Source organism: Lissotriton vulgaris, chromosome 7, assembly GCF_964263255.1.
Source record: "Lissotriton vulgaris chromosome 7, aLisVul1.2, whole genome shotgun sequence".
NCBI classification, from domain to species: domain Eukaryota; kingdom Metazoa; phylum Chordata; class Amphibia; order Caudata; family Salamandridae; genus Lissotriton; species Lissotriton vulgaris.
In genome coordinates, this window is record NC_141695.1 from 86,471,380 (window position 1) to 86,543,468 (window position 72,089).

General features: G+C 44.5%; 1 protein-coding gene across 1 annotated transcript; it reads left to right on the plus strand.

The window, feature by feature from the left end:
• The first annotated feature begins 21,105 nt into the window (after nucleotides 1-21,105).
• LOC147700851 (cytolysin tenebrosin-B-like) lies at nucleotides 21,106-50,667 on the plus strand. Its single transcript, XM_086928512.1, has 2 exons — nucleotides 21,106-21,292; nucleotides 49,672-50,667. Exons 1-2 carry the CDS (start codon nucleotides 21,183-21,185, stop codon nucleotides 50,084-50,086), a joined length of 525 nt encoding a protein of 174 aa, XP_086784638.1. The 5' UTR covers nucleotides 21,106-21,182; the 3' UTR covers nucleotides 50,087-50,667.
• The last annotated feature ends 21,422 nt before the right edge of the window (nucleotides 50,668-72,089 follow it).

Here is a 72,089-nt window from a genome sequence, read left to right on the forward strand (position 1 = left end):
GCTTTGGGAAAAGGTCAAAGAGCTTTTGCTGGTATCTAGATAAAACAAAATTAGAAATGGTAAAAGAATATAAATATTTGGGCCTACTGTTCGAATCCTCTTTAAAATGGAATATACATGTGGAAAACCGAAGTGCAAAAGCTTCTTCCTCCATTTACGGTTTGAAAAAATTTAACAAGAACTACGGTGATATGTCACGCAAACCCTTGTTAAAAGCCTTTACAGCCGTGGTCCGCCCCCAGGTATTGTATGGTGCAGAGGTGCTCCTCTTTAGTGGCAAAGGCGGTTGGGATCGGGAGGAAAACAAGGCTTTAAAAATGCTTCTGTCCTTACCAAAGTCTGCAATGGTACAGGCAAGCAGACTTGAAACAGGAATGATAGGGTGGAATACCCAGGCCAAAATGTCGGTGGCAAGATTTTGGAAACGCCAAGCCCAAAAGGTCTCACATTGGTGTAGCGAGGAAATCCGACATAGTAGCCTAAGATGGGCAACTGAGGCAAAAAGGAAAATAAAGGAGATAATGTGTTGCCTAAACGTGGGTGTAACTCAAAATTCCTTAGAGGTGGACTTTACAAAAAGCTCACTAAGAGCACAAGGAAGGGAACATTCCAGAACACAAGACCTAGAATACTTAAGAAATAAAAAATCGGTCCAAAACATGATAGAAGCATGGGAAGCCGACGCAGGGTACCCATATCTGGAAGCCCTGCCAAACCATGGATTCAGGTGGGATATCTTAAAAATGAGAATCGGCATCATCCCCTGGCGATTGGAGGGGAGAGTTATGACAGAAATTATGCACCCTGATGGTATATCTAAGTGTGGGTTGGGGACTAAGTGCGAAATAATGCACATATTACTCAATTGCCTCATGTGTATAGAAATGAGGAAACGTTTTTTGCGACCCCTATTTATAAAATATGACATAAGATTGAGAGTCCAAGCAATTAATTTACTGTTAAGAATGGAACATCTAGAAATAGCAATTGCACTTGGGTACTATCTGAAAGGGGTCAATTTACTGGCTAGGGAACAGCTCAAGGAAGCACAGTAAATACCCCTTTTTACTATATCTACTAACACTCGAAGGGTAAAACCGAGGGAAGCAAGGTCAAATGGTCTTTATATTTTTCCGGCAAATGAATAATGTATAATGTAAAGAACTTGCTATTGTCTTAAAGTCTATAAGGACTATTTTTATTTATTTTTTAAATGTATAGAAGTTTTTATATTTTTAAAGATTGTAATACCTTGCATATTGATGAAATTAATTGTTGAATAGAAGTAGCTAGGTGGAGTGTATAGAAGGAACTGTTAGATTTTAAAAGTCGCGTATTGCTTTGCTATTAACTGGTGTTGTATAGGGTTATGAATTTTATCCGATTTTGTTTAAAGACTAAGGTCTAAATAAACAGAGTTCTTCTCTCTCTCTCCTGTGTGTCATCTAAACACATCCAATATTTTCATCAATAATTGGTCAATAATTGTCCTTGTGGCAATCACTCCCAATAAAGTAGTGTTCACTTTATGCTTTTTTTTTGCATAATATATCGATCATAGCATTCACACTTTTTCGTTCCCGTTTTATGTTCTGCTAATACTAGTACTCAGAAGAAGGGAATGGTTCATTTACAGCAGCTAGGTACCACAGAAATATGTAGTCCAGTAATCAATTTTATAAAAATGCCTGTCAAAAATTAGTAAACGATACTGAGCTTTTATTTAAAGGTGTATTCTTAGTGGCTATTCCTATGATTTAACATTATTTGTTCATAATATACCATGAATAAAGTGTATGGTATGTCTTTTTGGGTGTTAGTAATTTTTTTAAAAGAAATTACTGCACTGACTAATATGTGATGCATCTTTATGTTTTTGTACTTTTATTGCTATTTTGCCTAATAAAGTTATTTGATTGGGTGACTAAGTCCACAATAGATATCTCTTTTTAACTGTAGATAATTTAGGCAACTATTTTCTGACCTTATTATTACCTCCATAATATTTTGCTTTGAGTCTGAAAAGGGTTAGCACATAGTTGCTCATTAGTGAAATAAATAAACAATATTTTGGCATTAATCTTGCTTGCTTGGGCATTCCTAAATTTAGAGAAACAGTGTGAGTGCTCCAAACTCTTAATATTCCTTAAATGTTATCTGCTTTCTGACAATTTATGTCATGTTAGACACATATCTAATAATAAAATCCCTTGGGGCAGCTTTAAAATCAAAAGTATTAAGAGTGGATGCCTCAGCTGAAGTACTGACTTCCAAAAACGAATTGGTAAAATGTCAAAATTCTTTATAAAAAGTAAAATGTATAAAAAACAGAATTAAATCTCTCTTCTTATTTTTTTCCTAATGCAAGATCAAATGCCGAAAGAAGCACTGGGCATGATCTGACATAAAAGTACATCTAAGTTTAGAATGCAGCAAATTAGTAGTGAGATGTCTGCTACCAAAATAAACCTAACCTAGACTGTGAATGATGTAGCAGGGAAATAAGTAAATGCTAACTTATTGTGATTACAATTTATCCATCCATCCTATAGAACTCTATGGGGGTCATTAGGATGGCGGGCGAATCCGCCCGCTATGCTAACTACATTTGCCCCCTCCATATTACCATGGCAGGGGGTACTGCGCCAGACGGAAAGTCCGTCCATTGCTTTTCTGCCGGTCGGCAATCGTTCTGGCTTGGTTTTTAAGGCCTTTCCATAGCGGCGATGCTGCCATGGAAAGGACGGTGGGAATTGCTTTGGGGGCCAGTTGAGGGCCCAATGGTATATATCCCTGTTTAAACCTTCTCTCCACCTGCCCCTGAACTGAATTGCGTACCGTGGCTGAAACACACCGACGGAGCCGATTTGACTTTCAACTCACCCGCAGGATCGACCGCCGCAGTTGCTCAGGTCCATGCTTGCCCAGCCGGGTCTCCAGCTGCCGGAACCAGCTTCGGTGGGACTGATTTTCAATGCAACGAGCCTGTGGCTCTGCCGCTGCTGGCTCTCCTTATCCCACGCTGCCCGCCTCCAGAGTTTTCGGGACCCCCTGGTGCCTGTGGGTGTCCCTCCAGGCAGGAGACTTTTGCAGGGACTCTTCCGCTGCACGAAGGATAAGGTACTTTGTTCGTGTCTGCGGCCAGCGATCTACGGCAATGGGAGCCTGAGGAAAGTTCGCCAGCTGCATTGGGTAAGGGGATCCTTCTCCTCTGCACTGAAGGTCTGTCAGATCGCGGATGCCTTCGTGGGGACTGGGGGTACTGGATCCACATTGCTGTCAATGCCATTTTGCGTGTGACCAACGCTGATGCCCTCTGACCTGCCCAGAGCCCCAGCGGCCCAGCAGCGGTCTCCGCCCTCACTTGAGGATTCTCCTCTGCGCCATTTGATTGCTTATGAGGCATGATGCAGATGCTTTGCTAAGCATCTCAACCCTGATGCTTGAGCTCAGTATCTCAGTCAGTTCAGTTACAGCTCTCTCCCTGACTTTAAAATGGCCGCAATATGAGGACATCGTGACCACTATACTCTGATTTTCTATGACGGCACTTCAATGGCATTGTGAGTAGTTTTCCACACTCTTTCTTTATCAAGACTTGCAATCCTGGTAAAAATCTCAAGCAATAATAATCAAAAGTCTAAAATGGGTACCCGCTGTTTTTAACTCCAAGGTTAGAATCCTTTGCCTGACCCCGAGATGGCTGCCACAGTTTTCCCTACTACCGTACTCCGACCAGGCCTTGAACACATTTCTCATCGGCCTAAATGGCAGCCCCAGCTCCTTCTCTGGTTTGTTTTTACTCCCTCCCTCCCTACCCCCACCTCCTTCTTTTACCTCTTCTCTAGTTGGGACATGTTCTTCCACTATTTGATAAATTGCGATTTGTGCTGGTGCACAGCCTTATGAAGTTGCTCTTTTTAAATTGATTTGAATGAGGTTTAGGTGCTCCACGGGAAACATCTTCCGTCCTGTGACGTCTATAACATGTCAATAATTAATGTGTTTCCAAAGGAAATTGGTCACATCCTCTTGGGCACAGGAACCCCAGAGTGTGCCCAAGGGGTTGTGACCAATTTCTTCCACTATTTGACTCATGTATCTATTCAAAAACATTTTCCCGAACGTTGAGACCTGAGCAACATGGCTAAAGCCTGGAGGAGTTTCTAGACAGCTAATGAGGAGATTGGCCCTTGTTTCCCCCTCGACCGTCACCTACCCAGCCGGACATTGAGCACAGTTCCTCCTCATCTCCCTGCTATTACTGCTTCCTTCCCTCCCTCCTACGATCTCTTGCAACATTGTTTATGTGTACTGTACCTTAATATTCTCTTGTAGCTGATGTCACTTTTAAGGCAACAATTCTAAATGTAAAGCGCTCTGATACCCTCTTGGGTCAAGTTTGCGCTATATGTTATGTTATGTTATGTTATATGGCTTTATATAGCGCTCAACTGCCCCAGCCAACGAGAAGGGCAGGCTGCCCCAACAGGAAGCACAACAAAACTCAACATAACAGTTATCTGAAGCTTACTTTAAAGGGTAAAGATAGTTCTTAATGGCCTGTCTAAAACTTTATAAATAAATAAATAAATGCGAAATCTGTATGCATTCTGGAAAGTCGAGTTAATGCTCTTATTATGGAATCCTTGACATCCGAGACATCATTGTTACTATCTCATATAAAAGGAAGGAAGAACCTCACTACATTGCTTTGAAAAAATGGTAGAATTAATTGTTCAATGAAAAACTCCAAAAACATATATATCTAGAATATGAATGAGATAACAGAGGTGAGCCCACTAAGACAAAAGTAAATGAATATCTAAAAAGGAAGACAACAAAAGTAAGTTTGAGAACAAAAGGATTTACCATAGGGTATGTTGAAGATCACATTCAAACAGAGACAGATGACATATCACAGCAACAGATAAGGGTCTTTATAGGAAACATATTAGCATTCAATACAACATATCACAATGGGGTCACAAACCTGTAAGGAAACAGAATAATTAAAAAGATTATATAATACTCAATATCCTCTCTTTGACTATGGTTATATTCTGTAGGTTTGACAGGTTCAGAATAGGAAACTATTTATTTTTATGTGTGACTTTGAAAAAACTAGGATGGATAAAGCCATATCTAGCATGGAGATTTTAATGTGTTTTCCCATCTAAAAATGATTTCCATTCAGTGGCTGGAGCTCTTGTAACATCCCAAGAAATAAAAAGAATTTGCCCATTCCAACTCAATTCATCCTTCTCTCGTATTGCTTCAGCGCTTAAAAGCACTGAAGCTTTTAGCTGGTGCAAAACAGATAATGATGCACCAGGATTTGGAGTATGTTTTGCTGTTAACAGCAAACCTTCCCCACTCTATGGGCTCTCTGGTTGCTAACAATATACAAACTAGGATTGCCTATTACCTGTAAAAAAAGGATGTCAGGAATTTAGGTAAGCCACCCACGTCTGTGGACTCTGGGACACCATAAATTATTAAGGTATTCCTGCAATACCTGTTTTCTAAATCTTCATCTTGAAGTTTAAGTGAAGACATTTCTTTCTCTATTTTGACCAGCTAGGCAGTTTGTTTGCCACATTGCTAATTCTATATTCATGAGAATGTCCGTCCAGCTGAAGACCGTTTGTCTCTAACCTTTGCAGACCTTTACTATTCTACATCATAAATGTCAAAGCCCTTTCATCTCCTCTCATAAAACTTACAACGAAGGGTTTCGAGGTTGTTTGACAGGAGACACTGGGTTGTTCCTTTTAGCAGAACTAACAGATAAGTATTTTCTTTAGGTAGAATTCAAAAGACATTGAGCAGACATTATAACAACATTGTTATCAGGTCGGGTCACTTCAGAGGGAGACTGGTTCATGGTATACCACGATTTCAAGGAAGCATGTATGTTTTAGATCTGAAGGAAGACTAGTTTTATTGAAATCAAAGAAAGCTTTCTTCTCTCTCCTATCTGCTTAGTTGATTCATTACAGACAAGTTCATATTCCTTATCTATTCAATTCATTGTCTTTCATTCAAAATAAAAATCTACCAATTGATTAGATAGAGCTGGATAATAGCTAGAACTGCATTCACCTCAGCATGCTAATCTCATAAATTGTTTCCTTAAAATATTAAAGGCAGTGCTTTCTGTTCAGGAAAATATTTATTTTATGCTCTGTTGAATGTCACATGGAGATCTGAGGACAGAGAGATAGAAGCCTACATCTCCACAGTACTTATTCACTTCACCCCATCTTCAATATTCCATTGTCTATGCACCCTGTATCTAAAAATGAGCATGTCATCTCTCTTCAGAAAAAGTCAGACTAATGATTTACTCACGCCCACCCACCGAGAAGACGGCTTCACACGGGCTCCCTTTCCCCTCACTTCTATTGTGGATGTCAGCAAATTGTCCTCATGACACCAGGAAAAAAAGTCCTCTATGACAGTGGAACATTTTTTTGCTTGGGGTTCCAAGTCACGCCCTATGATTGTGTAATTCAGTCTACAATTATGAATACCCCTGGAAAAAGTATATTACTTGATTTGTGTGAGTTACAATCATATTCACTTAGATTTGCAAGGGTTCTTTCTTTGCAGTGGATCATAACAATGTTATGCATCCAATCTAAAAAACTGTAAAAATATAAATTGCACATACGAGTACCTTATTGATTTTCTTTATAACGAATTATGTGAAGTTTGGGTAATAGTAAACAAAATTAAAAGCACTAATAGCCTGGGTTCCTGCTATGGAAATACCATTTATAATAGAATATACAAATATACATACATTCATTCATACATACATATATACATACATACATACATACAAACATACAAGAACCAGTAATAAGTAAAGAATCTTCAAAGTGTTGAATAGCCCCATGGTACATTTTAGATACCACATACATATAAAAATATTTCATCAACAACCTGCAGCTACTTCTCTGGAGCTTCGGCAATAGTAGAAAAAGGAAAAGCACTAAAGTACACTAAATACTTAAACATTCAGTCAAATAATCTAGTGTCTCCTATTCCCAGGTAACATAGTATTCTCTCACAATTGTCGCATAAAGCAATGCGATCAAGCAGTCATATTGCAGTGGACTTTGTTCCATTTCGCCTCATAAACTGGTCGAAGCCCACCTGGGGCGCTGTGCAGACCTGGGCATCCTCCTTGTCTGTGGCACGTGCGCTGATGCCCTCTGGTGGCTGTCTGTCTGTCCCAGACGTCCACCTCTGTGTTAGATGCTGCATGGAAGTCCTTTATGCCCGAGAAACACCCAGAAGCGACGTCAAAGCGGCAGGAAATGATGGGCGTCATTTATGAGGCCGTGTGTCACTTTTACGCCGCCGGTGTGTCACTTTTTGTGACGCACCAGCAGCGTAAAAAATGTGCCTTGTTGCACCATATTTACAAAGTGACGCATCTAGGTAGGTGCGTCACTTTGTAAACCCCTGCGCTACTTTATACCTACGCCAGGTAGAATGTATGCAGGGGGTCGTTCTGGCGCAAGAAAGGGTCATAGAAGTGACGCAATGAAATCTATAAGATTTCACTGCGCCACTGCTAGGACACAAATGCGTCAATTTCTTACGCCTGCCTCACAGCAGGCATAAGAATGACGCATGCCCTATCACATGGGGCTTGCCCCATATGAAAGGACACTTTGCTGGAGTTGCGTCACTTTTGTGACACACTCTAGCAATGCGTCACGTTTGCGTCATGCAGATACGAAATACTGACGTATCTGTAACTCCTTGCGCCATGCTGCGTCATACTATAAATATGATGCATCATTGGTCTCGCAAGGAGGGCGCAGTGAAAAGTGACGCATCGCTGTTTTCTCGCAGTGATGCGTCACTTTTCATAAATGAGGCCCGTTGTTTCCAAGCTTTCTTTTAAATGTAAGTAGTTCATATACGTTTTGAAAAAAAGATCAAGAAAAGTAAATGACGAGCTGGAGTTGTTGCGGGCTGAATACGGAACTGTCTCTGGCACAGTGACTAGAGAGAAGGGACACACAGCTAAAGATGTAACAAACATTCTCCCCAGTTCTAACGTGCAACTGGTTAATGAGCTAATCTGCAGGCTGCCTCTGTAGGATGCAAGTGGGTGAGTCATTTGAAGCATCACAGAGGCAAAGCCTTATATATTTATTTTTATCACTGCAAAGGTGATACTTACTGAATTCTGTAGTGTATCCCTTTAAGAGAACCTTTAGAATTTTTGCACTAGGTACAGACCAATAACGTAATACTTAAAATATATATTTTGAAAGCACTTCTTTTATCCTAAATCCTTATAGGCTTATTCACAAAGACATTTTATAGTTAAGCAAAAATGTGCCTCTTTTCTTTTATTTGAGCATTATCACCAAAAACTGAAGTGGCAATAAACCGAAAAAATTCACATACAATCAAAAGAAATAGAGAGAGCTTTCTTTGCACTTTTACAAAGCGGTTATAGCTATATGTGTTTTCTGTCATAAGCTGGGACTTTGCAGCTCTATGAACACACGCCACTCATCCCCAAAGCAACATGCAGGGTTCAGATCAGTCACCCCACTCTCACACTCACGCGGACATCTGCAGCAGTCACAGCACCCTAAAGAGCTGTTCCATCCCAACAGAGCATCTCAAACAGAGCACTTGTGTTTCTTTTTCATTTAAGGTGTGCTTGATATGTTTCATATTGTTAATTACCTGTAAGTGAAAAAACAACCAAAATAATTACATAATAGTTTGTTCCTTTTAGCCGCGCGTCTGGCCACGCCCTTCTTGCACTCTGGATCACAGTTTCCATCCTTTTTGTATGCACTGTGACCTCTGATTGGAAACCCCCCTGCAGTTGTGCCTTGCACACACCTCAGCTTCCAGCTAGGATCCCCAGAGGTGTTGTTATCAGCAGTGGAGCAGGTGCAGTGGCACCGGGACATATGGTGTTAGTAGCCCACCTCACAAAAATTACTGTTACATTTTGCTATCCAGTTGCCCATTTTTTCTTGCTGGCAAATAAGGGCCGTTGCACATTGCTGTACTGCTTAGGGGCGGGGCTTATAAACTTTAAAAGCAAAGCAGACACCACATAGGACTCGTCCGTGTGTACCTCCCCCTCCCCCCTCACTCACTTAGCATACACTTTTGGGGTTGAGTTGGGCAAGTCAACAAATTACCGGGGTGGGGGCGAGCCATGGGCCAGCACTGACATTAAAAACCTGAGCAGGAGCCAAACCTTGAAAATATTTGCCATTATTTAATGCAGCAAAACTCATGTCAGAATGTGATAAAATGTCTTCAATATTAAGAAAGTGTATTTCTTTAGCACAAGGAGACTTTTCACCTTAGTACATCAGTTTATAGCTAAGAATTGGAAATATTTCTTAAGGTGAGCATTTCTAAACATGCCCTAAGCATTATTCCTGTCCAAACCTGATTACTCTGCTATTGGTAAACGAGGAGGCAAGTCAGTTGTCATGTATACTGTACACACTACACAGATAAATAGGATCACAAAATACGGTCAAGCAGGGAAGCCAGGATTAATCCTAGACTTTGCAGTTTCACACCACGCAATTCAGCTATTCGATGGGTATCTCTTTCTGGCATCAAAGGTGAACGCTTTGCCCTTAATTCATGACAGATGAGAGTCTATCTAGTGTGTGTGACAGACAGGATCTGCATTATTATTTTGACTGTTTTGCATAGCTCGAACCTAGCCCAAGGACAGAGGAGTTCTGCACAACATTATTCTTGTGTTTTTCGGCACAGGGAGATTTGCCAGGATTCACAAGATGCTCGGCCGAGGCTGTCATTGAACCTGGTTCCTCATGTTACGTGGTTGACAGCTGTAGTCACGAGGTCACATCGACTCCTGCGAAAGCTCCGCTCGATTAGGGCTCGAGGCTGCAAAGGACCTCCAGCTGAGTCCGAGCCAGGCTCCTGGCGCGAGCCTTCAGTGGCTCGCCCATCTCTAACTGGGGGAAAGGGAAGCCGTGGCTCTCTCTTGCTTGCTGACTGTTTGCACAGCTCCACCTCACCTGTATAACACGACAGAAGTGGCTTTGTTTCTCAGAAACCATCTAATGCCCAGACACAAATGCATCTTTGTCTCACTGTCGCTTCGAGCTTGGACTAGCATTAGCGACTTCATACAAAGCCAGGTATTGTAGAAGCCCCCGAATAACCACAACAAAGCCTTATCAAGTTTAACTTCTTTTATTCACCGGAGCACCGGGAACAGGTTCTGCCTCTTCCCGCGGTCGGCGCCAACTACCTAAAATGGCCGCCTTCCGCTTCCGGTCCCGCCCTTCCGTTTCCTGCCTACATGACGCTAGACCGTCACCACATATCTCCCCCCTTTAATGCAATGACATAACAGAAATTCTAGTCCTTACTTGTAGTCCATCTCAAAGTCCTTGAACTTAACTGGAACCTTTACTTCCCTTCCTGCTCTCGTCTTCTTCCCCCCATCTCCCACTTTACCACTCTGCATCTCTCTGTCACTCCTTCCACTAGCTTCCTCTGGGGTTCTCTCCTTCACCTCCTTGTCCGATCTTTCCTTGCTCCCGCCTTCCGTTTCTTCTTCTGCTCCGTTTTCTTCATTCCCTTCCGTACTGCTCTCTCCTACTTGCTCCACGCCTTCTTCTACATTACCCTTGTTCCTTCCGTTACTTTCTCCTTCTCCTTCTTCTACATTCTCAATGTCTTCCTCCATCTCTGCTCCCCACTTCAAGATCTTGCTGCATTTCGCCATTCTGTCCTGCGACCACACCTTGCCGTCACTAAGTAAGGCCGACCGGGCATAGGGCTCTATTACTCGTAGGGGCGGTGAAAACTTGCTCTCCCCTTTCCTTTTTAAGATGGCTGATTTCACTCTGGCCCAGTTGCCTTTCTCCAACTCCACTCCTTGCACATTATGTCTCATGTTGAAATGCTCAGTGTACACTTCTTGTGCTCTCTCTAGGTTCTTTCCCACCACAACAGGTGACCACTTACTTTGTACCACCATTTTTCTCCACGCCATGTTGTCCTTCGTGAAGGCATCCCTTCCTCTCAATACCTTGAAGGGACTGTACCCCGTGCAGCCCGGGGTAATGCGGTAGGCCCATAACATCTTCAGTAATTCTCTCTCCCAGTCCAGTCCATCATCAATGGCCGCTTGGATGGTGCAGATTATCACTCGATTGAAGCGTTCAACTTGGCCGTTGCCCGCTGGATGATAGATGGGGTATGATTTACCACAATGCCATTCCTGGATGTGAACTCTTCCCACTTCGCAGACACAAACTGCGGTCCGTTGTCTCAAGTGATGACTTTAGGGATTCCTTCCCTGATGAAAACATTGCGTAGAAAGTCTACCAGAGCCTCGGTATCCACCTTCTCCTTTATAACCACCTCAAGCCATTTAGAATACCTATCAACCATGACGTACTTCTGCACTCCTTCTTTGTTGAGGACAGGTCCCATGATATCGACAGACACCATTTCCCATGGTCCTTCCGGCACTGGGAACTTTCCTAGAGCAGGTCTCATCATGCTCTGGGATTTGTCGGCCTTGGCACACGACTCGCATGCTCTCACATGCCTTTCAACTTGGGCATCAATGGCCGGCCACCAGTACGCCTGTCTAGCCTGGGCCTTGGTTTTGGTGATTCCCTGGTGCCCTTCATGTAGAAGTACCATCAAATGTTCAATTATGCCTTGCAGTGGGACTACTTTGTCGCTCTTAGAAGAAACACTGGGTTATCTGCCAGAGACAGTTCATCTCTTACTTCCCAGAATCGTCTTAGTGCTTCCTTTAGGTGCCTCTTTTCCGACCATCCGTGGGTGACATATCTCTTGATCACTTCCATGTCTTCATCTGCCTTGTAGGCCTCTTCCCAGTCTTGTGCGCTAATCACCCTTTCCATGTCCTGAATGGTGGCCACTATGTATCCTTCCCACTTTGGGCGCCCTTGTTCATTAGAATCCTCCATGGCCGCCGCACGACTTAAAAGGTCGGCTACTTTGTTCTGCGGTCTTGGTATATGTTCAACTTCATACACAAAGTCTAGCAGACGCAGTGTCATTTTGACGATCCTCGGGGTGGCGTGCGCATGTCCACTGGACGTCAGTACCTTGACCAAAGGTTTATGATCTGTTCTTACCAGGAATTTCGCACCCCACAGATACTGCCTAAACCTCTCCATCGCCCATACGACAGCCAGCATCTCTTTCTCAATTACGCTAAACTTCTCTTCGTTAGGCGCCAGAGACCTTGAGGCAAAACAAACTGTGGATGTCTCCCCATTTTCCGACCGTTGCATGAGCACCGCTCCCAGACCACGGTCACTCGCGTCTGTCGTCAGTATCGATTCCGCATCCGGGTCAAATCCCTTGAGGGGAATTGCGTCGCTCATCTCTTGTTTCAGAGTCTCGAATTCTGTCTGTTCCTCCTGGTTCCACTGAAATCCATTCCTTTCCTTCAACAGTTGCCTTAAGTGATGAGTTTTCGTGGCAAAGTGGGGAATGAATTTGCTGTAAAATTCAGCCATTCCCAGGAATGACCGGACGTCTTCCTTCTTGCTGGGGGCTGGTGCGTTCAGGATGGCTTGCATATTGGATCTTTTTGGTTCAATCCCCTTTCCGCTCACTTCGTGTCCCAGATACATGACGGATTGCACCCCGAACTTGCATTTTGACCACTCCGCCGTCAATCCATTTTCTTGCAGTGTGCGAAGTACCATTCATTTCTCCCATGACCAGAATGTCATCCTGGAAGAACTGGACTCCCTTTTCTTTCCGGAATAGTCTGTGCATAAGTTTTTGGAATAATGCCGCTGCTGAGGCCATGCCAAACAGCATCCTTACAAACTCGTAACAGCCAAAGGGAGTGATTAACGACATGAGGTGACTGCATGAAGGTTGCAACTTGACTTGGTGATAGGCAGATGACAAGTCTATTGTGGAGAACCACCGTTTGCCTTTGGTCTTTGCCAACATCTCGCTGATGCGGGGTAAGGGAAACTTGTCGACCATGATATTTTTGTTGAGTTCTCTGAGGTCAACACATAGCCTCACCCTTCCATTAGGCTTCTGCGCTACAACCATAGGCAAAAGCCATTCTGCACTCTTGATGGCTCTTATGACCCCTTCTTTTTCCAGTCTGTCAAGTTCTGCTTGTACTGCCTCTCTGCACCGGAACGGGATGTTCCTCACTTTGTGGACAACAGGGACCGCTCCTTCCTTCAGCTTTATGAGGTGTCTGTACTTGATCAATTCTCCTATTTGACCATTGAAGACCTTGGGGTATGCCTTATGCCAGGGCCCTCCTTTGCTTTCTCCTTCCATGTCCATTAGTAAGATCTTCTCTACTCCGCCTGGATTCAACAGTATGCCCAGTGCTCCTTGGTCCTTCCAGCTGAGCACTGATGGCCCCTTCTTGGCAATGTATAAATTGCAATTTGCCTGGCGTCCTCTGAATTCAAACAACAAGGGGCAATACCCTAACATTGGGATCCTTTGCCCAGTATACGTTACTGGCCTCAAATCCATTGGTTGCAATCCTTCTTCTCTTTGGGCCCCAAACTTCTCTTCCCAAACCTTCCTCTGTATTATGGAGATGGGTGCTGTGCTATCTGCGATCATTTCCATCGACACCCCTCCAATGCTCATCGTCAGCTTAGGTTTGTCCGTCTCTTCACCATCCATCTCTAGTACTTGCACATCGATGTAGAGGATTTCTTCCAGGTCCTCTTCTTCTTCCTGGCTCTCTACTTCACTTTGTTGTTCCTGATCCACGTATTTTATCCTGGCTCCTCTGGGTTTTTGGCGGCACACCTTCTCGTAGTGCCCAAACACGCTGCAGAATGAGCATTTGGCCCTGAATGCGGGACACGCTTTGTTGTTTCCCAAATGCGACATGCTTCCACATCTATAGCATCTCGGTCGTCCGCCCCTGCTTGTCCTCTGGTCAGCGTGGCTGGTTTGGGGTGTCCGTTTTCCATCTTGTCCCTTTTGTTGGTCTCTTGGCCTCGCTCTTTCGTTCCTTCCTGGTGTAGTTATCTTACATATGGTTTGCGTTCCTCCTGCCTCTTTCCGGGCTGCTTGCGCGCATCTCTTAGACATTTCCGCCTTTTTCACCATGGCCTATACTTCCTTCAGGGGGGCATCACCATTGACCCACAATTTTTCCTGAATGTGAGTGCTGGACATGTGCATAATGATCTGGTCTCTTATAAGGTCATCATGCAGCGTTCCGAATTTGCACGTCAAGGCTAACTTTTGTAGTGCCACCATATATTCGTCCACCGACTCTCCCCCTTTTTGCTTCCTCTGGAAGAAGTTGTGTCTGTCTATTGCCACACAAACTACTGGCCTGTAGTGTGCGTCTAGGTCTGCAATGGCGTGACCGAACACATCTGTGTCTGCTGCGTTTCTTGTGCCCTTGACTATGGTGTCGTACACCCTGATCCCTTCTGGACCCAAGTTGTGTAACAATATCTTCTTCCTCCTTGGACTAGAGAATGGTGCCCCTCCTTCTTCCTCCAGGGCTTCCAAATAGTTGAGGAAGTACCTTTTCCAGTCCTCCCACTGCATTTCTGGTTCACCACTCTTCGCCATGAAAGGCACCATTTGGGTGAGGGAGGTGGACTGAGTGGCCATCTTGTTGCCACCCCTGGTATCTGCTTGCTCTGATATGCGCTTGCCAGGTGGGCTACCTGGTGGCTGATGCGCATCAGCGTCCTCGTCGCTGTGCTCACTGTCTGTAGCACCGCTCTTCGTCTTGCTTCTGCCAGGTGTTGGCGTTTGCTGACCGCTCTTATGGTCTGTTTCTCTTTCTGTTGACCCTTCCCCGTGTGGTTGCCGCGCCGCCAGCGTGCTGGGCTGGGCCTCTGGCCAGAGTTGAGGTTTGCTGCAATGCTATGGGGCTCCCTCGGGAATGCGTCCTCTTAATAGTGGTGTGCAGCCCTTTTTACACTCCGTGTATCATTATGCACTATTTCCCTGTGGGCGTACCTCTGCCTCTGCGTGTGTCAACTAGTCTCTTGGTGCTGGCTGGGCTTCTGTTGAAGGCTGCCTAGCGTCCTCTGCCACGCTCCGGTGTTTTCTGTCCGTGTTTATTTTTATTTTTTTGTGTAACTTCGGTGGCTGGGGGCGGGGTCTACACCCCAATCGTCGTCGCCATTGTAGAAGCCCCCGAATAACCACAATGAAGCCTTATCAAGTTTAACTTCTTTTATTCACCGGAGCGCCGGGAGCAGCTTCTGCCTCTTCCCGCGGTCGGCGCCAACTACCTAAAATGGCCGCCTTCCGCTTCCGGTCCCGCGTTCCGTTTCCTGCCTACGTGACGCTAGACCATCACCACAGGTATTTGAGGTGGGCAAGCCACAAAAATAATGTGCACGACTGAGCCTAGGGTTGGCTTTAAGAGTCACAACACGAGCAGAGCCATCAACACATTTGGCATGTAAATTCTGCAATAAAAGTTCTGGTGTATTCTTTGGACATGCTGAAGCATTTCACTTTAGTACATTAGATTGCATCACTGCATTGAGTGGTATTTATTAGAAGCCAAGGGCCTCATTTATGAGGTTTTGTTGTAGGGAAGCGCAGCAGGCATTCCTTTTTCCCTGTGTTGGCGCGCAATGGGCTGCCTGCACCAACGCAGGCACCTTTGCACAATGGTGCAAGGGCGCCTGCGTTGCCGGGATGATTATTTTTGTACAGGAAGAGAAACCTTTCTGTACAAAAATAATCACAAGAGACTTCTCCTCTTTTTATCTGTGCTGCAGAATGCAGAATGCAGCACATATAGATCAAGCATTTGCAATGCAATAGGTCTCCCATTAGGACATTTTGAGCTATTGGTATTGTAAATGGCAATTGTTTATATTTCTGTGTTGGTGTTGAAAATAGCTAAATGAATAGCTTTGTCATTTACAATGCCAATAGTTATAACTTTCGCAAATGTGACACCTATACCATTTGTAATGCAATATGTGTTCTATTTACGTGACTTAGATGTATTGCTATTACAAATAACAATGGCTTTTAATTTTTTTTAATATTTAATACTTAAATAAAAGTTATTGTAATTTATAATAGCAATAGCTTAAACTTTTGTAAATAACTTTTGTGAAGATTGTGTTAAGTGTATTTTATTGTGACGAAAATCCAAGAACAGAAGTAAAATATTAACATCTTTTTGTGACATTTGTAATAAAGTTTGAGACATTGAGAGAACATGTTTGAACCAGTTGTTGTTGAATGGTTGCACAAATTGATGATATGGTGCCCCTGAGTGGTGGTACTGAGTGAGTGCGATAGATGGAGTGAGTGCAATAGATAAATAGAGTAAGGGCGATAGATAGATAGAGTGAGGGCGATAGATAGAGTGAGTGAGAGCGATAGATAGAGTGAGGGCGATAGATAGATAGAGTGAGGGCGATAGACAGATAGAGTGAGGGTGAGAGATAGATAGATAGATAGATAGATAGATAGATAGATAGATAGATAGATAGATAGATAGATAGATAGATAGATAGATAGATAGATAGATAGATAGATAGATAGATAGATAGATAGATAATGCCTATAAATAAACACATCAAAAACATAAACACCTAATAAACAAAAATGCCTGATTATTGAAAAGGAATAGACCAAGATATTAGATTTGTGCAAATACAATAAACAGAAGCAAGACAGTGAAGGGGCATGAGAGAGTGAGACGGAAATAGAGGAAGAGTGGAGAGGCCAAGACAGTGAAGGGGCAGGAGAGAGAGAGAGAGACAGAAATAGAGGAAGAGTGGAGAGGCCAAGACAGTGAAGGGGCAGGAGAGAGTGAGACGGAAATAGAGGATGAGTGGAGAAGCCAAGACAGTGAAGGGGCAGGAAAGAGTGAGACGGAAACTGAGGAAGAGTGGAGAGGCCAAGACAGTGAAGGGGCAGGAGAAAAAGAGACAGAAATAGAGGAAGAGTGGAGAGGCCAAGACAGTGAAGGGGCAGGAGAGAGTGAGACGGAAATAGAGGATGAGTGGAGAGGCCAAGACAGGGAAGGGGCAGGAGAGAGTGAAACAGAAATAGAGGAAGAGTTTGGAGGCCAAGACAGTCAAGGGGCAGGAGAGAGTGAGACAGAAATAGAGGAAGAGTGGAGAGGCCAAGACAGTGAAGGGGCAGGAGAGAGTGAGACGGAAATAGAGGATGAGTGGAGAGGCCAAGACAGGGAAGGGGCAGGAGAGAGTGAGACAGAAATAGAGGAACAGTGGAGAGGCCAAGACAGTGAAGGTGCACGAGAGAGTGAGACAGAAATAGAGGAAGAGTGGAGAGGCCAAGACAGTGAAGGGGCAGGAGAGAGTGAGGCGGAAACTGAGGAAGAGTGGAGAGGCCAAGACAGTGAAGGGGCAGGAGAGAGAGAGTGAGACAGAAATAGAGGAGTAAGTGCCACTCCCTCTACCTTCTTTATGAAGTCGGTCGTATCTCTCAAGTACGATTCTACTTCTACCAAGAATGGCTTAAGGAACACATCCACATACTTAGATATGGGTTCTGGAATAGAATCACACCCCGAAACGATTGGACGTCCCTGTGGTTCTAGCAGCTGCTTATGTATCTTCGGAAGGAAGTAGATTACTGGAACCCTGGGATATTTCTTCTTCAGCCATTTCAGCTCATGTACAGCAGTCCAACTTTCCTGACCTCTGAGGACACCTGCAGAGCTCAGATGCAAGAGTCAGGAGATCCAGATAATGGTCCTTCTTTGGGCAGACAGCAGGCAGACATCCTCCCCTGGCACCTCTCACATCTGCTAAGTTCAGTTTGGATCAGCTAAGGTGGTGGTGGGTAGGACATTTGTCATGCACACTAACTAGTGGTAGGTGTCGCTATTGATCCAATCCTCACAGTCCAGCCTGCTTACTTTTTTCAGCTGTTTCTGTTTGCTTTCCAGCACACTGTCGAGAGTACCCTGTTCTGGGTCTTCTAAGGTGGAGGTACCCATGTCCTAGGGTCTGAAACACCTACAGCCGTGTTGAAATGAGGACCCACCCCTGCAAACATTCCCTGTCTGGTTGTAGATACAGAATTCCTTCAAGTGTGAGCAGGAGGAGGCTGGCTTGGACAGAGCTCAGTTCAAAAGCAGTTTTCACACGTAATCCTGTTTAATATAAACATGTCAAAAGACTCGACTCCAGGCTAGTCCTTTGTTAAGTCACCAGTTGCAGTTCACTTCCCTCTCCCAAATTATAGCAAGAGCGGCCAGTAATTAAACCTCCCAATCTTCCTGCCACTTAGGTACTGTTGAAAAGTAGACTTTTTTTACAAATCACAATTGTTTCTTTTTACATTTGCTGCTGCAGCTACAGTAGGGGGCTTATTTATAAGAGCCCTGCATCACTTTTGCACCACATAAACTGGTACACGTGTGACGCAGTGCTCTCATAAAGATTTATGAAGCCATGCAGAGCCACACTGCGTAACTTTCAGTAGCCTCATAAATCATGGGTAAGGTGATGCAGCACAAATCATAGCATAGCGGTACTCTGCACCCAGGAAGCGTTCCATGAGCGTTGCAGTGGGTTTTCCCATGCACCACCCAAAGAATTTGACACTCCCATATTTACAAAGTGATGTAAAACTGGGGAAGCATCAAATCTGAATGCCTCAGGAGGTGAGGAGTAAAAAGGAGGCATACGTTTATTTCTCCTTGTTTATTCCTCTTTCCATGTGTGCTGCATTCCGCATCACACATAGAAAGGGGAAATGCCTCATGTAATTGTTTTTGTGCAGGAAGGTGACACTTCCTGCACTAAAACAATCCTGCCTGCAACAGAGACACCTTTGCACCAGGGTGCCTACATTGGCGCTAGGCTGCCGAAATGGCATCAGCACTGGCAGAAAGGACAGGGGTGCGTTTTATTACTTAAATACTGTGCATTCCTTCCCTTTCACTTTGGCGTAGGACAGCGCAGCAAGCTGACTTGCTGCCCTGCCCTGAGCCAAAATGCCATAAATGAGGCCCAGTTAGGCTCTGTTCATAGATCTGAAGCGAGTCTATTGCAGTTACACCTGGCAGTGATGTAAATACACTCTGCAACCCACATGTGACACTTAATTTTTGTGGCTCTGGTGTAACTCCTGCAACAAGTTACTGTGGACTTACCTTGTGACATATCAACAAGCGACAGCGATAATTATTGCTGGCCGCCCTTAGCGTGAAGAATTTTATCGCCTGCTCTCTCAGATAATTATCGCCATGCTAGCGCTGTATTACCAAAGCATAGCGCAATGGCGATAATTATTCCTGAGATAGCGATGTTTTCCATGGAACATCCCTGGTTTTCCAGCGATGTTCCATGGAAAACTGCGATATGCTTGCTGATAGGGCTGGGTGGTCTCAGACCTATAATCCATCACCCATTGACTAACATCGTTTAGTCAAACGAAAAGCAGGCGTAAGGAAAGTAGCGGTAACCAAGGTTAGCTCTACCTTTCTTGTCGCAATGCTTGTTAGCGTGCCCATTGATAATTTTTTATCGCCACCTTGTTGATATGCCCCCCAAAGGTTTAATAAGCCAGTTGGGTTTGACTAATTTGACCCCATGTTTAAGGATCCGAGTAACTGCACTTGGGTCTTGGGGGCTCTGTGAAAGCCGCTGTTCATGTCCCTGGAGCCTCCTCTGCAGCCCCTGCCTCCCCCGGAGAGCACACACCCCCTGGCGGTCAGTCCAGGCCTCGCAGTCGCGGAAGTCCTTCAGTGCTCCACGTGTCTTTCCTGCAGCAATCTCTGGGGTCTCCTCACTCTGCCATCTCTGGGGTCTCTTCACTCTGCCAGGAAGGCTCACTGGGCGGAAGCCCCGCTGCTGAAATGTGTCTGCAGGCTGAAAAACACACCCGCGCAGCACCCAGTCAGACCTTCTGTTTTATTTATTTGTGTTTTAGGGGGTTTGAAAGGTCTGGGGTGCTCGTGCTACACTGACCTAGGCGCAATTTAATGTTTTTATTGAGTTAGATAGAAAAATGATTGTCGACAAGTTCGGGTGACGATGTGAAGTATTTAGGTTTGTTTCTATGTGTTATTTATTTATGATGTGCTCTGCAGCGTGCCAGCATCTCCCCTTGCGGGAACTTGTAGGCTGAAGGAAAGCTTCCCCCCCCCCTCGCTAGGCCACATTGAAGGGGCCCCTCAGCATGGGCCCCGCCCCGCCACGGCCTCTCAAGCAGCGGCGGGGTTAGTACGATGACCCAGAAGGAGTTGTAGTGGCTGGATCCACACCGACCAGGCCTCAGAGTCTCTCGATGAACGCTCGTGCAAGCCAAGTGTTTGCCAAATTAACAATACTATGCTAACTTTTCGGACAATTAATTATAAACAGCGTGTAAGCGAACGTGTCATTCCTTATTTCTTCACTGGTTGCCCGTGGCAGGTTCGAAAACATCTGGAAGAGACATTCATTGCAAATGTACAGAAGCCTCACTAGTCATCACAATAATATATTCACATTATTGGTTGGTACCTCCTCCTTATGGTCTTCCACACACTATGAAGGAGACACCTTGGAATGAGGAATAACTGTGCAGACATGTGCTGGACGTCTGGTGAATGGGAGCAGAGGCCTCTGTGTGAAGAGGTGCCGGGGGAACTGGAATGGAAATGCTCGTTTCGGCAAAAGAGAACCGCTCCCCTCAGCCAGAGGAAGAGCTTAGCAAGGAACAAGAAACAAGGCCTGCGGTTACAACCGCCGAAGCCTCGTGTGATCTTTACCATCGCATCCAGCGATCGGGAACACTACAGAAAACCACGCAGGGCGTAACTGGACTCCTGCTGCCCTAAAGAGCCGTGTAACTTAACGTGTCCTTTTATTCTTAATATGCAGAGTAGAAAAGATGAGTCCTCGAACGCTCACAACATTTAATATGAACGCACGTCTACTGCATCCGTGTTGCATGGCCGCCCTTCATCTGTTCTGGTGCTTTCAGACGATGATGGACCTTGGCCTGAGATCAGCTCACTTCAACATCCGGGGCGTGTCTTGGAAATACCCTGTGGTCGCTGTGCTGGAAGGAGGCTGGGCTGAAGCCTCTCAGATACCTTTGCCACTCCACTCCCTTCAACCAAGAGAAGAGAAGACAGTGCGGAGAGCACTCAGTGACAACCAAGTGGCACCAGGTCTTTAGTGAGGATGACCCAGAGCATGTCCATCGAGGAGATGATGCTGCAGCTTACCACCACCAGGTGTGTGGGAATCGAGATCGCCAACGCCACCAAGTCTCTCACCCTGAAAGGCCCCAGGTGAGCTACACGTGTCCACCATCGGAACCCCTGCTTCCTTGGTACCCAACCTTCCTCTGATCCATTAATGTTTGCTGCCAAGCGTGTTATTTTACTGGGCTTTTACGCTGTGCTCTATACCAGGAATTTGCTATCAATGTACAGTAGGTTACACAATGGGAAAAAAGCATTGGTAAAAGCAATTGGACTGGCCGATAATTGAAAATGCGGACATTTACATTCAAACACTGACTCTTCGCTAAGTGCATGCTCACCATCCATGCTTTAGGTCACACATTCTTAAACTCAATTCTCAAATCATTGACCATTGACTCCTGTTTACATTCTTCCAGTAGCCCACAAATTCACTAGTCAAAAGGTACTTTTAGTTATAAGCTGCCTGTTGTAAATGTAAATGTAAATGTATTTGAGCTTATATGATTTTGCCAGTGCATGTTTGAAATGTGAGAAAGACCTCCACCACACTAGCCCATGTTAAGATATTTAAACGTGTTATCTAGACCCCACTAATGAAAATTGCGTCAGCATATTTATTATTTCTATGTATGTGCATTTCGAAGGATTCAATTAAGCTGCACCTTAAAGGAAATTATATGAAAATTCATACATCTTCCTTTTTTCCATGTTTAGTTACATGTGTTTGTTTTTGCTGCAGTGGATCTTAACAGTACCGTGCATCCAACAGATTTGGTCTTTCGACATGAGTAATGATAAAAACTGTAAAATGATTTGCTCTCAGACAGCATTATTGATCTTCTTTACAAACTAATTTATTAAGTTCTGTGTCCAAAAATTATCAGGAACTTGTATAATAACAGATACGTTAAAAGCACGGTAGGAGTCACTGCTTTCGCTGCCCACAGCGGCCGCGAAAAAGGGGACCTCCCCCCTCCCCTTGTTGCGCCACTGTATAGAAATATAAATGTGTAGAGACGTATATCATCTTTTATTGAATAATTTAGAGGCGTGGAGCCTAACTTAATATAAGATTCTCACACAATTGTTGGTAAACATTTAGCATTTGCTCACAAGCATAAACATTGCAGTATGCGGTGTGCCCCATTTTGTCTAAGAAAGTGAAATGAGCATTTGCAATGCAATACATCTCACATTACTGAGAGTTTAAGCTATTGCCATTATAAATGACAATGCCTTTTATTTATCTGTTTTGAATATTAACACATATAAAAGGCCCTGACTGTCATTTGCAATGCCAATGGCTCAATGTCTCGCAAATGCAAAACCTATTGCATTGCAAATGCTTGTTGTTAGACTGTTATCTGGGAACTCTGTAATTAACAGCCTGATTCATGAAAACCGAATTCTGCGAATTTTAAATTGTTATTAATACCGAATCGCAATTTAGAATTCGCAGAACGGCATTCATCAAATTCTGCGATAAAATAAAGCGAATCGCAAGCGGCCGCAAAAGGCGATAGCGATTTTTAAAAATTGCAGAAAAATCGCGAAATCCGTCCAAATCCATGTAGGAATAGCGATATCGCAAATAGCGAGATTGCAAAAACGTGAAGTCGCATTTCGAGCCCAGTGATGACATCACAACCAGGAAGCAGGCAGTTCCCACCCCCATTTAGAACAGTGAGGCAGAGATCGAAGCTGCATCATACAGAGCACCTCTCAGAACACCTCCAGACTTGGAAATCTTTCACATTTGAGACTGCAGCAATGGCAGAGGATGCAGCAGCAGGGCCCAGTGACACCAGGCGCAAGCGCAAGCTGAAATTTTCTGAGCAGGAGCTGGAGCACCTAATAGATGGATGTGCCAAAACCACACCAAACTATTAGGCAAGGACTCCTGGAGGGTTCCAGAGGTCGAGAAACGCCGACTGTGGCTGGGGATCCGCGCCAGAGTCAACGCTGTGGGGGTGACACAGAGTTCCATAGACGACTTAAAAAAGAGGTGGTACGACCTCCGAGGTCGTGCCAAGGAGAGGGTGGCAGAGAGGCTGGGCGAGAGCCAGGCAACTGGAGGTGGAGAACCAACAGTCCCTCCCAACACCCCCATGGAGGATCGTGGGGAGGACACACTTCAGCGAGAGGCATGTATAGGGGTCATCCCTCTGGACTCATCCCGACCTACCCAAGACAGCCAAGGTAAGTGGCATGCGACTGCCACCCTGTCCCCTAACAATGGCCATGACCCTATAGCCTCCCATAATCAACCCCAGTCATGCAATCCATGCACATTAGGATATGCCCAAATGCATTGTGGGATATGTAGTCTGCCCACAATGTACAAAAACTCCAATGCAGCCAGACATGTCCCAAAGTACGCAATGCCACAGCCAGTCAGGGAATGTCAGCCAGCATGCATGTAGCAACTGCACAAGGGAAAGATACATGCAATTAATCTACGTCCACTTTCCATCACAGGTGGCGCAGACAACAACAGCAGCGACAGCAATAGGCTGCAGATAGACGAGGCAGCAGAGGATGCAGAGGAGGAGCCAACAGCCACACAACCAGCTCCATCAGGCACTCCTCCATTGCCTGATGCTAGACCACCACCATCAGCGCCAGCGCCATCAGGCGCTGCTCCATTGGCAGCTGCTAGACCACTACCATCAGCGCCAGCTCCATCAGGTGCTGCTCCATTGCCTGCTGCTAGACCACCACCATCAGCGCCAGCTCCATCAGGCACTGCACCATTGGCAGCTGCTAGACCACCAACATCAGCGCCAGCTCCATCAGGCGCTGCACCATTGGCAGCTGCAACACCACCACCAGCGGCACCCTCAACATCAGGTGCTGCTAGACCGGCGACACTGCGCACACCCACTGTGGCCAGCCAGCACAGCAGGCATGGCAGGGAGCGGCAGCAGAGCACAGCACGCAGCGGCAGGAGGGGGATGGCTGTGCGTGTGCCAGGGCTCAGCATTGAGCGCCGCATGCTGCGCATCCATCAATTGCAGGCACGACGCCAAGGTGCAATCCAACTCCAGCTACACAACATTGGCAGAAATGTAGCAAATGTGTCGGATAGAATAGAGAGGATGACAACTGCCATGGAGGCAAACACAGCGGCCATCATCTCGCAGCGCAACATCACCCGCCACCGCCAGCTACTAACGCGCCTATCCGCCTACACGCGTTCCAACTACGTGATAGGTAATGCCACCTCCCAGCTGTCACGTCGGTCCCTGGCAATGCAGCAGCATATGGTGCAATGCTGCGAGGATGTGGCGCGTGTACTGGAGCAGGTGACCAGTGCTGTACTGGCATTACATCCAACTGGCCCAGCCAATGGTGGTGGGGATGACACTAGTGAGGGGACCTCGAGTGTCAGCAGCCTGTCTGCCTCACAGGTCAGTGTCCTATGCCGCAGCAGCAGGCCCACTGCGGGTTCACGTGCCCTCCCTGAGGATGAGCCTGAGAGGCGATTGGGTGCCGCGCGCCGGAGGCGCACTTGACATTACTATCCATTGGCAGGGACATGCTGATGACAGAAGCATGTCGTGTTTATGACTTTGAGCAGTATGGCGCAATACTACTCACATGTAAATAATTTCAAAATGTCAGTATTATTGTGCCTTCAACAATAATATTTATTCAACCATCGTACATCTGCCTCCTGTCATTATTTCCATTGGCATGCATATGTGAATTTTTGGGTGAGGGGAGTGGGTGCACTAGAAACAGTTCATTGTGATGTGGTTGCGCCGTCTGTGTCCTTCAGCAGGATGTTCCCCGCGAGCATGACGCACATGTGCAGGTGGCCGGTTGTCCCCTTCCGACTCACTGCCAGAGATCTCTACAGGTATCCGGTGCTTGGTAGCAATGTTGTGCAGTATTGCACACACAGCCACAATGCGGCAGCACACATCAGGACTGTAGTACATGGCCCCACTAGTCTTGTGCAGTATGCGGAATCTGCTCTTCAGTAGCCCAAATGTCCTCTCAATGCAATTCCTTGTGCGTATGTGTGCTACATTGTAATGCCATTGCTGTGGTGTAGCAGGGTTGAGGTATGGGGTGAGGAGGTATTCACGGAGGGCGTAGCCAATGTCACCTGAATGAGAGGAGCAGAGGGTCAGTGCCTGTGCAGCGCAGCTACTTCATCACAGTGTAACATTGTGGGCCAAGTGTACTTACCAAGTAGGTGTCCTTCACTAAAGTCTCCCCTGGCCAGTCGTGTGTGGAGGCCGCAGTGCCGGAATATGAAGGAGTCATGTGTGCTCCCCGGGTACTGTGCCACTATGTCCGTGATGTATGTCTTAGCATTGCACACCATCTGGATGTTGAGGGAGTGGTAGGACTTGCGGTTGCGGTACATGTACTCCGTTTCAGCTGGTGGGCAGATGTGGATGTCTGTACAGTCTATGCATCCTATCACATGTGGGAATTGCGCAACATTGTAGAATTGATGCTTGGTCTCATCCAAGTCCTGTTGGCTGGTGGGAAATTTGATGTGGTGGTGTAGCTGGGTCAGCATTGCATCTAGGAAACTCCTTAGGCAGTGGGACATGGTGGGCTGGGATATCCCCCCAGCAGCGGCAACTATCCCCTGGAAGCTCCCGGAGGCCAGAAGGTGCAGGCTGCACAATACCTGGAAATGTGTGGGCACGGCATTGGTCCGCCTTGTTGGGTGCTGCATCAGGGGGTCAAGGTCCTGAATTAGCTTGATGATCATTGGCCCATTCAGGCGGTACTTTGCGTATACTTGCTTTCTGGTTTGGCCCAGTAGGGTGACCCGCTGGCGGAATATCCTCTCCTGGATCCTACGTCTGATCCGTGCTGCTCGCTGTAGCCTTCGCCGCCTGACCACCATGTAGAGTCCTGGCATTGTGAGACTCCTAATGCTGCTGCTGCATCTCCTTAAGTTTGTTTGGGCAGGCCAGCACCTGTTACTGATTGGGAAATGGTTTTTCAAAAAATGTTTTGCTTTGCCTTGATGGTTACCACCTGCTTTGGGTTGTCCTTAAATTGCGCCTCGCAAAAAGCGATTTTCGGGTTTTTCGCTAATTGCGATTTTTCTTGAATAGCGATTGCGATTGTATTGCGATTTTGCAATTTTATTCGCAGAATCCGTGATTTCTCGCAATTTCAGATTCACTATTGGGCTACTGCCGGGATTCTGCGAATAATTTTGCGATTTCGCTATTCTGTGTTTGCGAATTCGCTTTTTTAATCAAGAATACCGTTTTAGACAATTGCGCTCGCAATAGCTTTTTTCGCAGCTATTGCGATCGCAATTTTGCTTCATGAATCTGGCTGTAAGTCTTTGGTATGGGGGGCAAGAGCGAGACGCTCAAATTGCAGCACAAATTAGTCACCACAATAACAAGGTTACCAGCACTTTATGAAATCACTAGTCTTCTCAGGTGGGCTGAGGAGGTCTTTACCACAGCCAAACCCTATCCCACATTTAAACATTCAGCCAAGAGGGCTTTTAAAAATGGCGTTTTATGGAGGAGCTGGCAGGGTGGGTGGGGGGATGGCAGGGGGCTTAGGCTCGGAAGTGCTACATTGTGCTGATTGGCCGTGGCCGGTTCTCTTATCCTGTTTGGGCTCCGTCCTGTGCTTTTAAGTTAATCAGCTTTGATCAGGTTCCCTTTATCTTTCCGCCTTTGAGTTTATCCGCTGCTTGCACCGTGGTTCGAGGGCACTGCTCGTAAAGTTACACAATGCACTGCCCTCATCCCGCAACGCAGCCTTGGCCTACCGACACCAGCACCATCAACTACCGTTCGTCAGCCAACTACAGTGCTTCAGCAACGACGACGCAGCTACTTGCACCGTGACCTGCCAGCACAGTGACAAGCACCACCTTCATCTTGCACCACCACCCTGGTCTCACCGACAACGACATCTGATGCCGCCACCGAGCTGCTGCTTGCACCACGACCTGAGGGCACCGCACGCCGCACCACTGCACTTTGCACTGCAGCACCCGACACCTGCCGACGCCAACGCTCCTGACTCCAACAGAGAGTAGATCGACCTGCAACGAGTGTGTCTTTGAGGGCCACAACAACTCCTCCACCGACCTGCGGAACCGACGCCTGCGGACGCTGTAATAACCAAGGACCTCTGCACACATAAGATCAAAACACAGAGTATGTTCATGTAATGTACAAATAGACAAGAAATCGCCACGTCTTTTCTTGTTTGCTTTTAAAGCTTGTTTGCATAGAGACCAGCCGACATGTGTTTCGTCAGAGAGCAGTCAACTCTGACTCTTCAGGGCCAAGTCGTAATAGATGGAATGGATGATCCCTTGACCGCTGGGGGTCTGGGTAGGAAAAGAGTCAATCGCAAATGCGAGGTTCTCAGCTGATAAAAAGCACTGATGATTCCAAGTCCAATGACAAGAAATGTTAAGTTAGCAGCATGTGTCAGTCAGAATACGACCGTAGATTTATTCCACTGAATGATAATCAGTGAGCAAGGTGAAGCCGATACGGGGTCTAAGAAGGACAAATTCGTCTACCAGGAAATAGTTGCGTTACTATTGTAGAGGTCAAGGACCCTTAGAGACACGAATCAGTGTCAAAGTCATTGGGATGAGAGAGACCCCATGTCTCGGCGTCGATCCGATCTACCCGGAAGTTGGGATTGCTAAAAAAAAAAAACACTTCGCACCACAGCACCCAACACCTGCCGACGCCAGCGCTCCTGACTCCAACAGAGAGTGGATCAACCTGCAACGCGTGTGACTTCGAGGGCCACGACAACTCCTACACCGACCTTCGGAACCGATGCCTGCAGACGCTGTGTTTTTGGAAGTTCAATGAGAGGTCGCCGACGCCCTGTGTTTCAAAAACGTACTGTTTGCGAATCTTCCTGACATTGTAGCTGGCCAGCGACGCCGCCGTCAACGAGAACTGTTTGGATTTGTTTGCTCACGATGCCGTGATAGCCCCGGATGGAGCTATTGACATCAAGGAACTGTTTTTAAAGTGTATTTTGATAACAGTGGATTTTTAAGTACTGTATTGTGGATTTTTATCGTTTTTAGTCTTGTCTTCAATATATAAAAAATATTGGATATTCTTCTAAACTAGTGTGGTGTCCTTTTGTAGTTGCCAGCTACCAAGGGGTTGAGCAGGGGTTATTTTAGTAGTGTAACTCCCTTATCCTGACTAGAGTGGTGGTTTCTGCCTGGCTTTTGCCCATGCCCTAGCCTGCAAAAAATCCCATTTCTAACACTTTCCCTGATGCAATGGTCTACAACTGCAAGAGAATGAAGCAGCTCCTGTAAAAAAGAAGTTCAATGCAACTGAAGCACTCCTTTCAAGAATGTGTGAATATGTGGTGAATCCTGTCCTACTGAGTAGTACATTTCATGAATAATGTACTAGCATAGTACTTTCGCAAGGCTAAAGCACTAACATGCTAAAATATGAAACACAGCGACACAACCAGCCAAATGTTGCAATTAAATCAAGATTTCAGGTGCTGGGTTAACCATCATTTGGGGAATGGAACTGGGCTTCGGGAATATGCTAGGGGAGAATAAAGTTTGGTAAAACATCTGTTAGCACAACAGAACTAAGGGCCCGATGTAGGTGGCCCAAATACCGGTCGGTAACGGTGAAATTCGGTAAATTTCACCGTTACCGACCGGTATTTAGCCATTCCTGAAGTAGGGAAGGAATCAGTAACAAGGAATCGGTAAATACAGATTCCTTAATACCGATTCCTTATTGGCCTTGCATTTAAGGAATCGGTAATACCGATTCGTTAAATGCAATTAGAAAGCACATATAAGAGTGCTTTTGGACCTTAAGGAATCCGTAATTACCACCAACTTCAAGTTGGTGGTAATTACCGAATTCCTTTAAAAAAGCACTTTCTTGCTTTTTTTGAAGTGCCATGTGGCACACATCCATACCCTTAGGGCATGCATGTGTGCCACATATGCACACGTGCACATTTCAGAGGTGCAACAGGGTGTGGACACCCTGGCACCCTTGAAATACCTCCAGAGATTACCGATTCAGTAATACCGAATGTCTTAACATTAATTCATTCATTCCTATGGGCCTCCAAGCCCATAGGAATAGAATGGGTAGGTATTCGTTATTACCGAATATCAATTACCGATTCGGTAATAACCGATATTAAGGATTCAGTATTTTTTACCAAATTCTTACGTACATCTGAAATACCTATTTCTAAATACCGAATCGGTAAAATTCGGTATTTAGAATTCGGTATTTCACTATTACCTACATCGGGCACCAAGTTCACTGTTCAAAGGGTTCAGTGCTTTAAATTATGAGCTTGACATCGCTATCCACATATCGATACAATGATATCAATAAGAGGAAGACCCTCTGGTGGCTTAGTAATCTGGGTGAAAGTTAGTCTGAGCATTAGTATAAAACAAATAGTGACAAACTACCTAGATATTCTAGGCATTAACATAACAACCAGGGCAAATAGGATATTGCATATCTATAATGTTTATAATTGACCAGGGTCTGGATCAAAAGAGTCTAAGACAATTGGGTAGCTGGACAGTATATTAAATTCAGTAGACTCAGGCGTAGGAATAGTAATTTGTGGAGACCTCAACTGTAATTTCGAACCCATTAATGGGCTCGACAAGATCCTAGATGATGAAGACCTGGCAAACAAAATTCCTTCTTTAACAAGTACAAAAAAGGTCTCATGCTCCGCTTTAGCCCTGCAAATATTGAGACTAACCGTGACTCATGGCATAAGGGCATGTAATGGCCATCTCCCCTTGGATGAGGGAAAACACCCCACATTCTGTAGAGGTCTTACCAAAACCAAAATAGATTATATAATCCTATCCTATGATATATGGCCATATGCTGTTGATTTTAGAATTGATTTGAGGATGGAGAGTGATCACCGCCCACTTACTCTTGTTTTAGATGGCGGGTTGATGTCCAGCTTACCAGACAACACGAGCATTCCATCCAACCAAATGGACAATGTCATAGTGAGTAACAATCGACGTACAGTCAAATGGGCGCATATTTTGGAGCGAGGCGAGATGTTGGCACAAATCTACGACACTTTGGCGGATACCTTTGGTCCATACAGTTTGGAAATAGAGAATATGGACACATTTATGGAACTGCATAATAGCTACTCTAAGGCAATTGTCCCATTGATTACAAAAACAGTTAAAAAGGGGAAAGAAATTGGTAACCAAACTTCAAATGGGAAAGCCTTGTATAATAAAGACTGTCGTAGAGCCAAAACTGAATTGGTACAAGCTATTAAACATAAAGAAGGTCAGATAGTTAGGGAAGCCAGGGCTAGGTATAAGAAAGCATTTGAAAATGCTAAATCAACCTGGGATGAAGAAACATGGGCAGGAATGTTGGAGGCATCGAAAAACAGAGACCATAGAATTTTTGGGAATATTCTTGCAAATGGCATAAGGAAAGAAAGGGACTCCAGGGAAGTTTACTTGGATGAAGCAACTTGGGTAGAACATTTTACTAAACTATACTCAGTTCCGGGAATATGTAGCTCTGAAAGCGAGGGACTAGTACTAAACTTGAGTGCAGGTAAATTAAAATTTACCCTACAAGAAACAATTATGGCCATCAACTAAGTTAAAGCTAGTAAAGCTCCTGGATTAGATAAGATCCCGGGAGATTTGTATAAACACAATACTAGCGTATGGGAACCTTACATTAACCTCCTATGTAACTTTGTAGCGATAGGAGCAGAAATCCCTGAAACTTGGAGGGGTGCTGAAATCATCTGTATTTTTAAAAAGGGCGATAGGAGTGATCCAGTGAACTACCGCCCGATAAGTTTAATCGACATTTTACAAAAAATATACGCAATGCACATTTTATATCGTATCAATCTCTGGATTGATGATGAGCAGATTTTAACTAAATTCCAGGCAGGATTCAGAGCCAAAATTAGTACCATAGATCAGGTGTTCAGATTCGCTTGCATGTGCTGGAAATATGTTAATCTAAGAAAGGGCCACTTATATGTGGCATCTGTTAACCTTAGAGCAGCTTTCGACCTTATTCCGAGGCACTTGCTATGGGAAGCACTCAACAGCATGGGGCTACCGGCAAACCTCTTGGAGCTATTAATTAGATTACATCACAATAATTATGCAAAGGTGAGGTGGGGACCGGAAGGTGAAAGGACTGGTGCAATACCAATAAAAAGGGGCGTCCGTCAAGGATGTGTTTTAGCACCAACTTTGTTTTCCCTATTTGTAAATGATATCCCCAGTTTTTTAAAAAGCTGTAGTAATGATGCCCCAAAAACTGGGAGGTGAGAGGGTACCCGCTCTTTTATTTGCGGACGATACCATCTTAGTTTCACAAACACCGAAGGGTTTGCAAAGTTTGCTCAATATTTTCCAAATCTACTGTAGCAAAAAAGGCCTAGAGATTAACACAAACAAAACCAAGTATATGGCGATAAATCCTCATAGGTCTTTTAATGGTAACATGGTTTTAAATGGACAAAGAATAGTATATGTCTCTAACTTTACGTATTTGGGTGTCTCAATTGATTCAAAAATGTCTTGGAAAACCCAGATTGAAAAGAGCAAGCTCTTGCTCACACAGAATACACTACCAATCCTAAAAAAACACGGTAATAGTCCCAAAAAAGCAGTTCTTCCTGCGCTTGTGGTTTTTAAGTTTAAAGTACAATCTGCTGCCATATATGGTGCAGAATTGTGGGGACCAGCATGTAAAAGGGAGTTTGAGTTGAATGAAAATAAATTCTATAGAGCATTGTTTAAATTACCAACTCGTACCCCATTAACGCCACTGATGCTGGACCTCAATGTGCAGCGAACAGACTACCATGTAATTATTAGACCTCTAATGTTTTGGGTCAGGATTTGGACAACGACCGAGCTAATAAATTATAGGGCAGCTTTAATTGAGATAAAGGATCTGCGGGCACATGCATCATTGTCAATTGCATTCGCAAACGGTGTGAATCGCAATTTACGGCCGTTTGCGAATGCAATTGACAAAATTGGGATGCATCATGTTTTTCGCAGTTTTAGAAATCGCAATCATGTTGCGATTTCTAAAATTGCGATTGCATTCAGGAAATCGCAATTTGAGATTTCTTAAATGCAATGCATGAGCATTTTAAATTTGCGAATTCGCAAATAGGGAGAGGTAAATTACCATGAAGTTGACCTTCATGGTAATTTGCGAAAACTTTCAAAAATGCACAAAAGTGCATTTTGAAAGTTTCATTTTACACACACACATGCCCTTAGGGCATGTGTGTGTGAAAAATGTACTTAAAGTTATATTTCAGGGGTGCAGGGGGGCGTTCTTCGGACCCCCCCCCCTGCACCCTTGAAATTGCATTCTCAATTTGCGATTCGCAAATTGCTTATCGCAAATTGAGAATGACTTCCAATTGATTCCTATGGGCCTCTTTGCCCATAGGAATCAATGGGAAGGGATTCCTTAATTGCGATTCGCAAATTGTGAATCGCAATTAAGAAATTTTCAGAAATCGCAAAAAAAATGTGATTTCTTGATGCATAGCCTTTTGCGATTTCTAAATTGCGATTCCTTAATTTTCGCAATTAAGAAATCGCAAACGGCAACAATGATGCATGTGGCCGCAAGACACCTATAGTCGTCTCTCATGGTTTAATCATGTTAGGACATGGCTGACAACGATCGGCCTTGCACACTTTTGGAATAATCCACTCCTAATGATAACAAATTCAAGGAAGATTCTAAAAACACCTTTTTGGGCCTATATGGAAGAAAACAGACTGAATGACAGAGCAAATGGATCACTGGTGAATTTCTGTTGTTCAAAGCTAGCCCAAGTTTTGAATCTTGTTTAAATGAGGTAAACCCCCCCCCTTGCCAAAGCATTATACCTGAAGTATAGATACGGTATATTATTGTTAAAATAATGTGTGGCAAGATGGACAAAGGATACCAATGTACTTTGTGCTCTGGGGGTATAAGGGAAGACATTACTCATGTTCTTTTCTTTTGCCCAGCCTATGAGATGGCAAGGAAAGGTGGATAAAACCACTGTGTAGAAATATAGGTGTGAGATCGTACCAAGAGGCGCAAAGACTGAAAAAAACAGACACCAGCCACGTATTTGTTTTTGCTGTAAGTAGATTCTTGTTAGCTGTGAACTTCATTAGGATAAAGGCAGGCGAGAAGTTCTAGAACACATATGAGTATCTAAATATAGACCCAAGAAAGAACTAGGGAAAAATGTGGGATGCTGGATTTAAACTATGGTTTGGGGATGATAACTGCCGAATTAATTGTAAATTTGTTGTAAATTGATTGATTTTAGCTTTTGATAAGTGCCTTTTTAGGTCGAAGGCCTAAAAGGCTGCGCTTGGGCAGTCTTAGGCCGGAGATTTAATGACTCTCAGTAGCGCAGAAGGTCCCGCCTCCCTGCCCTGTCTCTCCTTCATTGGCTGGCTTCCTAAACGGAGGCCAGCCATTTGAGGAGAGATCAGTCACTCCGATGTAGCCCCGTCCTTTTCGGATTTGGGGGCGTAATTTTTGATGTTCTTTAGACAGTGACGTTGTCCGTCACTCAGAACATCAAAACCACGCCCCCAATTCCGAAAAATTTCAAAAGTTTGTGGCCGCCATTTTTTTCTTCCCCGAAGATGAGCTGCAGGACTCCCTTCCTCCTCGCCGCCTGAGCGAGGTAGAAATCCCTATCCTCTTTGAAAGTTGGTGAGATCCGGGGCAGAGTGGGGTCTGTCAGCACTGGGGGTGGCTATGAGTGGCAGGCGCTGAACTGGTGGCACCAGGGCGCTGATCCTCTACGAGTGTACAGTGCGAGCCGGGCGGTGTGTGCTTGCTGTAGCGCCTGGGGTGCCTCTCCACCGCTCAGTGCGCCCCGAAACTTCACTTCCCGGAGCCTCGGCTCCCTCCTGCCCCTGCCGGGAGTAGTTTCAGGAGGAAGCGAGACTGCCAGCTGCAGACCCGACGCCAGGAAAAGGAAAGCCTCCCCCCCAGCTGTGGCCGCCGATGCCCGCAATGCTGCCCGTTTCCCCGACGGAGCCCGCCCTGGGTGGGGAGCGTTAGGGGCCGCTGCCTGCTTCCCATGCACGCAGCAGCAGCATCCCCGGGCGGAGGCTGTGCATGCGGGAGTCCCTGCCGGGAGGAGATGTGCGGCTGAGAAGGGAGGAGCCCCTCTCCCGTCTGTCCCCGGCTCTGCCCATGACTGTGTCCGGCGCCTAGCCGCTGAGGGCGGCCGGATCCGATAACCCAGCCCCGCTCCTCTCGGGGTGCCAGTGGGCGAGAGCTCGGCCCCCTTCGCCAGTGCCAGCAGCTGAGGGGCAGCGAAGCCTTCAAAGCGGACGCGGGCGGGGAGTTTGCGGGGAGGCACCATGGGAACACCGCGTCCTACTGCGTGTCCCACAGAAATGCCCATTCCAGGCTGGAGTCCTACCGGCCCTAGACAGACCTAAGCCGGGAGGCACAGGCTGCAACCTGCAGCACATCAGCAACCGGGAGAACATGGATGGTAAGAGGAACCGCCGGGCTCTTCTTCATGGAAAGAGCACCTACCACCCACCCACCCACAGCTATCTATTGTGCTGAACAAAGAACCCGTGTCATTGTGTCCCTGGTGTTTGTGTGATAGGTTGCAGGCATGTACTCCGACGTCAATGACTGGGTGCACAGTATGTGCCTGGGCTCTGCTGAGCAGTGCTTGAACTGCATCCCATGATGGAGGGATAGGCGAGGAGGTCACGGCTTGCATTCATTGCACTGCAGAGACAGGCGTGTTCAGTCTGCGCCCTAGGGTTCGATTGGATGATTTTGGGCGTGTTTACGATTGGTTAGGTAGAGTTAGACGTTCCCAAAAGAAAGGCCTGGCTGGAAGTTGCATGATAGGTTACAGGCGTTGTACCACAGTGACTCTTGTTTCTTGTTTAAAGGCGCATGCCATGTTTTGGGTGTGGCAGTGTTTATTGGTGTTGTATTAATTAAGGGTTATAAAATCAGTGACAGGCGCATATGAAAGTTTATAGGTAACTGTAGAGTGTACTGACACGTGCATTTCACATGGCAAAATGAGTTTAATGGTTATTGGGGAAAGGTGATAGACCTTGCCTGTGCCTCGTCCTTCTTGGCCTTTTATTAAGGCAGTTAGAGAGAGGGTGTTATGGGATTTGCATATTTAAACGGGCGTTGCATAATCCTTCACTCATTGATGACTTGTGCTTGACTCAATTCAGGCCCCAGTCTGGAGCGGAAGGAGGGATTGGGCACATGTATGTTTTGTCAGAAACAATCATGGTCACGGGTGTATGACCTGATACGACGTTGGGGGTGTGAGAGAGTTTGTGTACCACACTCCCGTGACAGAGGGAGGGCCCCAGGGTTAGGTGAATGGGTGGTGTACAGAATCTGAATTCTAGTAAGAATCGTGACCACATTTGTCTGAGTGTTCACTCAGGGCCTGCTTTAGGGGATTGGATTTGTGTAATGGCATGAAGACAGTGTACTGCTGGTTTTCAACAATCTTCACCATCATTATATATTCGAACCCTGTATGGAATTGGCTCATTTAGTTAGAAAGATGGCACGAGCATCTCTTATTTTCCCCTGTTTTAATTCAGTGAGTGTGTGAAGCAGGGTCATATGGGAGGCAGTGAGGGCGGGGCCTGTTTGCACGTGTATTGGGACAGGTGCTACTAGCCTTCCTGCCCACACGCTATTGGCCTTAACAGCAGCTAATTGCCCTTCTCTTCATTATGCACTCGGACTTTCTGCTCAGGCCATAATTGCGAATGGGTAGGTAGTGGTGGCTAATGTACTTTGAAAGGATGTTAACCATTGTTAAGAGTCTGATCAGGGGCAATGCATCTTAAGTAAGTACAGCATTATATTCTTCCATTGTGCCTTGATTTTGGCCATTGCTGTGCAAGCTGTAATTTTGAGTTGGCCTTCATTTTGACCATTGTTGTATAGGTTGTTTCATGATTATTGTCCTGAACATATATAGCAAAAGGCACAGGATGATGGACGGATTGCTGAAACTTTATAAACACTCACCAACAATCAATAGATATGGTTTAAATCCATTGTTTTGCTCTCCATGCCACTCCAGTTTGGATCCACCCATATGCAAATCAGTCTAAACCCTGCCCCCCCTCCCACCTCCCATGGGAACAGTCCAGCCGGAACTGTCAGCTCAGGTCCTCCCTGGACCGGAAACAAGCATCCTGGGACCGGTTTGGGGGTATCACCCCATATCATATATAGAGCAGTATTGCCTTGTATGGCGGATCAAATCATGACTGAACCACTGTTTAAAGGTTACAGATTTTTAAGGACAAATCGAGATGCTGTGCAGGTGCGCTTCCATGCACCATTGTCAAGCTTGTTGTTATGAAGACAGGTGTAAGGATATGAAACATCACTGAGCATAATGTCACTGTGACCGATATTGTCACCAGAACTGGTGACTAAAAGATTCATATTTGTAGTTGGCAATGTTTCCCATAACACATTAGTGCCTTTTGACTGCACTCTCTGCGATTGATGTCCCCAAATCTTACTGACTTGTCTCTTTTTTACACCATCAGCTAGACCTGGATTTTAACCAAAAGGGCTTAGCGTTGTAGAATTTCCTATTGATTTCTTAATGTAATAAGTATGGGTCTAAAAATCCTAGCAAGCAAAGATCTGTCAGATAAAGGGTAATTTGGCAACTATAGATTTCCATAGTGTCGAAGGAGGTCCTCCTTGTCTTCTAGTTGCGAACAGACAAGAGTTCAGATGAGTGCAGTTAACAAACCCATTTTCACACGGTCTCTTTTTGAAAACAATAGTACCACTGCTATAAGCAATACACTGTCACCAGTGTTGCAGTGTCTGTGCATGTGATTTGAAACCGCGGCTTCACAAGTTCTTGCAGGTGGGCATCCAGGATTACACCCAGGGCCTTGAAGGGGTCAGCTGAAGCTGCAGGCTGACAAAGAGAAGGCATGTCTATGCTTTGCTTTGTGGACCTCTGATGAGCCACATCCTGGTGTTTTGACTTTAAAACTGAATCCTGACACACCGAGATTGATGCGTGTCCCTGTGAGGTTAGTGGTTGAACCAGCAGGTCTTGGACTGTTTACAGAATTGCGGCTGGGGAGTGGTCGCTTTTATAGTGATGGTGCCTCATAAGGAGTTCACGGGTGGCTTTGGGAACTTCTGGCAGAAAGGGGGGGGGGGGGGTACATGGCTAACTGTGAAAGGAAGTCCGTTGCCATGGCGCAGTTGTTCTGCACAGCGGGCCATGAATAATCAGATCCAGCTCCCAGGGAGAGTCGTGGGAAGGGGAGGGTGTTGCTGAGAACAGGTGGCGCGGAGGCTCAAGGATGAGCAGGTGGGTCAGCCTGCAGGAGGGGAGGGGGTGCTACCGCCAAGGCGACTCCCCCACTCTACAGGGGTGCCAAACTCCTGTCATGTTTCTTTCTCACTCTTCCCCATGCCAACTCTACTGCACCTCGTGGGTATCTTTTTAAAATGTTTTATTGGCATTTATAAAGTGCTTTTCTGTACGTTGCGAAGAATTTCGGTGCTTCCTAGCTCGTTCCTCTATTTTAATAGTGACTCCAAAACTGGGGAACCTCCCCAAAAATTTTCTTTGAAATAATACGAGAAACAAGCAGAAAAGTGGCATTTTTAAAACAGGGCACGCAATTCTTATCAAATGGGTGTTGCTCTATCACGAATTATGCATAATATAACCCGTGTATACACCAATCTTTAGTACACGAGCATGCAAACCATCATTTAGAAAAATATTCTCTTAGATGTCACTAATCACCCGTCACTTAAAACAAACACATAATGTCAAATAATATATTTAAAAAGAAAAAGTAACATATTTTATATTTGCAATTCCCACAGTCCTAATTCTGTCGCCGGATTAGGAAATATTTGCTTTGGTGCTTCCGATGTGTGCAGGGCTTCTGATGGGTGCTTCCGATGTGTGCAATGTTTCCGTTCTCTCTCACTACATCACTCGCTCTACCTCCCTACTCCACTCTATCTATCTCACTACCTCACTATCTCACAAATTCTCTCTCTCAAAACCTCACTACCTCACTCTCTCACTACCTCACTCTCTATCTCACTACATCACAACTTCACTATCTCTCTCTAACACACTACCTCACTCACCCTCTGTCTCACTACCTCACTCGCTCTCTTTCTATCTCACTAAAGTAACTCTCTTTCACTCTCTTTCACTACCTCACTCTCTATCTCACTACCTCACTCTTTCACTACCTCACTCTCTCTATCTCACTACCTCACTCTCTATCTACCTCACTCTCTCTCTCACTACCTCACTCTCTCTCAATTTCAATACCTCACTCTCTCTCTCTATCTCTTACTCACTACCTCACTCTCTCTCTGCTAATGCAATAGGTCTCACATATGCAAACAATTCAGCTATTGCCAATAGAAATGACAATGCCATTTATTTAGGGATAAAAAATTTAAAAAATTATGAGCAATGCCAATAGCTCTACCTATAATATTGCCGAGACCATTGCATTGTAAATGCTTGTTACTATTTATTGTATTTATTGTAAAACACTGATTTTCACCAGCCCTCCTTTTCATTATTGTAAAATCATACCAGTAAGAAGCTGTATTATTATGTAAACGCCATGGATGAAATTGTATTTTTTTTAATGTACCTTTTATGATACGATTGTATCGAAATAAAGAAATTGATTGATTGATTGATACAATTATATAATATTTGAAAAAGGGAAAGGATATTCTTGCATTGTAGTATAACCTTGGTCAAAATGCACATCTACAGTAACAATCACAACATTTAGAAAATGTGTCTATCTTGACATAAAGACTACTATCCCTCTTGCAAAGCATTTGTATAAACAAAAGCACAGACTACAGAGCTAATTGTGACGTCTGGAAAAGCAGGGCTTGTTCAAAGGTTAGCAGGGATGGTTTTTTAGTGAAACTGCTGTTCCTGATTATGACCCTATAGCACAATTAGTCGTGCTAGAGAGGTGGCGGCTCATTCTCACACAGCTTGTCATACTATTAAATAGAAAAAAGCACGTGCCTGCAAAAAGTCTCTTGAATGACTAGACAGTTTTAAATGTAGATGAGCTATAGAATCCTTAATTATTAAATTTACACAAATTGCAGTATAACAGCCACAGGCCGTCAATGTGATGATAAAAAACCTGAAGGGAAAACAGTGATAAATAACAAAACACCAACCCGCACTTCATTTAATTCAAAGAAATGGTAAATGTTGCTAATTGTCAGTAAGCTTCATAGTAGTGCAACAGAGATCAATCAATGTACAAAAAGCGAGCAATGTAAATATAACATGAAAAAGGCATAAAGGTTTTATCATCTTTGAGTAGTTAAAGCACAAAATTAACAGAACATTCCGGTGATTGTTTAGTGTCTCCATTTCCAGCCCCTTGTTTTGGTGTTACATGGTTTAAGTGAACTCAATCTGAGGGAAAGTTTACCTCCTGCCGGATCTAGGTTTGCCTCCTATGACTAAAGGAAGGTGGACCATTTCCAAGCAGGGGAACTTGCTCCCACAGCGCAGAACAACCTGCAGAACAAGCGTTACCAATCTACATATTATGACATAAGATGGGAAAAGGGGCCCGAATTGCGTAAAGCCTTTCCACAGGATTAACAAACCAAGGGGCAGATTTACAAGGCCAATGTAGTTGGCGCCACCGGTACATCACTTTTCCCATGTTAAAAATGTCGCAAAAGTGGCGCAAGGGGTTTGTAAATAAGCCCACAGGTATATATAAATACGGTACAACCCTTTTTGATTTTAAAGGAAAAAAACAAAAAGCGCCAATAGCATTTTATTTCTGATACCGGCTCTCTTGCTTTTGTTGGGTTGTTGGAGGAGTGGGCCCATTAGTAACTGCCCCCCTAGGCTATGAATACGCGACACTTGGGTACAGGTCTGCAGTATGACCACAAGCTGGTTTCCCGGGTGCCCTTTATTTCCTTTCCCCTCCACCCCTTCTGGCCTCCTCCATAGTCGTCAGAGCGGAAGGGCCATCCAGGGAACACCCCTCAGCCATTTCGACTGGTGGAACAGTCCACCAACATCACAGCTTTCAGTGGTGAAGTTTCCCCCTTTAATATGGCGGACAAGTTACAACAATTTGTTAGCTAAGGTTAGGAGAACTTGTGCCAAGCACTCTGCTCTCTAAGGAACTAGAATTACTCATGCTTCCTTGCAGAACAGGGAGAGGGTGTGGCGTAACAATTAGAGCTGCCGACTTTGGAATGGGGGACCCGGCTTCGAGTCCCGGCATCTGGTCAACATTAATCACCCGGTGCCTACAAAAAAATGAATGTATTCTTGTGTAATATAAATCATGTAAAGTGTCCAATACCTTCCGGTCGAGCTTGCGTTATGTCAGCAATGCAAAATAAAACATTTCTCAAAACAACAGCGAAGGTAGGTGAGACCCTTCCTGAGTACAATCGTGGATGCCGGTGGCTCCTAGGAGGCGGCAACCAGCTCTTTTAACATGCCAGGATTGGACAGGGCGGGAGGAGTGGGAGGGGCTGGAAATGTATAGTGCTTTATGGGACACATAATGTAGACTTGCCAGGGTCAAGATAGTACGATAGATGTAGCTGGTGTGTCAGCTTAAAACGGGCATTCCCATCCATCATCTCCTCCCCAAGATCTCAATCCCATCTGTCCCTAATGGGACCTTGGTCTTCAGCACACTGTTGTATATTGTATTTTCTTGCAGTGCTATGTTTCTTTCCCCTTTAAGTCCTATTTGCAATGTGTGTGTCTATTCTAGGTTTACTTGACCAGCATGTTCCAGACTGGGCAGTTCGAGTCTGGCTAGCTGGTGAGGTGGCCGTTGTTCCCTGCTCTGCTGATTAACCCCTTTTCTGCAGTCGGAATCCCGCTCCTGTGCGGCACATTCCGATCGCGGGCGTGGTCGTGACAGCTCCTGGCCGTCATCAGCACACAAGCACTGTGTGCCATGACGGATGGGAGCCGTCACCAGCATGCAAGGGGTTAAAGCTGCAAACTAAAGAAGTGCTTTGTGTCAGCCTACGTTATTACTTACTACACACACATTGGTCTTATGCCATCTGTGATGCCTATCATTCCTAGAGGATCACAAACTGTGACCTAACCGTATTAATTTTCATGAGGTAGGTCGCTTTGTGACCCACTGAGAATCACTAATTTAAACTTAACAAGTTTCATATATTAGTGATTTGCTATTCTGTATGTTCGTACATCTGGCTCATAATATAGAGCACCCAGGTTTCTGCCCACTTCTGGGAGGTGGAACATCTCCCGCCTGCTCTACGTCTATCTGTCCACCATATTAGTTCAGTAAAAGTTTGTAATTCTCAAAAGCAGGGCACTTAAAGGGATTCATCATCTGCATAAAGCGAAATTATGTGCAAGTAATTTCTCAACATAATGCCTATTTGCTCTGCATGCCCATCTGACATATCAAGCGTTCCAGGGTGAGCACAAACAGAAAGTGTAATGGGGCAGGTCTGCCTTGTGCCCTGCTGCCATCCCAAGTATCCAAAAGTGCTCCCCTTGTATTGAACCTGGCCATAGGTTTAGTGTACAGCATTAACATCCACAGTGGGACTGCACTGCCAAAGCCTATCAGCACAGTACTACCCACAAATAATTTAAATGAAGCACATCAAAAACTTTTTTTATATCTAGTAGACCACAACTGCACCAGGGGACTGCACAGGAATCTCACTAATGACTTGAAATAGCCACCAGACATTGGGCATAGTATTCCTTCCAGGTTAAAACCCTATTTGGTCAATGTGGACCAGGTGTTGAAGCACATTGTTCACCATCAACTTGGTCAGAATTTTACAATTAAGATCCAGCATGGAAAGTGAACGATATGATCATGCATCCAGCGGGTCATGGTCCGCCTTTGGAAACACCAGTATGGTGCTAGGGAGTGAAGCTAATGCAGTATCTTCTTTAACCAAACAAGATCTCTCAGTCATGGGGTAGTAGTCATTCAAAATAACACGCACTCTTTCAGGAGAACATCGTATCGTAGCCCTGAAATTCTTGAGCATATCAAGACCCACAATATTGTCTGGTGTGTTCGGAGAGAGCAAAAATGGACATGGAGCAGGTAACTTATCAACATGGAATGCAAGTGGTTGTGACAGTGGGCTAAGGGAAGGCGTTCCATCGAACTCTATCGATGTAATGGTTGAGCCATACAGGGGAGCCCTTGGAACCAATTGTTTAGATAAGGCGTAGAGTAGCTCCTGCATCAACCAGAAACTGATCAGTAGAACCCACAACATGTGCTGTAACATAGGGACCCCTCTGATCTACTGGAACGTCAACTGATACCTTACCCCATCCTAGGCAATCCTATGCATAAGCAGAATCTTGAAAATCAGACGGCACATGGTGGGACATTTGATATTGGTTCCTTCTATCAAAAGTGTTAAACCCATGCTGCCCACGTGTATTAGCATCAAACGTAGCACGATCATTCGTGCTTCCTCTAGGCCCTAGATATCCTGAATGACTTCTCATTTGTCCCCGACCACGTGGACACTGCTGAGCACGCAGCACTGGACAATCAGAAATCCAATGTCCAAATTTCTTGCAGTATGCACACTGGTCAACAGACAAATTCGAACAAGTATTGGAAGGGAAGGACGAACCATAAGATCCACGTCCACCTCTATCATTAGCTCTAGAAGGCGGACCATAAGCCTGAGCCAACATAACCTTCATTTTTAACTCTTTAGTCTTTTTATCCTCATTACCCTTCGCTTCTAATTCCTGGTGTTCAAAATACTGAGCTATAGTCAAAAGAGAAACCGGAGAAGCGGTAGTCCACAAACTCTCACTGGCCTTTAGGCAACTAGCTCTTCCTGGCAACAAATTGGCGACATATTTATCGACGAACAGATGCCTGCCCGTGTCACCTGTTAATGACTGGCCACTAAAATCGTGGAATGCCTCTTCAAAGCGTGTAAAGAAATCTGAAACGTATTCATCTGCCTTTTGTTTACACAATGCTAACACAGACCAATCTATCTTTTTAGGGGGAATAATCTTCTTTAACTTAAATAACATAGCTGTAGGGAGATCTAAAATCAATTTACATGGTTTCTGTGCAGGCTCCTGCTCTACATCCATTTGTTCTAACTATTTCCATAATGCCCCAAAAGTTGCACGATCATCAACTTTATGCACAGTTCTCCACATGCCAAGCGGCAATATCAATCCAAAAAACAAATCAATATCAGGCAAAGTCATGGTACAAGAGCTAATAGCACCCTCAACTTCATCATAAAAAGCTGCTGGATTTTTGGGAGGATCAGGCAATGCATTTTTAAGGGCCATAACATCCGCTCTATTCCAAGGAGTAAAGACCCAATTATAAATAAAGTAACCCTTTGAATCAGCAGAACTTTTATCATCATCTGTTCCCTCACCTCTAGGAGGAACATACAAAGGCGCGGCTTCCCGCATAGGTTTTGCATGAACTATCATAGTCTTATCTATTCCGAAGATAGAAGCTTGTGCCACTCCAGTCTGAGATGTTGGTGCAGCTTTGTCTGCTGCCTTTTTCTCCTCTCGCAAACGGACTGCCTCAATACATAATTTAACCAAACGCCTGATAGAGTCAGCCACCTGAGAAAAGAGAACAATACCATCACGCATTTGCTTACAATCATTTGCTATATCAACAGGCTCCAATTCCTCAGAATGTTTCCTAAACCGTTCAACTACTTCTGCGGCAAAAACCTCTGTAAAATATACTTGCTACCTTTCCTGCCAATTCTTCATATCATCTAAAAGTTCAGAGGCAGAAGCAGTATTATGGGCAGCTTTGCAAGCAGCAGATCTAAGCTCAGCAGAACACACAGTGGGCAACATAGAACGAGTTCCTCGCCCTTTATCCTGATCTGCAGAAGATTCCTCATCGGACTTATGAGGAGCGGAAAGGAAAATATACGGTGGTGGAGAACGATCTAATAACAAGAAATCATCTTACGGTTTATTAAGGATAGGATAAAGGGGTTGCCTAACGGCGTATTGGCCAGTTACCTGTAAATGGTGCTCCCTATCCTCTCTCTCTTTTAGTTCATTTGTTTCCTTGTTTTTTAACTCTAATGCTTTCGCATAAATGTTCTTTCGCTGTTTTTTTGCAATCAAGGCTTGCTCACACTTCATTCGTTCATGCACTTCTTTCTCCCACATTCGCACACAGTCAAACATATCTTGCCTATTCTTTAGCTTAAACATTGTTCCACATACTGATTCTTTCACAAATCAAATGACCCATGCATAGGCCAACGCAACTCCTTACTAGTATATTTATTCCATAGTGTGCTGTACATTATAGAAGAAATACCAAACTTAATCTACATATCCCTATTAGGCGTCCCCTCAGGGGAGGCCGGTTTTTCTTCATCAAGTCTCAAACTGGTACCACTACAAAAGCAACACATCCTACGTAGTGTGCTAGAAACAGGAATGCCAAAAATAGTGCAGAATATGCAGTATTATGCAGTATTATAACTAAAGTAGCACTTAAGGTACATTTAGTACGATGTGCCGTTCAAATCAATTCAAAAAGAGAAAATTCTCCTCATTACCTGCCTATATACATTGCAATTCATATATTAATCCCATACAAATCCAAGTTGGCCAACACAAATTACAAAATACCAAAGCCGCAGTATGCGTTACTAAATTACCTTACCAATCCCAGGCATCAAAACCAACAGCAAGTGCTGCATAACAACTCTTACCAATCACTTGGTGTCCAGGTTCCAACTGCCAAGTTCTCAAAATCGACCAAATGGTCACTGCAGGTCGAATCAAAAGAAGAGATCTCAGTCGAGGACCGGCACTACCTGGATGGTCAGATCAGAAAGAGAGGAAAAACTCTGTGGTTTGCCAAGACGTAGGTCTCCTCGGGCAATGATCGTCCGCCGCAAGATTCCAATCCTTCATCCCGACCACACCTTCGGGTATCCGAGTCGCCGATGAGCCCCGCGTTGGAGCGCCAATTTGTAAGCAAGGCCTACCACTGCTAGGGGTTCTCCCTACTTTGCACAGAGTCCTCAGACCACAGAATAAGTTGGCACCGAATCTGGAATAGAAAATACAGAATTTATTAAACCTCATGAGGTGGAACTACATTCACACAGCACCCTTCGGTAATGTATGAAGTAGCACACTGAATGGAAGGAGCTTGGTCCTTTTATACCCACACAGGGGCTCAAAAGAAGGTGGTACAAGTACAAGAAGAAGGTTTTAGGTACATATAAGGTCATACAGAAAATGCAAAGTCAACAAGTGGGAGGAGCTAACAGTTGCTAATACTGGTGAACACATCCTGACAGTTACAGACTAACAGCAGCTGCATGGACAGTTGCAAGCTCAATTGAGCATGTGCGAAGCAGAAGAAACTAAATATAACCTGTCTCTAGGCAGATTCCAAGAGCAGACAACAGCAAGGTAGGCAAACAAGAAGGCTGCCAGAAATACAAAATGGGTTCGACAAAACGGACAAGACAGCCTCTAAATACAGGATGGCTTCTGCTAATGCTAACCTAATCGCTGCCAAATTACAACAGGGTCAAGCGTGTGACCTGTGGGGTGGGTGGATGTTGTGACGAGTTGTCTGAGTCCGAGGTTGGCTAGGTTGTCAATCAGGGTGATGGAGTTGGGGTTGTTGTTGTTCTCGAGGTGAAAGTTCAGGTCCCAGAGGAAGATGTAGTACGTGGAGGTGAGGGCGTGTGTGCTGACGAAGTCGGCGATGGAGTCGCTGAACTTTGGTCAGGACCCGGGAGGTCTGTAGATGAGGGTTCCTCTGACGGGTGGTGTTGGGGTTGGTGTGGATCTGGAAGTGCAGGTGTTCTGCGGTGCTGAGGGTATTGTCGAGACTCTGAGAGTGTTCCTGTGGACAATGGCAATTCCTCCTCCTGCTCAGTTGGTGCGATCCCTACGGGTGATCTTGTAGCCTTCCAAGACGGCTATGGCTATGTCGGGTGCCAAGGGGGGGTTCAGCCAGGTCTCTGTCAGGAAGGCGACATCTGGGGAGGTTGAATCGAGTAGGTCCCAGAGTTCAACGCCGTGCTTGCGGGTTGAGCGGGTGCTGAGAAGGATGCATCTGAGGTGGTTGGGTACTTTCCTGGTCGGCAGCATGGTGGGGCGGATGCTTGCGAAGTTGCAGTTCCATCAGGTGAAAGCTCCATGGGTGCGCTTCGGGGTGGCCAGGAAGCTGGTATGTGATCGTCTGATGTTGAGTGCGTGGAGGGTTCTGGCATCGTATCGGTGTCAGGCGTCGTGGCGTTCGTGGGGTCCAGGGGTCCTGGCACTGGGCGAGGTCCAGGAGCGGAAGGGCGCAGACAGGCTTGCCCCTCAAAAAAAAATTGGTCCTGCAGCTCCCATAGCCATATTATTAGCCATATTATTAATCTGGTAATAGAGCTTGAGCCATCCGATACTGGGGAGTAGTAATTAGCCAAATTCAGAGAGTTACCATAGAGTGCGCTGACTGAAAGGCAGAGCACTTTACCATTAGGGTCCCTATGGACTTGAGTAATCAACCAATCCACCCCTTTACTCAAATAAATTGCTCCCCCTTACCGCCAACCCTGCCAAAGCAAAATCAGTCCCAGAATAATGTTTAGGAATAAAAAGCTTCAGGATTTGTTTTTAAGGAGAGTCTTCTGAAGGAATAAGACTTGTGGGGAAAAAGAAGTTAGGCATCTGATCAACCCCCTATAATCATGCTTATTGGGCATTCTGTTAATATTACACACTAACATTCTGACTTTAAGACCCATTACCCTGATAGTATACTCCGCCTTGAGCCCTCCCTCTCAAATAAAACCCCAATGATTCATAAATTAGTATGATTCTGTTCTTTTTTTACTAATCATGCACACCACCACCCAAACCAACCTACACCCCTTTCACCCCGTAACTCACCCAAACCCCGAACCCACGCAAGAGAGGAATGGCCCCCAGTACCCCTCTCATATTGGTGGTCACCCTCCCTGGGTGCCACGGTAATGGACCTCGTGTGGACACACAAACCCCCTCCACCTACACCAATGCAGTCTTATACCAATCAATTCTACTTTCATTTATACACATTCCTAACTCGACAATTAGCCAAAATAGCAGATTTAAAGCAATTCTAATGGAAATACATTACACATCTGTTCCCCTTAAACCAAATTCTGGATTAGCCACTCAGTTAGAAATCTTCTGCAAACACTCTTGAGCGCAACCAAATACGTAAACATATGAAACTGCCAATACCATTAATTTTGATTATTGAGAAATTGATGCCTCGGATCCCTGCCTTTAAACAAATTCAAAATGTTGACGAAATCTTTACGACGGTGAGCTGCCGCTGCCGACATATCCGAAAAAAGTCGACAGTGAGGTATTTCATTAGTTGCGAACATTTTCTTTTCTATAGCTTTGGCCAACACTTGCTCTTTCACCAAATAATTTGGAAACTTCACCCATATTGTGCAGGGCAATTTTGAGTTCAAGAATGGCTGCGCCAGGATCCTATGTGCTCCTGTAAATGTCAAATCCGCGGGATGCTCCGGCAAGATATGCCTCGTAATGAATAGGTCTACTACCCACTGTAAGACCTGCAGGCCTTTACATCCCTCTGGAAAACCCGCCAGGGGTAAACTTGAGGGACAGGAGTCATTTGCCAGATCTTTGATTTTATTTTCTGAAGAAAACGTTTGCTTCCTTACTGGGTTAGCTTATTCCTGTATTGCTTTAACCTGATCTTCAAGTTGCGATATTCTTGATTCTTGACCCCAGAATCGAATTCTTCTATTCATCCCTGTCTTTCAATCTACTTTTATGCCTCATCCTTAACTCTGCCACTTACTAAGTCTCCCTATGTAGCTCTTGCTTCCCCTTTCCTCTGAGTCTCCCAGCTTTTAGCTTTCACCGTCTACCTACTCACTTTTCCCCATCACTCTATTCATCACTGTTCCCTCCCTATCCCCATGCTTCCTCTACTGCCATCGCTCTCTCACTTTTGAGGTAGCAGATAAACTCAAGGTTTGACATACACATTTGTTAACTTTTACACTTAGCATGCACACAATACCATACAGCGCACATGTACACATAGCACACATGACAAGGCAAATCCAAAAGGCCTGCCTTATAACTGAAAAACAATGCTAGACATGTTAGCTCTGTACGTATCTATATATCTGTGGTATTTCGGTAGCGCAAACCTAGACAAAAGATAGTGGAGAACTGTACAGGAGCAAAGATCAGAATAAAGTCAAAAGCAAAAGAAGAAGTAGCTGGCTTTGGACTGTTAATTCTTTGTGATGTAGAGTTGTTTAAAAAGGTGTGTCTTCAACTCTTTCTTAAATTGGAGCAGCATTTTGGGTGGTCCTAATGTATACAAGGATGTCGTTCTAGTCACTGGATGCATAGATGAGAAAGTCCCTTCTACAGTCTGACGGGGTCCCCGCTGCAGGTGTGCTGAGAACCACCTGAGATGGTGCTTCTCAGCACACCTGCAGGATAATCAGGGGTACTATTTATGAAAGCTTTGTAAATGAAGCAGCTGGTTTTGAACAGTATCAAACCCAGGGGCACTCCAGGGGTGATAGGGATCTTTTGGAACCTGGTGGGGTTGATGTGAATAAACTAGTGTTGGTTTTAAAGGTAGGAGGAGAACCAGTGAAGGACAGTGCTGATTTGTTGGACAAAAATATATCAGGAGTGATGGAGGCTAATTCATGGACCACTTGAGAAATGCATGCCACTTAAAGTGCTACACTGTTATAGCCAAGGCCACTGGAATTATGCAACAAAGAGTTGCCTCATTCGCCCAATTATTCATCACCTGCTAAACAGAAAAGAGTTTTGTTTCTATTTCAAATGGATCAAAGGTTACCCAAATGTGGCACTACATTTTGCTATGTGGTGGAATGCCTTTCTGTTGACTATTGCTATATTTGAGTGTTAAGTTTGTATTAATGAGGTGAAACCTTTGCTCAGGCTGTGGTAACATTTGCAAAAATAGAAAATAATGAAATAATACTATCGCATTATTTACCTTTTCTTGACACATATTACATTCAACTCTTATGCATTTTTTTGCTAATTGCCGCAAAACTCCAGTGGTGCTGGTTACAGCTAAGGTTTGATGATTACCTGTGAGCATTTATGTAGTATGTCTTCACAGAGTTGAGAAGAATTTTTAGAAAACCAAAACACACAATGTCCTCTATAATTGTGATCAGTTCTTGAATAATGTGGTGTACTTGCATATGATACAATGACATGAAGGGTCTTCACGAGTAATGTATTTTGATGATAATTTCTCCCAACAGGACTTTTTGTGAAAGTGGTACCAACTCTATTCCTCCAGCATTGACCATTCTTCCAGGAGAAATTAAAAATTGTGTCTTTGTCAAAACTGGCCTGGCTCCCACAGGCAGCGTTGGTGTTCTGACCTATGACTGTGGAATCTTTTCACTGGCTGTAATGTTCTCCAACCCATTTGATTTCAACCTCTACAAGATGTGGTATGGGCTCCACATCGCAGAAGACGCCAAACAACATCAGGATTTGGAGACGCTCTATAAGGACATGTACTACAAAATGGCCCCCGGCAGGTTTTTTGAAAAAGCTGTTGTGTCAAAAACCACTGGAAGCATTCAGCTCCATCATGAAGGGTACTGCGTCACAGCCACAATGTCCTATGCCTGCAAGGCCATCCTGAAACTAAAGATTGAAGACAAGTGAGTCCAAGAGGAGAAGGAAAATGGTGGCCTCCAAGAAAGAGAGCAGCACACATCTGATGAATCCTTGTCTTAGTTGTCTGTGAATTGTCAAATAAAATGGATACCTAACTCAATGCGGTCTCCGAGTGGCTGTCTGTTTCATTCTCTATGAGAGAGGAAGAGGTTTATTATGTTGACTCTCGACTTCTGCCATTTTCTCCCAGAGATTTTGATGGATGACATTTCCTTAACATCCATTTACAAAGAAATTGACTGCTGAGAGTGGGAGGTGGAGTTCTGGACTTTTTGGTTCCGTCCAGAGGTGTCAGGGAACAACACCCAAAGACCCCGGAGTTCCACCTGCCTTGGTGCGCAAATGAACAGAAACACGGGCTTCTCGAAGGTGGCGTCAAAGACCAAAGGTTTATTACTGCAGGGACACAGAAATCACAGAATCTACACACGGGCAGAATTCAGGAGACTGTTCGATTTGTACATTGAGGGTTGCTCCTTATATACCAAAAATTGTGCTTCAGGCAAATATTTCACATGTCGGTACATTCCCAAACCTTTGTGTCTTAAACAATAAATATTTGGCGTTACACAGGAACTGTCGATAATATCTGATGCCAAACATCACGAAGAGGGGTTCCCACTAGTCCATCACAATCCCTTGTCAATATTGCATTCAAGAGCCGGACCGCCTCATCGTAAAGTTCGTTACCTCCCCCTAATAAAGGCCCAGAAGGAAAAGAGCAGAGCCAGGTGCAGAAGATAGGAAAGCGGGATAAGAGAATGTTTGTGGGTTGTAAATGGGCAAGGCTACCGGCTTCGGCCGCCTAATCATGTTCAAGACAATGGACAGGAAAACCAGTTCAGGTGGGCTGGCCTCGGGCAGAGGAGGCAGCCTTTGTCGAGTCATGCAGCTTCAGCGTGATCTAGTTTAAGGTGTACGTGTCATGTGAGAGGTGAATCTCCGGCTAAGGCTACGTGTCCTTAATCAAAGTGGAGTGAATGAAGTGATCAGAGGCTATTGCATATGTGAGGGCAAGGAAACACAAAATGGCGGCCATGATCTAAGATGGATGCCATGGGTAGATCAGAAATGTGTCCATAACAAGAGTGCTCTTGCTCGTATCGTAGCGAAAACACCAGGATATGCTAAATGGATCATTTGCGGTTCGCTGATACTAATATTATGTATTTCCGACAAACTTGAAAACACGGGTTCAAATCGTCACGGAACCTCAGACCCTCCTTTTGCCCTTACATAGGCAATTACTCAGTCTACATCAGAGTCTAGTTCTATACTCATCAGGTCAGTGACATGTTGTTGTATCATCATCCTTTCTCGTGCCTTTTCTCCAAACGCAGGTGGTTTCCTAAAACAGGTTGCAGCACAATGGCCACACAGGGCTGGACCACACTGGATAATCAGGCAGCATGAGAAGAGGAATACTAGTATGACACCAATGACCATTAGAACCTTCCATCCCCACGCTGAGATCAGAGTCCAAACCCACTCCGTAAAGGACCAGTTTCCCTTGTCTACATGTATAGAGTCGGAAATCTTGTGTAGCTTAGAGATCGCCTCATAGACTGTTGGAGCATTATTAGGAATAAAGACACAGCAGCTCGATTGGATCATTCTGCATACCCCACCTCGGTCTGCAAGGATAACGTCTAAAACCATACGGTTTTGCAACGTCATGAGTCTATCCGCCTGAAGCTCAGCCGTTAGATTGCTAAGGGCACCAGCAGTTTCGGTAATAGTAGATTCAACTACCCGTGTTAGCTGACGTATGTTTCTACTATTGGCCATAGGCCCCCAAAACGGAAGGAAGCCTTTGAAAAAGTCTCCAGCTTCCTGACCAGCAGTATCTTCTTTGCTGAAGATACCTCTCGCTACTCTGGTTCTGTGGTAATCAGATGAAGCAGTGTATGTTGGAGGCAACAATCGAGCAATATAGCATGAACCTGAAAAGTCAGCGGGCAACCATGTATAAGCTCGGTCTCGACAAATGAAATAGGTACCCCTAGCAGTGAGGAAGGCAGGGGAAAAGTTAGCCGGAAACACATAAGTCTCAACGCACTCACTCCTCCCTAGCTGAGCTCTCGGATTTCTCCCATTACCTTGCAAACAGACCTGACCTCGGTGAGGTACGACCCAGATTGGAGTTGAGCTTTTACTCTTGCTTTCTCCTAAACTAAGGCGATACTCTGAAGTATTCCAACTCAAATACACTCGTAGTTCGTCTCTAGGGTATGATGGAGTATTATTGACATCCTTGATCATGTCAATAATTCCCTGGACTAAAGCTTTGTTGGCAGAGTTATATTTAGTGGAACGTGGTGGACGTGGAGGATAGGTCTCAAGGGCATAAGCAAAGATGGTTTGAAGGGCCTGAAATGATCCATTGTAGCTGAAAGGCAAAACCAGATAGGGAATACCTTTATCCATAGTGTGGGGTATCAAGCCACACACCCAGCAGTCTGTAGTGTTAACTACCAGTTGGTGTTGGTGCAAGAGCTGTACAAAAGTGTTGTTAATGAATTCTGAGCGTCGAGCTTGCTCATGTTCTGGAAATGAGTGAAATGAGTGTATAGAAGAAACAGTAGAAGTAACAGGATCAAGGGGAGGTACTGTAGTAACTGGCACAAAAATCAGATTTATACTAAAGACTATTCCACCCACCAATGTTGCTAAAATAATCAAAAATGTAACGGCACATTGCATCAAAAAGCGTTTGCTCCGAAGAATTTTGTACAGTCTGTTTCTGCGAACATAAATCACATTTTCTCGTTGCAGCGCAGGAAGCTCCATCTTCTACAATCCGCTCGCGACCACTGATGATGTGTACGTAGATGAAAATGCCTCTGTCAGCCCTGGGAGTTCCCAAAACCAACAGAAAGATCGACCTTGTGTCAGACCCCTGCAAATTCAAACTAGGCACACAGCCACGACCCTACGGCTACCCAGACGGCAAGGCAATTTAAAAACAATAAACAATAGCAAACTTCCTGGCTGAAAAGCAAAAGTTCAGTATATATATATATATATCAAAATTACAATATGCAGTTGCCTGCTTTATTAGTCCTTTTTATGGCTTCTAAGGTTGTATCTCTTCTTCGCTGGTACTGTCTGATCGGAAAATAGTGTATCACTAGCAGCTGTTGCAGAGTTTAAGTTCGCAGGTAACAAAGTTTCTTCTGATGCTGAAGACAAATGTTCAATGTTTGAAAGAGTTTTCTCAGGAGGAGAGTCAGGTTTCAAAGTGTCAGTAATCAAATCGGCATCACTGAAAGGGATAAATTTCGGGGTGATTTCAAATTCGGAGGCACCAATTCCCTTCTTCACCCAGTCGTCAAAAGGCAGCGGCAATGGAACACGCTTTACGTGAGAAGCGTGAATCCAGTTCTTCCGGCCAGCAACACGTACAGCTGTCCTCGTTGCCAGCAGGACCTGGAAGGGGCCGATGTAGCGAGGCTGAAGATTCTTTGTCCTCGCGAAGTTCCGGACCACAATGAAGTCACCCGGTTTCAGTTGATGCCCTGGACTCTCCGGAGGCTTTGGTAGTGCATCGAAGACCTGTTGATGAATAAGACTCAATTTAGCAGTCAAGTCGTAAAGGTAGTCTATCAACATAGGATATTCAATGGAGCAAAATTGTTTAGGCCTTGGCACACCCCAGACATTTGCCGGGCGGCCAAACACAATCTCGTATGGAGAAAGCCCTATTCTAGAATGCACTGTTGCTCTCGTTGATAACAAGGCCAAAGGAAGTGCGTCTGGCCAAGCCAAACCTGTGGAAGCTTGTATTTTGGCTATCTTCAGCTTGAGGGTGCCATTATAACCCTCCACTAGACCAGCTGACTGAGGATGGTTCGCACTATGAAATTTTTGTTTCAAACCTAGGCCTGTACATACACTCTGCATAACTTTCCCTACAAACTCACTTCCGTTATCTGACCATACAATTCGTGGCATTCCAAATCTAGGGAAATATTCTTTGAGAAGAATTTTGGCAGTTGATAAGGCGGTATTGTCCTTCAGTGGGTATGCTTCTATCCACCTGGAAAAAGCACAAACCACCACCAGGACGTATTTCAAGTTATTACAGCGTTCCATGTGAATGAAATCTAACTGTATCACTTCAAAGGGACAGGAAGGAGGAGCGAAATGACCAGCTGGAGTTGGAGTTCCCTTACCAGGGTTATGCATCAAGCACACCATACAATTTTTCACCACTCTCTCTGCACACTTACTGATCCCATCATTCTTCCAGACCGGAGCCAACATCTTACAGATACCTTTAGAACTTATATGCGCTACTCCGTGCGCCATTGTCACTACTGCAAGCACATACGCATCCGGCAACATCCAACGTTGTTGCTCTGTCAAATCAATCCAACATCCATTCGAGTCCAACTCGCCCGTACTTTCTCTCCATACACGTTTCTCTTTCTCAGTCGCTTCTCTCTGAATCTCCTTCACACTTTCCATTGTATCTTCACACATCCCAGACTCAGCGATCCATCTTGCAGACGCTGCAACATACATTCTACTCATCACATCTCTAGCTGTTTGTTTAGCAATTTCATCAGCAAAAGCATTCCCACGTCCAACATCATCCGTGATTGCTTTATGAGCACTGCACTTCACAATCGCAACTTCAGTCGGCAAGGTTAAAGATTCCAACAAGTCGTTAACTAGCTGACCATGTTGAATCTTAGTCCCATGGGACGTAATGAAACCTCTTTCTCTCCACAACCGGCCAAAACTATGGGCCACGCCAAATGCGTACTGACTATCTGTGAACACATTCACTCTCTTTCCCTCAGCTAAAACACATGCTCTCGTTAGAGCTATTAATTCTGCAGCTTGGGCAGAATTCTGACTCACTCTTGCAGTCTCCACAATCGTCTTCAAAGTCGTCACCGCATAAGCAGCAGTCACATCACCATTCTCCAATTTAAAACATGACCCGTCCACATATAGCGTACCATCCGGATCGAGTAACGGAGTATCTTTAAGGTCAATGCGTCCTTTTGTCTCTTCCTCCGTTTTAAAATAGCAGTCATGTGGCTCAGAATCACTCGACTCTTGATCAGTCGGCAACAGTGTTGCTGGATTCAATACATTACATCTTTTGATCTGAATATGACTCGCTAGTAGTGTCAGTTCGTAACCAGATAATCTCGCACTAGTAAGGTGTTGTGTCTTCGTTCGGTTCATGAGTGTATCCACTGCATGAGGAACCATGACCACTAGCATGTTGTTCATCACCAAACCAGCAGATTGCCGAATGGAAGCCGCAGCTGCCGCTGTAGCCCTCAAACAACTAGGCAACGCTCTAGCTACCGGATCTAATGTTGATGAGAAATACGCACAGGGGCGTTGTTTATCACCAAACTTCTGTGTCAGGACACTCAACGCGCAACCTTCTCTCTCGTGAACGTAGAGCGTGAATGGTTTACTGTAATCAGGTGTACCCAATACAGGAGCTGAACACAAGGCTTTTCGTAATTCGTTAAAGCTCTCTTGAGATTCATCAGACCATGGCACCGGACTCGGAACATTTTTCCCAGTCAAAGCTACCAATGGTTTCGCTAAAAGAGAAAAATTTGGAATCCACTGCCTACAGTAGGAGGTAATACCTAAACTGCCTACAGTAGGAGGTAATACCTAAAAAGGCACGTACTTCTCTCTGTGTGCGTGGAACACTCATTTGCGTAATTGCTTTTATTCTTTCTGGGGTCAACTTCCTTCCCTCCTTTGACAAGAGATGACCTAGGTAGGTCACTTCTTGGCAGCAGTATTGCATCTTGGAAGGTGATACTTTGTGATTCAAATCAGACAAATGATGTAATAACAATACTGTAGCTGCTTTGCAAGTTTCCTTGTCATCGGCAGCCACTAAAAGATCATCTACGTACTGTACTAGGGCAGAACCTGGAGGAAGGACAAAAGAATCTAGCTGACTTTTTAATGCTTTGACTGTAAATAGATGGACTCTCACAGTAGCCTTGTGGAGCGCGTTTAAATCTGAAGCTTCGACCTCCTAGACAGAAGCCAAAAATATCCCTGCTTTCCTCGGCTATCGGAATGCTGAAAAAGGCATTCTTCAAGTCGATGACTGAGAACCAATTGGCTGTAGCAGGAATCAATGTTAACAAGGCAGTAATGTCTGGAACCACAGGAAACTGCGGAACCACAATCTTATTAACTTCTCTAAGATCTATGACAAACCTATATACTGGAGGCTTCGTAGGATCAGTTCGTTTCAGAATTGGCAATACAGGACTATTACAAACATTTCCTCGAGTTTCTTCAACCACACCTTTCTTAATCAAATCTTGCACAATCAATAAAAGTGCACGTTCTCCATCACTTGATATTTTATATTGAGGAATTCTGGGAAATTTTACATTTGCTTTCAAAGTTACTACATACGGTGGTATTTCTAAAAGGCCTACATCATTAGGACCAGTCGCCCAAAGAGAATCAGGGAGTGAGCGCAGCTCCGGCGGGAGTGCGTCCATGGACAAGTACATCGGAGAAGTGAGTCTTTTACCCAAAGTAAGCTGTACTCCTTCCGGAGAACAGTACAATGTCGCATATAGTCGTTTTAACAAATCTAAACCAAGCAGATTTTCATTACAACCTGTCGTCAAAATCAAGGGTGCTTTCAATTGGCATGGTCCAACAGAAATAGACAAAGGATTAGATATCGGGTTGTAAACAGGGGCGCCTGAAAAACCTACGGAAACATTTGTTGAGCCAGACAAAGGTGCGCCAGGGAGTTTCGCATGAATTATAGAACTTTTTGCGGCACCAGTATCCAACAGAAACGGTTCGACTACACCTGATGTTGCTACTGCGACATAAGGCCCACTCTGATCCACTGGAACTGATACTACTCCCTCTCTCTGTCCATGGCTGTCCTAGTACCCATTTTGCTGGAATCCCTCATCAACTTCACAATAATCCTCAACAAGATATTGCTGAGATCTATTCTGTTGAGCTGACTGTACATTTCGTTGATCAAAGTGATTAGAGGGACGATCATTCGTTTGCGGAGGCATAGCACCTCGCCCTCGACCTCTAGAATTCTGCGCAAAACCACCACGACCTCTCTGAGCTGCTGCTGCATTATTTTGCGCTAGAATCGGACATTCATTCTTGTAGTGACCCTCTTTCTTACAGTACGCACACTGATTCCACTGATATTGAGGCCTGGTTGAACTATAATCTGTCCTTTGATACGAATTCTGTTGCATATTAGTCTGATTCGTGCGAGGCGGATACGCCTGCTGTAAAAGAACTTTAGTCTTTAAATCTTTCGTTTTTTTTTCTCTGATTTCTCCTTTTCCTCTTTATCCCTATTTTCGTAGTACTGTGCAGTCGCAAGTATTTGCGCAGTCGTAGATACAGCCCACGCACTTTCTGAATCCTTTAATTTATTGCATAATTCAGGCAACAAATTATGCACAAATTTATCGACAAACAGTCTCTGTCCACCTTCAGTACTCATATCCTGACCACTATGGTCTACAAAAGTCTCTTCGAACCTCGTGAAGAAGTCGGAGACACTTTCGTCTTTCTTTTGCTTGCATGCGGATAATTTATCCCAATTAACACGCAATGCAGGCATCAGAGTCTTCATTAAATCAATTATTCTACCTGGAAGATTAGCAATTAGGGGTTCGGGTTTTGCACCACCCGTTTGCTGACCATCTGCTGCAGTGATAGCTGCCCAATCACCACCTAAGGCTGCTTGATGATCTTCTCTACGAATTTTAGCCCACACTGGTTGTGGAACTACATTGCCAAATAGCATGTCAATGTCTGCCAAATTCATTATACAAGCTTCAACTGTCTGTGTCAATTCCTTGTAATATCCAGCCGGATTCTTACGCGGATCTGGTAAGGCCTGTTTCACTGCTAGTACTTCTGCTCGCTTCCATGGAATGTGTATCCACACTCGTTGGAACTGTGCTGGAGCAGCTGCAATACCCGCAACCGCATCAGCTTGCACGGCTTCGCGCCAAATCGGAGGAACCTCCCTCATAGGATATTGGCGACTTAGCTTCATTTTACCTTTCTCTAAATCTCTCGGTGAACGAAGAGATGGATCATTCCTAAAACTCAAAATAAGTTCCATCGCTTCCTGTATTTTATCACCCACTATCATTCCTGCAGCAAACTCTTTTTGCACCTTAATTAAATCTTCCAAGTCTGATTCGACATCATCTTCCTCTATTTCCTCACGTAGCAACGAGCACATCTCATCGAAGACGTATCGTTGCGTTGGTTCCTTCCACTGCATAAATGTATCTAATACATCTCTCGTATTATATCTTCTAACTTTCGTAATCCATCTGAGAGCCGTGGAATCTAAAACTCCCCGTTCTTCAGTACTTGGTAGCTGACTACGTCTCTGAACTGAATCAGAAGTAGGCGTCTTAATTAAGGATTTATATAAAGGAGACAGAATATTAGCAACAGATTCAGTTATTTTTCGACGTACAGAAAGTGGAGTTAACATACTCGCAGACGTAGAGAACACAGTAGAGGTAGGAACAGATTGCGAAGCAGTAGGAGTATCGATGAAAATAGTTTGTGAAGTAGTAGGTGTAAGCGAGACAGATACAGGTATAGAAGTCGGCAACCCAGGAAGAGGAGGAGCCGTAGGAACATTCACATTAACCACAGGAGGTACAGGAACTAGATTCTGAGGAACAAGAACACCAGGTTGTCCAGCAACCGGCAATTGAACATTCGGTATAAGTTGAGCCGCAGCACCTTGTGCGTACGGTGGAGGTGAACGTAACAGATAAGACAACAGAGGATCGTTTTCGGGATCCTCCAGTACCTTAGCTGTTTTCGATGGCAAGGCAGGGTAGCACTTGTCAATCGCTAAATTATGCTCTCTAATTGCTACGTCTATAGCCTTTTCGCACTCATTATCTTGCAGTTGTTTAGTTGCTTGCTCTAGAGTTAACTCCTCTTGCTCTTTTTGTTCTTTCTTCAACCTTTTCATTTCTCTCTGTTTAGATTCTTTTCGCCAGTAACGGAAAGAATCAAACATTGCCGGCCGGGCTTTCTTACTAAACAGTTTCGCTTCCAAATTATCAAGGATCTCGGGCTCAAAACTACCATGTAGTGGCCAACTAAGGACGCCATCTTTCTTACAATAACGGACCCATACCTCGTTATAGGATATAGGACCCACTCCAAATTTGCAATATAGGTCATAAAGGGGAGTCCCAATCGGAGGAACCAGACAGGAATCCTCCAATCGTGAGTCACTGTTGCAACTAAAACAAGACAACATTTTCCGACTTACCATTTTCAGTCTGGAACACAAAACAAACAAAACACGAAACAAATATGTGCACTTGAACCAAGAACTTAGGCCTACCAAAACCAAACTAATGTATCGATACCCAAACTGAACCAAATAGATTATCGTAACCAGAACAACTAGTGATAATCTTACGAAACCAAACCAAACCAAGAACCGATCAAGGATTTTTAACAATCCTCACAAAGTAACCAGCTAGCTATCACTAAATACTTAACTGAGGCACTGAAGACGTCACCAAGGAGAAACCCGTCACGTTTCGCTGTACTAAAGCTGCACCTCGGGTCCAAGACAGGGCGACGGTCAAGGCAACGGCCCACTGCAGCCGTCCTGAACGGGAACCCTCGTGGAAGAGAACTTCAGGGCCACTTTTGCGATATGCCGGGATCGATGAAGTGGGGCGCCTCCCTCAGGAATCTTCACACGAAGCTTCTCGAACTCTTCAGGCTTTTGGACCGGTACCGAATGACGTCGCCCCACGTTGGGCGCCAATTGGAGTTCTGGACTTTTTGGTTCCGTCCAGAGGTGTCAGGGAACAACACCCAAAGACCCCGGAGTTCCACCTGCCTTGGTGCGCAAATGAACAGAAACACGGGCTTCTCGAAGGTGGCGTCAAAGACCAAAGGTTTATTACTGCAGGGACACAGAAATCACAGAATCTACACACGGGCAGAATTCAGGAGACTGTTCGATTTGTACATTGAGGGTTGCTCCTTATATACCAAAAATTGTGCTTCAGGCAAATATTTCACATGTCAGTACATTCCCAAACCTTTGTGTCTTAAACAATAAATATTTGGCGTTACACAGGAACTGTCGATAATATCTGATGCCAAACATCACGAAGAGGGGTTCCCACTAGTCCATCACAATCCCTTGTCAATATTGCATTCAAGAGCCGGACCGCCTCATCGTAAAGTTCGTTACCTCCCCCTAATAAAGGCCCAGAAGGAAAAGAGCAGAGCCAGGTGCAGAAGATAGGAAAGCGGGATAAGAGAATGTTTGTGGGTTGTAAATGGGCAAGGCTACCGGCTTCGGCCGCCTAATCATGTTCAAGACAATGGACAGGAAAACCAGTTCAGGTGGGCTGGCCTCGGGCAGAGGAGGCAGCCTTTGTCGAGTCATGCAGCTTCAGCGTGATCTAGTTTAAGGTGTACGTGTCATGTGAGAGGTGAATCTCCGGCTAAGGCTACGTGTCCTTAATCAAAGTGGAGTGAATGAAGTGATCAGAGGCTATTGCATATGTGAGGGCAAGGAAACACAAAATGGCGGCCATGATCTAAGATGGATGCCATGGGTAGATCAGAAATGTGTCCATAACAAGAGTGCTCTTGCTCGTATCGTAGCGAAAACACCAGGATATGCTAAATGGATCATTTGCGGTTCGCTGATACTAATATTATATATTTCCGACAAACTTGAAAACACGGGTTCAAATCGTCACGGAACCTCAGAGGTATGGGCGGCAGAGAGAGAAGGAGGGGAAATCAGAGATGACGTAGGCAGCGAAGGCATCAGAAATGTGTTCCAACAGAGGCTAAAGTGTTACAAGAACTTTTCTATAGATTGTCTGATGGCTTCAGTGAACTGACATGAATGCTTCTTCTGCAAAGGAGTTAGGGGAAAACAAAGAGAACAACTTTGATTCAGAATTCAAAAGCCGTAGGCATATTTACAAAGAAGTGACGGTGCATCCTGGCTTAATGCCGCACTCCACCACTTCAGAAACGCAAGGCTGCACCATATTTACAACAATACGGATCAGCCCTGCGTTTCCCACTTCGCTGGCGCTAAACTCAGCAGGATAGCCCCAACGCAGACACCCTTGAACCATAGTGCAAGGGTGTCTACTCTATGGGAAAGATTGTTTATAAGCAGGAAGGTCTCCTTTCCTGCCCATAAACAATCTTTAAATGACGTATTGTCACTTTTATGTGTGCTGCTTAATGCCTCACACATGGAAGTTGCAAAATGTCATTTCTTTTTTTTGATTGGTTATGTGCAGGATGGGCCAACTTTTTACCCCATCCTTGTAAATTGGTGGCAGCGTCAAAATCAATGAGTGTTATGGTGGAACGCCCACCGCAACACCCATTGCCCTCCCCTTTCACACTTAGTACAACATGAAAGGGTGCCTTATTTACAAGGCAGCATTAAGCCATGTTAAGTGGCTTAACACTGCCTTGTACATATGATGAAGCTCCTATTGCCTGATGGCGATAGAGGCTTGTAAATATGCCCCTTAGTGCCTTCTGTTAGACATTCAGCTGATGGTGGTCCAAGCTTTGCTCCACAGATGCGTAATCACTTGGACCACTGGTTGTCAAGAAAGCTTGGATATCCTGGTCAACCATGCCTCTTGCCCCAAACTGGTAACCTGCAAACATATAAATGCAAAAGCGATGCTACATCTTGTAAATATTTACTGAAATTATTTTCCATAGATGGTGCCTGCTGCTCGGAAAATTTCGCTTCAGTGTTTAAATATACTTGTACCAGCACCCTGCCATCACTTCCCTGAACCTCTCAACTGGTACTTGCCATCCTTACATAACCCAAAGCTCTGAAATGCTTCATTGCACTTTACTGTGTAAGAGGTTGCAAAATAGCCATGCTTTTCCAATCTGGCATTAGCCAACACCTTTTAATTTTACTATAATTACATAGATTATTTACTTATGGTAGCTTTTAGTCTGCCCCCTTCATCCATGTGTCTGTTGTTGTTTGGCTCTAATCTTCCTTCCACCCACTGCAGCATACAGCATGGGTCAGTACCTCCCTGGCATGCAGAGAGAGCCAGTGAAGTGCTGGCCTCACCTTGATGAGTGTTTGACTGCAAGTAGGTGCCCTCACTCCTATGCCTTTTTGAGCGAGAACAATTGTGAAAATCAGTATTACCGCAGAGTGTATTGCAGCCCTAAGACCAGACTGGGTCTATCTTCCACCTATTAAAGGTAGTTTGGAGATCAAGGATATCAAGGGGATCGTAGGTCCTGATGAAAGCTGTAAGACCCATGTAGGGTTTGAGAAAATTGGCTGAAACATGCTGACAAACATGCAGAGAGGAGGAGTATGAAGTCAGTAATACTCCCTGACACAAAAATCCTTTATCTATTTTGATCCTGACCAGGAAGTTCAAGAATCAAAGTGTAAGCTGATATTCCTGTGCCACTTTAAACTCCCATTTCGGCACTATTATTCTTTTCAGATACCCATTATTTTATGGTTGTATTGCCTTCCCCTCCCCAGTGCACCACCCCAGGCGTTGGTCTGTGCAGGGGAGTTGTAACAAGCCCTATGATGAAGCATGCCACTATTAGTGGGTGAGGGAAGTTGTAAAAAACAAAGCCTCTGCCACTAACCAACCTTTTGTTTTGTTGGATCATTCTACATCAACCATTGGATAACTTCACTGTAAGTGTGTAGTAGCCAAGTCCACGCTGGTAAAAGTATTTCATGAGGATTTATTCAGGTTTGTTACAGCATAGTAGTACAGTAGATATTAGCCCCACCAGGAGCACCCAGCTAGGCGCTCAGCCCTTCTCCAACTGTGAGTTCCCACTCCCAGCATTCCATCTTGCATCACTCAGGCAGGGTTCCACTGGCACAGCATAAATAACAGCAACCCAGGATACTACATATCCTCCTTCGTTCCAAAAAGAAAACAAAAAGGGGCGCCCATATTAGGAACAATACAATGTTAAAAGGAGAAGAATTGGACGCAGGCTAGAGGAACAAGGAAAGATGAAAGACTAGAGAGGAAAAGTAGAACACAAGTGAGGTGTGACTAGAACAAGAATGCAAGAGGAGCGGAAAAAAGCAAGGAAAAGAATTAGAACAATAAAACAACACACATCATCCTTTCCAGAACAAGAAAAAAGAACAGAAAGGGCAAAGAATAGAAAGAGAAACCATCAATGGCAGCCTTCCGCACACCCACTGGCCAGGTAAGTAGGCAAAAAGACGACTCACATCAGGAGAAAACAAGACGACAGAGAAGAAGAGTGAAAATACTCAAACTTCCCCATCTGAATTTAAGAATAGATAACAAGTTGAAAATACAACTGGGCTACAGTGTAAGAAAACTGAACTAATATAAAGAAGAACGCCCAGAATAAAACAGCCCATGTACTATGGTAATTAAAACCATACACCCACTAGGGTAATATTATACATACATGGGTAAATGTTGTGCACTGTAGAGAAGGGACGACACCCAGGAAACACACCCAATGTGGAGATGGGGAACTAGTGCACTGCATGAGAACCTAAGTACCTGAAAAAAAACCAAGAGTAATAAATAACTCAACTAATGCCATGAATCTATCTCTCCGGAGAGATCAAGATAAAGTACTTAGAAGGCGCGGGACACACGTCCACGCAACACACCTCGAGTAGAGGTCAACTGAAATGCACAAGACTTTGGGGAAGACCCCGAATACACCTCATGGAGAGGAAAAACACACCTCACGGGGAGGTCAGGAGACTATGTGCATAATAAAAGCAGGAAAAACCTTGCAACATGAGAACACATGACATAGGGGAAGACTCCACAACACACCTCGCGGAGAGGTGACAAAGTAGTGTCAATGTGAGTGGGACGCTAGTCCACACAACACCTCTTGAACTTAAGGAAGACAATATGTGTCATGGCAATAGACTGAAGAAACCAAAAACACACCTCAGAAGAGGTTGTAACGTTGTGCACATGTGAGGCAAGTAAAAGAATGGTGTAAATGCGAGCAATGGGTATGAAGTACTCCATCCATAGAACGAAATCCTAACGGCACCCTAAGTAGGGTATGCATGTGAAACTAAAGATTGTGCACGAGAGAAAACAAAACACTGTAGTGTACTACAAATTATTGTGAAAACGTGAAATGTGAGGATTAAACTATTGCGCTCTGAACTCTACCAAAAAATATTGTACATAAAATAAAATACTATTGTGCATCATTATTCTCCAAACCAACATGAAGTAAGGATAATTAAAGTTTTCACAAGCATACAGAATTGAGAAGCAATAAGCATAAGCTCTACAGATACAGATTTGCCAACTTGAAGACGATGTATAAAATAAATAAACAGTTGAAATAAATTACATTCACTTATCCCAAATTGCCACTAGATGGCAGCGTAGCAATGAATAATGAAATCAATAACAGTAAGAAATACAATTTCAAACAAAAAAAACGCTACATTTACGAAAGAAATGTCACTTTCAATGCCACCTCAAAAAAAACGAGACACTGATGATTTTATAACTCACAAGTGCTCTGAAAATACACCCGATGTCATGCTGTATGTTCCACCAGTGATGTTGGCCCATGACCCACTGCAAATCTCATGAAGAAAAGGGTAAATCCACCAACTGCTGTGATGTCACCCCATAAAACGTGGTTGGACAGTGTTTCATTGTTGGCAGGTAATGTCAAATGTAACATTTCAAAATGGAGGGACGCAAACTCACGGCAAACCGGATGGCTCTGGGCACGTCGATGCTCGCTGTAGAATAAAGGAATGAAGATAGCTACAATGATGGTGAGATCGCCCACAAATTCAAGACCACTCGCTTTCTTATGGAATAAAAGGCCACTTTATTCAGGATATATGAATTTCCCACCAGATAATCATTCATTGATATTATAACATGTAATTTGGCAATTGAACACAAAACCATTTTATTTTATTATAAATCTGAATTCATACCGAAACCATCAAATATAAATATTTCCTTGTATTCAAACTTAACATAACTTCCCCAACATTTACTGTCTATCTTTCCCCTCAATTGTTCTGTAGAAGTCTCCCCCTAGCTAACTAATAACTGGAGAAGCCCGCTCTAGACTTTTCCTCCCCGAGGATTTTAACGGCACATGTCCAACAAACTAGAAAAATTAAAGGCAGTGTATGTGTCAGTTGTTGTATATAAATAAGTATACATAAGACTCAATGATTGTGTAAGTGACTATATGGATACTTGTAATAATGATTTTATAATACATTAAGTATGACTTACTATCTAAATGAATAGATGAAGTGATGTTTGCATAAGTGTGTAGCTAAGTAAGTATGTAAGTATGATCCATTGTTTGCATAAGTGAGTAGGATAACTTCATATGTGAATAGGTTGTGTTCTGGTGTGTAATGTCGATATAGGTGTATAAGTATTTTTGATAGTGTTCTATTGTTCATTGACAGCATGTATAAGTGAATCTACAGGTAAGTGATTAGATGTGTGTATACATCTAGGAATCACTGAGTGGGTTTTTAGATACTTGTATTGCTGTGTCAATGGATTCAAATATGATACTCTGTATTTTACAAAGAGTGATGAAAGATTTTACTAGTGTATGAAAAGGTGTATGTGATTGTCACGTGGATGATGTCATCAGTGATGTCATTTGAGATGTCATCAGTGATGTCACTGACCATGTCATGAATGATGTAATATGTGACATCATCAGCGTGGATTGCGGGTGCGCGAAATATAGTTAGTACAACTAACTATATAGGAGCAATTTCAATGGTTTTGTATGAATGAAATGTCCAGCTAACTATAACACCCCTAAAACTTATAGTTTTTTGAGTGAATTTCAAAGGTTTTTTAAATGCTAATTCCTAACTATATACGGCCTGAAACCTATGTTTTTTTCAGTGAATTAGCAAGATTTTTTAAATGACAATTTTTAAACGTATTAATTGTTATTTTTCTTATACTGATTTACTACATTTTTGCTGTCAGGTGTTCAGAGGGCACGCCCCCTTTTTACAACACTCTGCAGCGCAGCTCCATGGCACTTACTGGAGATACCTGTTGGAATAGTTCCCTCTAGGGGACCTCTGGATTGAACAGAAATTAATTCCCCAATATAAACTGTGTAAACGCACCCTGTAGAGTGCTCTAAATTGGGGGATTAAGTTCCCTTGCATACTAGGGGTCCCTGGGGGCCAACTAGTCCACCTGAAACCTCCAGTATGCGCCAGGGGGCTGCATTGCAGAGAGGTGTAATGAGGCCACAACTTTTTTTACACCTCTCTGCAACGCAGCCCCTGGGCGTGTTTGCAGAGTGGGAACTAATTCCCCTTGCATACTGGGGGTCCCTGGGGGCCAACTAGCCCACGAGGAGCCTCCAGTATGCGCCAAGGGGCTGCGTTGCTTTGCCCAGGGGGCGGCGGTCCGCGGGGCAGTGTGGGGGGATTGGGGACCCCCCACACTTCTTTATCACTATGCCCCCGTGATTTGGTCCCCCGGGGGGTAATTTTAAAAAAAACAGTCCGGGTTTAAAAAAAAAATGTGGGCCTTTTTTGTCCTTGTGGGACCACCTGGGCAGGCCTAGGGGGTCAGGGTGTGTCTACCCTGCCCCCTTTTTGTGTTCTACACGTTTGTTTTTCTGCTTACTTGTGCCTCGGTCTACCGAGCACAAGATGGATGCCAACACTTCCTGGTTAGAAGTGTTGACAGCCAATGAGCATGCAGCTTTCTCTGAAAGGCATGCTGATTGGCTGCCACTGTCTGTCAACACTAGCACAAGATGGATGCCAACACTTCCTGGTTAGAAGTGTTGACAGCCAAAGAGCATGCAGCTTTCTCGGGAAGGCATGCTGATTGACTGCCCCTGTCTGTCAACACTCCAAACCAGGAAGTGTTGGCAGCCATCTTGTGCCTCAGTAGAACCAAGGCACAAGAAAGCAGTGAAACAAAGGTGGAAAACACGCAAAGGGGGCAGGGTAGAAGCACCCTGACCCCCCTAGGCCTGCTCAGGGGGTCCCACAAGGACCCCCTGAGGCCAAAAAATATATCTATATTTTTTTTAATTTAAGGGGTGCGCGCACCATACGCGTACCTATGCGAGGTATGCCTTCAGTGCACGTACCCCATGATTTAAAAAAAAAAATTGGGGGGGCCTTGGGGGTCCTTGTGGGACCCCCTGAGCAGGCCTAGGGGGTCAGGGTGCTTCTACCCTACCCCCTTTTTGAGTTCTACACGTTTGTTTTTCTGCTTTCATGTGCCTCAGTATACCGAGGCACAAGATGCCTGCCAGCAATTTCTGTTTTTGAGTGTTGACAGACAGTGGCAGCCAATCAGCATGCAGCTCGCGCACGCAAAGGTAGGCGCATGTGCATGCACGGTACGCGCACGGTACGCAGACCCGTGCGCGTACAGTGCGCGCTTATAGATATATAAATTTAAAAGTTCCTGTATTACTAAGTATGTGTTTCTATAAGTGATCGTTTAAGAGAGTCAGTATGTGTATGTTTGTGTTTATAGCTGTATATGGAAGTGAATGGATGTTTGATAGTGTATTTGCATGTGTTAGTATGTGTGTAAGTAACTCTATGGATGAGTATCGGTGTGTAACAGGATGTATAGGAATACATATGATGATTGAGTACATGTATGAGTGACTATATAGAACTATTGGTGAATGAGTGGATGTGGAAGTAGATGTTGGAATAGGTTGTTGTAACTGGTATTGGTATCTCCATTTTCTTGAAAATTTTTGTTTCTATTTTTGAATGCGTGTATTAGAGTTAGAGGAGGTCTGCCACTGTTTCACAGGGATGATGTCATCAGTGATGTCATTTGAGATGTCATCAGTGATGTCATGAGTGATGTCACTGACCATGTCATGGGTGATGTAATATGAGACGTCATCAGCAGTGCATTGCAGGCGCGCGAGTTATAGTTAGCTGAACTAACTACAACGCTGGAATTTCAATGGTTTTGTATGAGTAAAATGACCAGCTAACTATAATTGGTGTGAAACCTATGGTTTTTTCAGTGAATTTCAAAGGTTTTTAAAATGCTAATTCCTAACTATAACGTGGCTGAAACCTATGGTTTTTTTCAGTGAATTTCAAAGGTTTTTTAAATGGTAATTCCTAACTATAACATGGCTGAAACCTATGTTTTTTTTAGTGAATTTCAATGGTTTTGTAAATGATAATTTTTAAATGTATTAATTGTTATATTTTTTATACTGATTTACTACATTATTTTAAATTATTTAATTTTTGGAATTTTATTTTTTAAATTACATTACATATTTTTAATATAAATTGAAAAAAATGTTTTCACACCTCTCTGCAACGCAGCCCCCTGGCGCTTTTGCAGAGGGGGAACTAATTCCCCTTGCATACTAGGGGTCCCTGGGGGCCAACTAGCCCACCTGGAACCTCCAGTATGCACTAGGGGGCTGCATTGCAGAGAGGTGTGATGAGGCGATGCTCCTTTTTACACCTCTCTGCAACGCAGCCCCCTTGCGTGTTTGCAGAGCAGGAACTAATTCCCCTTGCATACTGGGGGTCCCTGGGGGCCAACTAGCCCACCAGGAGCCTCCAGTATGCGCCAGAGGGCTGTGTTGCTTTGCCCCGGGGGGAGGGGAGGTCCCCAGGGCAGTGTGGGGGGATGGGGGCCTCCCATACTTCTTTATCACTATGCCCCCGTGATTTAGTCCCCCCGGGGGTAATTTGAAAAAAAACAGCCCGGGTTTAAAAAAAAAATTGGGGGACTTGGGGGTCCTTGTGGGACCACCTGGGCAGGCCTAGGGGGTCAGGGTGTGTCTACCCTGCCGCCTTTTTGTGTTGTACACATTTGTTTTTCTGCTTTCTTGTGCCACAGTCTATCAAGCACAAGATGGATGCCAACACTTCCTGGTTTGAAGTGTTGACAGCCAATGAGCATGCAGCTTTCTCGGGAAGGCATGTTGATTGGCTGCCACTGTCTGTCAACACTCCAAAATCGAAATTGTTGGCAGATATCTTGTGCCTCGGTAGACTGAGGCACAGGAAAGTAGAAAAACAAACGTGTAGAACTCAAAAAGGGGGCAGGGTAGAAGCACCCTGACCCTCTAGGCCTGCTCAGGGTGTCCCACACGGACCCCCAAGATCCCCCCCAAAATTTTTTTTTTTAAATCGTGGGGTGCTCGCACGGTGCGCGCTTATAGATATATAAATTTTTTCAAATTCGATTTTCTCAACAACTACTGGAGGGATTTACACCATTTAAACAAAAGGGTGATCTACGAATCAGACTCTACCATTGTGCCAAATTTGGTGTCATTCCGTTCAGCCGTTCGGGCTGTAGCCGTGTCTAATCGTCCTATGGAAATTAACATGGGGAAAACACGTTTTGGGACCCCACTTTTTTTTCGCCCCCCACTTGACGAATCTACCCGAGACTTTCAGGGAAGAAGCGGAGCGGAACGGGTCATCTTCTTTGAGAAATTCGTGAAGATTCAACAACCGGTGCCAAAGTTATTCCCAATAGAATGTTGCAGATTTCCTATGGAAACTAGGTCCTAACATCTGTGGACTCTGAGATACCACAAACCATTAAGGTATTACTGCAAGTTCTGTTTTCTAAATCTTCATCTTGAAGTTTAAATAAAGACATTTCTTTCTCTATTTTGACCTGCTTAGGCAGTTTGTTCGCCACATTGCTAATTCTATATTCATGAGAATGTCCTTCCAGCTGTAGACTGTTTGTCTCTAGCCTTTGCAGAGCTTTGCTATTCTCCTTCATAAATGTCAAAGCCCTTTCATCTCCTCTCATAAAACTTACAAAGAAGGGTTTCCGGATGTTTTGACAGGAGACAGTAGGTAGTTTGTTCCTTTTAGCAGAACTGACAGATAAGTAATTTTTTAGGGTAGAATTCAAAAGACATTGAGCAGACATTTTGACAACATTGTTATAAGGTTGGGTCACTTCAGAGGGAGAGTGGTTCATGGTATACCACGATTTAAGGAAGCATGTATGTTTTAGATCTGAAGGAAGACTAGTTTTATTGAAATCAAAGAAAGCTTTCTTCTCTCTCCTATCTGCTTAATTGATTCACTACAGGCAAGTTCATGTTCCTTATCTATTAAATCCATTGTCTTTCATTCAAAATAACAATCTACCACTTGATTAAATAGAGCTGGATAGTAGCTAGAACTGCATTCACCTCAGAATGCTAATCTCATACATTGTTTCCTTAACATATCAAAGGCAGTGCTTCCTGTTCAGGAAAATATTTATTATGTGCTCTGTTGAATGTCACAGGGAGATCTGAGGACAGAGAGATAGAAGCATACATCTCCACAGCACTTATTCACTTCACCCCATCTTCAATATTCCATGGTCAATGCAGCCTGTATCTAAAAATTAACATTTCATCTCTCTTCAGAAAAAGTCAGAATAATGAATAACTCAAGCCCACCCACCGAGAAGACTGCTTCACACGGGCTCCCTTTCCCCTCACTTCTATTGTGGATGTCAGCAAATCGTCCTCATGACACCAGGAAAAAAAGTCCTCTGTTACAGTGGAACATTTTTGTGCTTGGGGTTCGAAGTCACGCCCTATAATTGTGTAATTCAGACTACAATTATGAATACCCTGGGAAAAGTATATTACTTGATTTGTGTGAATTACATTCATATTCACTTTTTGCAAGCGTTCTTTCTTTGCAGTGGATCATAACAATGTTATGCATCCAACTAAAAAAGTTGTAAAAATATAAATTGCACATACGAGTACCTTATTGATTTTCTTTATAACGAATTATGTGAAGCTTGGGTAATAGTAAAAAAATGAAAAGCGCTAATAGCCTTGGTTTCTGCTATGGAAGTACCATATATAATAGAATATACAAATATACATTCATTCATACATACATACATACATACATACATACTTACCTACATACATACATACATATATACATAAATACATACATACATACAAGGACCAGCAATAAGTAAAGAATCTTCAAAGTGTTGAATAGCCCCATGGTACATTTAAGATCCCACATACATGTACAAAGATTTCATCAACATCCTGCAGCTACTTCTCTGGAACTTCGGCAATAGTAGAAAAAGGAAAAGCACTAGAGTACACTAAATACTTAAACATTCAGTCACATAATCTAGTGCCTCCTATTCCCAGGTAACATAGTATTCTCTCACAATTGTCGCATGAAGCATTGCGATCAAGCATTCATATTGCAGTGGACTTTGTTCCAATTCGCCTCATAAACTTGTCGAAGCCCACCTGGCGCGCTGTGCAGACCTGGGCATCCTCCTTGTTTGTGGCACGTGCGCTGTTGCCCTCTGGTGGCTGTCTGTCCCAGACGTCCACCTCTGTGTTAGATGCTGCGTGCAAGTCCTTTATGCCCCAGAAACACCCGGAAGCAAGGGCAAAGCGGCAGGAAATGATGTTTCCAAGCTTTCTTTTAAATGTAAGTAGTTCAAATACGTTTTGAAAAAAAAGATCAAGAAAAGTAAATGGCGAGCTGGAGTTGTTGTGGTCTGAAAACAGAAGTGTCTCTGGCACAGTGACTAGAGAGAAGGGACACTCAGCTAAAGATGTAACAAACATTCTCCCCAGTTCTAACGTGCAACTGGTTAATGAGCTAATCTGCAGGCTGCCTCTGCATTGCAGAGAGGTGTGGTGAGGCGATGCTCCTTTTTACACCTCTCTGCAACGCAGCCCCCTTGCGTGTTTGCAGAGCAGGAACTAATTCCCCTTGCATACTGGGGGTCCCTGGGGGCCAACTAGCCCACCAGGAGCCTCCAGTATGCGCCAGGGGGCTGCGTTGCTTTGCCCCGGGGGGAGGGGAGGTCCCCAGGGCAGTGTGGGGGATGGGGGCCTCCCATACTTCTTTATCACTATG

Coding starts and splice junctions, on each gene's coding strand:
- LOC147700851 (XM_086928512.1), top strand. CDS start 21,183: ATGACCCAGAGCATGTCCATCGAGGAGATGATGCTGCAGCTTACCACC. Junction 21,293..49,671: donor CTCACCCTGAAAGGCCCCAG/GTGAGCTACACG, acceptor TTCTCCCAACAG/GACTTTTTGTGAAAGTGGTA.